The sequence below is a fragment of the Diabrotica undecimpunctata genome, chromosome 6 (assembly GCF_040954645.1).
Source record: "Diabrotica undecimpunctata isolate CICGRU chromosome 6, icDiaUnde3, whole genome shotgun sequence".
In the NCBI taxonomy this organism is placed as follows: domain Eukaryota; kingdom Metazoa; phylum Arthropoda; class Insecta; order Coleoptera; family Chrysomelidae; genus Diabrotica; species Diabrotica undecimpunctata.
The window spans coordinates 137,810,835-137,868,365 of NC_092808.1; the positions used below are offsets into that span (position 1 = coordinate 137,810,835).

At 31.7% G+C, this 57,531-nt stretch overlaps 1 protein-coding gene across 2 annotated transcripts; it reads left to right on the top strand.

The window, feature by feature from the left end:
* Window positions 1-14,661: 14,661 nt before the first annotated feature.
* On the top strand, window positions 14,662-40,094 carry Osi10a (Osiris 10a). 2 transcript variants are annotated; one of them, XM_072533818.1, is made up of 4 exons: window positions 14,662-14,943; window positions 35,274-35,458; window positions 36,926-37,256; window positions 39,851-40,094. In XM_072533818.1, exons 1-4 carry the CDS (start codon window positions 14,696-14,698, stop codon window positions 40,023-40,025), a joined length of 939 nt encoding a protein of 312 aa, XP_072389919.1. In that variant the 5' UTR covers window positions 14,662-14,695; the 3' UTR covers window positions 40,026-40,094. The 2 variants fall into 2 exon arrangements, with proteins under 2 accessions (XP_072389919.1, XP_072389920.1); XM_072533819.1 differs by having other exon boundaries at window positions 39,887-40,094.
* The last annotated feature ends 17,437 nt before the right edge of the window (window positions 40,095-57,531 follow it).

Here is a 57,531-nt window from a genome sequence, read left to right on the forward strand (position 1 = left end):
CCTTTCTTTCCTTGAGACATTTTGAGACTTTACTTGTTCAAATATAATTAAAATAAAATCTATAATTTTTTCTTTCTACTGATAATTAATTTAATTATATGAGAGCACTTATCTTCCCAAACTAATTCTTTTAAATAGAGAGCCACCGCGTTGGGTGCCAAATTGTTATGATGTGTTTTTTGTTTGAATGATGAGCAATGAGTATTTTTAATAATATAATATATAGGGTTTTTATCGCGGTTCTCAAAGAATTAGCTTGGAAGTACTTTTTTAAATTATCTTTATTATAACTATTATGAAACACACATATATATCTAACCTAGTCAATGTAAATTTAAAATAAACTATCTTTAAACTGATATTCTTATAAAACTAATTAAATTCTATAGACAATCTAAAATTTAAACAAACTATCTTCAAAATTGAAATTGTTATGACACTAACTAAATTATATTAACAAAATTTTGTACCTTTCTTTCACTGAATGCCTAAATGAACTATTTTCCACTAAGTATATAGATTCTAATCACCACTGAATGTCTTCGTACTTCAGTTATCCTTGTTTTTTGTGAAATTACTTTTTTCAATTATCAGCTTCTACCAATTTAAGATATATTTTTCTTCACCAGCATCTATACACCACCAACCAAACCAGCAAACAGCATTTATATTTATTCTTCTTTTCAATATACCAATATCCAATTATTATAAGTTGATTTATACTAATCTCCAACCATAATATAATTTAATTTCTTCCAATATACCTTTTTTTATCTTCAATAATTATTTGTGTATAATTATAAATGTGCATTAAATTATATGCATAATTTTTAATCTTCATTTAACTCACTATATTAAACTATTTGACTATTTGTACTTGATTCACTGACTCTAACTAACTTTCATAATAAACTGCTTGACTTCTGACTAAAAAACTTAAAAAAAAACTGCCCAAAAAACTCTTCTGACTGCACTATCTAAAACTTTTCTGACTAAAAACTTTCAAAAACTGCCATCTTGGATCCAAATCACGGGTATTTATATGTTTTTGAATTTCTAGAACCATCTCGTAAGATATCATGTTCCAATTTGTTCTATTTAATACTTGTCTGAATTTTCTGGAACAAACCATTTCGCAAACATGGCCATCTCCGGAGATCCAGAGAATTCCATTCTTTTCTATTAATAATTTTGTTTACATTTAGGCTTTTCAGATCAGAATATATAATTAAATTAGTAACTTAACATTCTAATTTAATAAAATACACATTTCAAACAATATATTATTATAACCCACTTTATATTCGTAAATATTCTTAAACGTCACTTCAGAGTATAAATATCTGTCAAATTTCGAGAGTATTTTTGGTTGCCTAGGCACATGGCTCACTTAAATCTATCTACCACATTATAATTACTAAAATACAACTTTTTACACTTATTATATGCTAATTTATTAAAAATACCCTCACATAAATATATTTTTATTAAATTCTCTAGTATATAACTTATTTAAAACAACCAAATATCTAATATTATGTAGTATATAACTTATAAATTATTTTCTATAAACCGTAATCGTATCAATATATATATATATATATATAAACTAAGGTACACTCGAAGAGTGGTGGGTTTTTCGGTCAAAGTGGAGAAATAAAAGACAAAGACGATGGCTACTTCATCTATTTATTGAAGACGTTTCGCTTTCTGCTCAGAAAGCATCATCAGTTCATCTAAAAAGAACAATATGAAACCAAACATCCATAGAGAAGTTATAACCAAAGTGTGTTACCTTACAAAGACATGTAGCAGTCAGTGATGTTAAAAATATGAAAAAGCTTACAAAGCTGGACATTCAGAGTTAACGTTGTATATAGCAATTAATTGAAACTAGGTAAAGTTTGCAATTTGACAAAAATTAGCACAGCAAAAGAACATGTGATAAAAATACATGTATATATAAAAAAAATTTATAAAAACTTAGTAAAAAACATTAAGGTTTATTTTAAAGTGTAAAGAACTAGAAAGATCATTAGATTGCACTTCCAACAAATTTATTTAAAAATTATATTTTAATTTTAACTTTAGGTAACATTATAAGTTATTAAAGATTAATGGTAATAAAGAAAAAAATGAAGTTACCAGTCTTTAGCTTACTGAGGCTCGTTGGTAAATGAATTTAAAGGTTTGACACCCACGCACAACAACGTGAGTAGAAGTGGCCTTGAAGTCACAATGACATAAACAGCAAGGCAAGCTACCAACCTCTATGTATTAAGGCGGTATATTCAAAGAATGTGATAAATTTGGTTGACAACTTGTCGTTAAAAAACCAAGCAGTAAAAGGAAAAGGTGGTTAAGATCACCATTTAACCCTACAGTGATTGATCTGTCAACAAAGAACAAAGCAAGAGAAGTCAATCCAATATATCATATATTATAATATTATGACGTCACTAGTTAGCCAGCTAACAGGTGAAGATTAATAAAAATTTCCACAGTCCAAAGGTTCAAACATTAAGGACCGTAATGAAAAGGATTCTATGAATCAGATTCAATTTAAAGTTTTATCAAACAAGTTCATCAAAAAGAACAATTACTTAATTATGTAAAAGTGATATTGACAAATATTAATAAAAAGTAAATTGATAAATCTTAATTAAAGAAGGAATAATTTATTTATATTTTATTTTTATTTAAATTTATTATAAGAAAATGTGATAAAGAAAACCCCAAAATGGGACAAAATTTAAGTAAACAACATATCAAGCCTAATTCTGTAAAATTAATGCATGATAAATTTGGCTCAAATTACTAATGTCCGTTCTCTTATTAAGAGTATTAGGATGTTTTAATATTGCACACATTTCTAAAAACTGTCTTTTAACGAGATTGCGTTCAGTGCCAAGAATTTTAACTTCATTAAAGTTTACTTCATGCTTAGTGTTAATGGCATGTTGGGCAAGAGCACAAGTATGCTTAGATAAATTGATATCACTGCGGTGTGTCGTAAGACGCCCTCTCAGTGATCTCCCAGTCTGACCGATGTAACATGAGTCACACTCAGCACAAGGTATATGATATATTACATTCACTTGTTCCAGAAGGGACAGAGGTGTTTTAGTTTTAGAGAACAAATTCCTGACAGTCTTAGCATTCTTAATAGCAATTTTAACAGGTACGTTATTATGTTTGTACAGTTTAACGAGTTTCCCAGTAACTTGAGGAAAATAAGGTAAAGAGGAGTAATGGGTAGTTGGATTCCCAAGTACAGTATTAGGCAGAACAGTGTTATTAATTGAATTAAATAATTCAATAATAATTTATGTAGTATATATATATATATATATATATATATATATATATATATATATATATATATATATATATATATATATATATATATATATATATAGAATAAAAGTTACAGTTAAAAAAACACGTTCAGAGTTTTTAAAATTTATACAAACATTAAAAGTCACAAAAATGTCACAATATGTTAACAAGAACGGTTACAAGTATTCTATTCTATCGCTGATATACAATTATCGAAACATGAAGCCAGGAGAAAAAGTAACTTGTTTTAATTGAGCTTAGTCAAACAATTTGAAAAAAAATGTGTCTAAAAATAAAGTTAACTTTCCATGCTTTTTTCAATAAAACTTTTTTTTTCAAATTGTTTCACTAAGCTCAATTAAAACAAGTTACTTTTTCTCGTAACGTTGTTTCCAAAAAATTTGTACACTTAGTTTCTATAACAATAATAAATTTTTTTACTATGGCAAAGCAAAGGGGCGTACTAAAACACTTAGATAAATAATTTTAACTTGAATTTCCCCAACTATTATGGATCTGAAAACATCTTTCTCTTTTTTCTGTATGGACGAATCATATCTAAAACATATATTGTAACGATTATTTTGCCTACCACATTGGGATAATTATAGGGTTTGAAAATTGGGGACAGAAATTACGGGTCTCGAGATAGGGTTAGCAAAACAAACCGAAACGTTTGCGAACGGCTACTCAAGGTTTTTTTTTTGAGAGCTGGGTCGTAGATAAGTGAATGACAAGGGGGGTGGAATGTGGTAACTACAAAAATGAATCAAAAGAGGTACTTACATGAATCTCCTGGACAAACACAAAACAAAAGAAGGTTCTTAAGCTATTTGAAATGAACGCTGCTTACAAGAATTTTCTGCTGGACGAAAGGTTCTTCTTTCCTAAAAAAATACAATAGGGGTTAGAAACTTTTTAAAGGAAATAATACTTGATTTAGGGTAAAAAATTATTAAATTATTTAACTAAAAAAGTTGTTATCTTACCACAAAGAGTTACAAATATAAATAATAATAATAAAATACAAAATAACAAAAACAAACTTACGTTTAAAAGTTACTATCGGTTTACAAACTCTTGAAGTCGGAGAAATAAATTATTACAAATGGAAAATATCTTTTTAAATGGAACTATGCATAAAGATTAACCTTTAAAAAAAAAAACAAAATCGAAATTTATGGTTGGGTCATCGAGTTAGAATCTATGGAGAGGGCATCACGTGACTAAAAACGACCTCTCTTCGGCCATATTGTTAAGATTGTTTTGACACTTTTGACAGATCGTATATGTTTGTTTACGTTTGTTGTTTTTCGAATATTTTTAGTTTTATAATACTTTTATAGAAACTGTAATAATATATTTTGATAGTGCATAATAATGGTTTCTTGTTCTCAACGTAGTTGCAGTAGCAGAAGCAATGTTAATAAAAAATCTTCAGGAATAACGTTCTACAGGTTAGTATACAAATATGTAAACAAAGTAATGGCCCGTACTTCAGAGAACAAATTAATAGTATTTGACTGTATTAATTTATCTTTATGTATAATCTATCGTGTTTTTAGTGTTTACCGCGGAATAAATAAATCATAGTTTATTAAAAATGTATTGCACTTTTTTAGATTATGATTAAATCTTCTGAATAACTAGTTATATTTTTATAGTAGTTTTAATATTATTGAGTCCGGCCATGATCCTACCGCCATATTGGTATCATCGTTAGCCACGCCTACCTACGCCGTTTTTAATACACACGTTAATATGTTCATAGCTTCTCCATAGATTCTAACTCGATGTGTTGGGTATATACCAATTATCAAGAACATAAAGTTAGCTGTCGTAAGCCAATATTAAATTTTAAAACTTTGAAAATAATTAATATGACAGCTTAGCCACTCCCTAACATTTATAATTTTAATTATTACAATTTACTTGTTATGAAAGCAATTATTGATGGAAAATGTCTACCTTTACTTTAAAATTTCAACAAAAAAAAAATACCCTTATTTCACTAAATGTTATTTTTTTCTTTAAAAGTTCTGAAGTTGGAATTGGACTTAAATTCAAAGCAACACAAACAAATGCACTGCGAAAATAATCTGGAATGATTTGAGACAAACAAAATGAGGGTGAAAGCTAGGCACTGAGACGCAACCTTTGAAACTTGTCTTCTTAAAAACTCAAGCACAATGGAACCATGTGGGTGTCTTTTAAAGTTGTTGTAAACGCCGTTCTTCAAATCTTTAGGTGAGAGTCGGCACGAAAACAAAACAGACATTACTCTTGTAAAAATTGACACATAGCATTTAAGTATAATTCACTTTTCTACCAACAAATTTGCCGGTTTCTTCAGACGACCCACGCCGCGTTTTCTCTCTTTAAAAACTCTTCCAAACCTAACTTCATTAACTGCACTTTAACTCCACACTGCTACTATACTGCTCATTTCTCATAAGGAAAGACGAACATCGAAAAAACATTACGAATTAGAAGAAAAATTCGGACTAACACCGAAAACAACTGCCTTTGACAGCAGCCACACTGAGAATGATGTCACTCTCTTTCAAAAATCGTTCACCCAACTCGGTATAAACAAAACATAAACGAAAAAATTCTGTTTATTTGACGCGCAAAATATTCTAAAGTGGCACTCGATCAAAGAAATACCGAAGAAAGATGCATATGTGATATATAAACAAACTTTAAAATGTGTTTATTATCAACTCCAGCTATGCTTCTTCTTCTTAAAGTTCCATCTCCTATCGGAGGTTGGATATCATAACGGCTATGGTCACTTTGTTGGCTGCTGCTCTAAAAAGTTGTAGTGAACTACAGTTAAACCATTCTCTAAGGTTCCTCAGCCAGGAGATGGGTCTTCTTCCTATGTTTCTTCTTCCTTGGATCCTTCCTTGCATAATAATTCTTAGCAGCTCATATTTTTCTCCTCTGGTTATGTGACCCAAATACTCTAGTTTTATTCTTTTTATGCTGTTCATAATTTCTAACTCCTTATTTAGAGGTCGTAGTACCTCAGCATTGGTAATCCTTTGAACCCACTGAATTTTTAATATTCTTCTGTAACACCACATTTCGAACGCTTCTATTTTTCTTATGTGTTGTTTCTTCAATGTCCAAGCTTCCATTCCGTATAGTAAGATAGAAAATATGTAATATCTTAGAGCCCTCAATCTGAGATGCAACTGAAGGTCTCTGTTGGTAAGCATTGTCTTCATTTTCACAAATGCTTGCCTTGCAGTTTCAATTCGGACTTTGATTTCTCTGCTTTGGTCATTTTTGTCATCAACCCAAGTTCCCAGATATTTGTATGTCTCTACTTTTTCTATTTGGGTTTGCTCTATCATTAATCTTTCATTTCCATGTTGCGTTTTTGTCCGTTATTTTTAGTCCGTATCTAATGCAATAATCGTTAACTGTATTTACTAATTCTTGTAGCGATTCCAGGGTGTCTGCCATTATAACGGTGTCATCAGCGAATCTTATGTTATTTACTATTCTTCCGTTTACAGAGATTCCATCACCCAGATCCGCTATCGCTTCTTGGAATATGGCTTCACTGTACACGTTAAACAGTAATGGTGACAGAACACAGCCCTGTCTTACTCCTCTCTTTATATCTATATTTTCGGACTTTTGTTCTTCTATCTTTATATTGGCCTTTTGATTCCAATACAGATGATAATGATTCGTAAGTCTTGTCTGTCTATATCTTTGTTTCTCAGTACTTCTATTAGTTTTTTATGTCGGACCCTGTCGAATGCCTTCTCGAAGTCAATGAAACAGGAATAAATATCTGGGTTCACATCTAACCATCTTTGAGAGATGACATTAAAAGCAAACAATGCCTCTCTCGTTTCCAGTCCCTTGCGGAACCCAAACTGAGTATCATCCATATCATCTTCTAGTTTTCTATATGATCTTCCATAAATCACATTTAGAAATATTTTAAGGGTATGGCTTACTAGTGATATTGTCCTATAGTCTGAACAATCTTTGGCATATAACAGCTATGCAAAAGGATTAAAAACACTTTTTCGGCGTTTTAACATATACGATAGGAAAGAGAAATACGTTGAAAATATTCTTCGGTGTTTTGATATATATAAGGTGATTTGAAATGCTACAATATTATATTTTCAGTTCTTATTCCTTTCTTATAAGCCACTAGTACTTTTTTGAAAGTTAAAATTGGTATTCTAATATTATCTGTTTTCTGAAACATCTTTTACCCGTATTATAATCGTACTCAACTTAACAGCTGACAGCGTTATTGGATTAAGTTCGTCAGATAATACATACTGGTACATAAACAAACTTTTAAGATTTTTGTTATTGTTATTATGCTGTGCACGTTATACTCTATACAAGTGTATACACTTACATCTGCACTTGTGTCAAGAGTTTATTTTGTTTACGACGCCTTTCTTTAGTTCGAATTTTATATCTTAAGTACTCATCCGTTGGATAACACGAAACAACAAATTACTATTTTTATTTTACAACAGTCTGACAATATATTCTAATAGTTTTTGCTCATTATGCGATGTATCTCAATTTGTAATCTTGCAAATTGTAAAGGAAAATTGCACTCGACGGGTAGGATGAAAAGATAGGGAAAGTGAAACGAAGTAATCTATTGTCTCTGGTGGATGGAGTTCACATCCTTCCTTTGATGCTCCTGCGTGGTTCACTGGGATTGCTTTACGTAAAAATTAAACTTGTTTTAAAACAATGTAATAATATATTTAAAAGAACTGTTTATATTGATAATTGCAAATAAATTAATATAAATAGAAATACTAGAATAATAAAAATATTTTTCCTTCTGAGCACTTATTTATAAGTGTATTTATAAGGGATTAACAATTTTTTTTATTCAAATTAACGTATCACGACATCTTTGGTCATTGACACGGGAGCACAGGTTTACAATAGTACCTACAGAGTTATGATAAAGGGTTCACAATAGTAAAGAGTAACAATATAATACCAAATACTGACTTATAAGTTTAATTTTGTATGCATTTAGTCTTTGTTAAAAGTATACCAATATTATTCATATTAGATTACAACTTTCTGTTTAAATATTTAATTACTATTTCAGTTATCTATTTACTTGAAATCATAAACTTGGTCAACCCTATTTGCAATATCAATAAATAAAAGAACTGTCACAGTTTAACCTACAATTGCTTATCAAATTTACCTCTTAAAAATCTAGTAGACAACAAAAAACTAACTTTTTTGCCAGTTCTTCTCCTATAAGTAATGTAGTACCACTAAGTGCCCTCTTTTAAATTAAATGTCTGTTTTGTCTTTTTGGTTGTGTTCTGTTTGTCCCTAAGTGTCTTTAAGTGTTTTAATTTTAATATATTTTAACATCACAATCTTTCTGCCAAAACAGAGACCAAATCAATTTATCATAGTTTTATAATTACAAGTTGGAGTTATTGCACACCCACAAATTATACATCTACCTTCATTTATTGTCTTATAGCTGTCTTATTTTAATTAATAATTCAATAAATTAACACACATTTCCAAAATATACCTATTGAATAAATGTAAATAACTTTTAAATAATACAACACATCACATTCTTTTTTTTTTAACAAACAATTACGCAATACCTATTTCCTATTTTATTTGTTAGTATCTCTCCTCTTAACAACTTTCCCTCTTATTGTCAAACAGTTACAATAAAACCGATGATCACCCATCACCAGCTAAACCAGGATAGTTTGAACTATGTTTTCTAAATCACTAATTAATAATTCTTGTAGCGGCATGTAATTGGTATTTATTGGTTATTTACTAGTTTAATTTCAAATTATTATATTATTTGTGCCATTTGTTTTTACTTTGTCTGTTTTATTCTATTTAATTTATAATTATAATCAAAGGCGTATATTATTGGCATATTTGCTCTATTTTTCTTTATTAGACAACACCCTAATGAGGGTTTTTGTAATTTCAGCATTTAATTTACCAGGTACCGTAAGACCTGAAGATGCATAGCAATGCATTCTTTTTACCTATTTTAATAACAATATTATGTAAAATATATTTTGTTAAACAACTGTGTAGTCTTTAAGAAATCTATAAGGCTCTTGAGTCAGCTTGAACAGTTCAGAAGTTATTTTAAAAGGTGATTCATATTGTTGGCAATGCGAGTCGCCTGGTAGTGTTGACATATTGTGAGGATGTGCTTGAGGGTGATAGGAATACCGTTACAGTGGGAGCATAACTGTTGGTCTGTAGAGAACATAAGATGACCCACACGTCACGATCACACGTTTGATGATGTCAAACGTGTGTGTCCTATCCTCAGTCTTCAAATTGTTATCTGCTCATTTCTGTTCAGGGATGCTAGGGAGAGACAGCTGCTAATATAAGGTTGTATTTCTCTAAGCTTTGTGTCTTTGGTGATCTAAAGTTCCTGTCACTTGCTTTAGATATTCTTTTTGAATTTTGATTTTATGTCTTCTTGGAGCTGTATGCTGTACATGGGTAAGTTGAATGTAGATGCTTCTTTTGCAGCGCTGTCAGCCATCTCATTTTCTTGGATACCGATATGATAAGGTACCCACATTATTGTTATTGAAGTTCCTCGGGAAGTGTGAAGATGGATTGATTCTAGTATTTTTTGCACTAGGTGATGTTGAATGAAAATATTTCCTAACGAATGAATTGCGCACAAAGAATCGGTCAAAAGGGAACTCAAGATCTTTTGAAATACTAAAGAGTTCTGCGCAAAACCCACTACATTTTTTATATATTCGGTATTGTCCTAATACTGTATCAACTGTACTGACAGAACAGCCAACCCTCTCTGCGTTTCTGAATGCATCGGTATAAAGGAACTTATGATAGTGGCAGGTGTTCACAATATCCTTGACAGCGAATCGAAAAATGATATATTATTTGTTTGTTTCTTATTAAATTTACAGAGGAAAGTGTTTATAAAAGTAGGGGCTCTAGACCATGCCAGGGATTCTGATTTTATAGACGCAAGTGTTTTTTTTGCATTATTGGTAACCAGAAACTGCTACATTCTGTTTATGGATTTGCTACACATTTCTCTTCATTATTATGAGTGATGCTTCTTTGATTTTTCTCTTTTTTCTGTCGTGTCTATGCATTTTTTCATTCTGCTCTGTGCTCGTTGTCCAGGTTGTTTTTGATGTATGATTAATGATAAAGTATTCTAACACTTAGTGGTACTGAGGTTTCTCCCAAATAAAAATTGTTGCATTCACAAGTTATTTTATAAATAGAGTTCTTTGATCTCTGTTGTGCATTTTTTGTTTCGTTTTGGACATAATATATCGTATAAGGTCGTTTTTGGTGTTATGTTGTTGCCTTTCTTTAATTTTGTAAAATCTCTTGTTTCTAAAAATGACAATGGATTTGGAATTGGTTTTTTTAACAAAATCCGGTTTTACTGGACCATGTATTTTGGGGTCTATAATGATTTGACGATTCATTTTTGATATTTATTATTTATTGAATGCAAATTTATATATTCTATTGACATGCTGTTACATTTGTTTTTTTTTTTGTTTCAGATAGCGATGAGTCAGATAATCAAAATTCTTCAGGGAAAGAAGAAAATACAGGGGCTGATTGGGGATTAGTATTTGGAGATATGAGAAATTTTAATTTTAAATAAAATATAGGATTAACAGAAGAAGTCCTAAACATGAAAAATGAAAAAAAATTCGCCAACTTCAGACTTTTTGTAGACGAAGAAATTATCAGCATTATTATCGAACAAACCAACAAATAGGCAAATCAGATGATTGTGAATAACATCGTTGAAGAAGCCATCGGTCCATCTTCAAGACTGCATGAATGGAGAGACACAGACGTAACTAAAATGTATTGCTTTTTGGGGGTACTGATTTGGATGGGTCTGGACCATAAACCTAAATTGGCTGATTATTAGAGAAATTCGGATTTATACTGGTCAAAAGCTGCAGGATATATGTTTGGAAATAGATTTAAATTTTTGTTGCGTATGTGGCACTTCGCAAATAATGATTTATGTCAAGCAGAAGACAGACTGTACAAAGTTCAGTCGCTGGTAACTGTACTAAATTTCAAATTTAAAAATGTTATATTACCAGACAAAAATATCTACATAGATGAAACAATGGTACCCTTTCGCAGGCGTTTAAAATTGCGCCAATATGTGAAAGGAAAGAAACATACATCTGGAATCGAACTCTTTAAGCTATGCCTCAATAGAGGGTATACGTATCACTGCAAAATTTATTGTGCTGCAGACAAATTGATGGCGTGTCTGTGGTAACTAAAGTAGTATTTGAACGTATGGACGGATGTCTCGATAAAGGAACGACATTGTACACTGACAACTCGTACACTAGCGTAGAGCTAGCTGAAAAATTACAAAGCAGACAAACGCGCTTAGTTGGAACACTACGAAAAAATCGGAAAGGTATTTCGAAACAAGTACTGGTATCAAACTGTAGAAGGGTGAAATTGTAGGAAGAGAGAAAAACGGCATTATCATTTTTAAATGGAAAGATAAGCGCGACGTCCTGGTGCTTACCATCAAACACAAACCGAATTTTATTGATGTTTCAGGTAAAATTGAGGTCAAAAAAAAGCCGGAAGCTATTGTGTCTTATTCTACCTCTATTAGACTAAGCATTAAATGGTACAGAAAGGTCGCAGTTAAACTACTTACTGGAAGAAGCATAGTAAATGCTCATTATTTATATAATAAGAACAAAACTGTACAAAAAAAAATCGGTTGCCTGTAAAGTCGGTTTTACGGGCGAAGATTTTACGTGACAACGTCTTTTTCTCTGTAGAATATTTATTGATATGAATATTATTAAATTGCCTAATAGGAACAAGGAATTGAATGAAAATAAGAATTGCATTACCGATTTATTAGGTATTTTATATATTATTTATATTTTATATATTATATTTTTATATATTATTTTATATATTATTTTTTTTATATTATATTATTGATCTTATTATTTTCTACAAAATTTATTTGAAAATTTTTTCGATATATCAATTAGTTGCGGAGATATCGATCATTGAAGTTATTGTTTGCTACCAGTATTTTATATACTTATTTTTTTCAGTTATAAAAAATTACTATTTCCAATTGTGTCTACCAAGTATGGTCACATGTATTTGCCTACATATTAAATAATAATAAGTACAGATAATGTTATGTGACGTTCACTTCTGATTATATATATTTTAATATTTTTAATTTTAAAGAATCAATTTGAAAATCAAAACACTTATTCAGATCGAAGGTTCAAATTTTTGCTAAATAAATTTGAAATTAATTAAAATTTGTAAATGTAAATGGTAAAGTTGAAAATTAAAACATTTACTAAAATTGGAATTTGAAATTCTTGCTAAACACAGTTAAATTCTAACTCCGCGCGTGGTGATTGGTCGGTTTAGTTCGTTTGATTGGTCGCCCTGTTTTGACAGGTTAGAAGTTATAATTTGTTATTTTAAATGTTTGACTAGCAATACGCGCTGTTTCTTCTCAATCGACTGAATTACGATTAATTGCAGAGTGATTTAAACTAATAATTTACTTAACACTATCAACATTTGTCAATAGTATGACATAACCTATAAACTCAGTTTCTCAACTTTTGTGTCAATCTAACAATTAATCAATCAATCATAGTTTACGATAATGAAATATTAGTGTACAATTATTCACCGTTATTGTTGTAGTTGTTGTAAATGACGAATCTAAGCACTCCACATTTTCACTACAGACACAGCTGACGATACTTTCAACGATTTTCAACTTTAGCGATTCAACGCGAGTAATTCTCTAATTAAGAAAAATAAGTCTAACAGATTTCAAAGAAAAATTGTGCTTGAAACTACTTTCAAAAGGTAAACAAAGTTATACTCCCCACAACACACCGTGAGAACATAAATTTATCAAGCAGGTAAAAAAAGTCGTAAAGGTGCGTAATTTGTTACCATAACTAAACATGACCATGGACGACAGTATGCAATAAATAAAACTAAGCAAGTTGTCACTAAATGCCAAGTCTGTGACCAAAAATTTCTCTGCTTAGAATGTTTTTTTGATAAACACAAAATTTTGAGAAAAAAAAAATAGTCATTTGAGTATTATTTAAATATATGTTAATATTTTATTTTATAGTGTAATAATACAGAATAAACACTTTTACATCAAAATTAATTAGCGTTTAAGTTATAAGAAATATACTATAATTTAACTGCTAATAGAAAAATGACGAAGTATTTTTTTCCCAGGCAAAATTAGAAATACACATAAAGTGTGCTCCTGTGGAATACAGATGGCCAAACGATCTTTACTGACTGTGTATATGTAAATATACAGTATGTAATATATTCTGGCATACACATGGCAGTCAAAGTGTTAAAAAGGAATCAATCGTTGAATTTTTTATATTCTATATCTACCTTTTTAGTGTAGCATTATTTAGACTAGTTTTGTCTTGTAGAGCTCTGTATTGCTGCCATTTTTTTCTTTTTATCTTTTTTCTACTATGAGTTCATTGATTTCTTTTGGATAGTTGTTCTCTTTTGTTCTAGAAGTTATTGTGGGAGTATTTTCTCAAGCTACCTGTTGGACATTTTTTATAAAAACTTCTAAATCGTCATCAAGTTGCCTCGTGTTCCTTAATGGCACAGCAAGATTAATTTTGTATTCAATGTTCATTTTGAAGCTCTCCTAGTCAGTTTTTTGATTAGTCAATATTGAATTGAACTCCTTTTTGATCACTGTATCACTCATAGTTAAAATTATCGGTCAGTGATCAATTTATGTTTTAACCGTAATTTTCTGTTTATTAAGTTTATCTATTAAAATCTAGTTTATTAAATATATATGTTGTGGTATTTCTCATATGAAACGAATGAGAAACCAATGAATTCAGACCACACTCAGCAATAATTTTTGATTATCTGATTTTAATGTTATGTCTGTTGTTATTATTGTTATAGAATATTGACCTTCCAGTATAATATAATAAATAATTAATAGTATTACTTAACTATTTCATTCATAACTTTCTCCCAGTGTCATTGTCTTAACAACGAAAAATAAAAACTACCGCAACCTATTCCCATTGCATACAGCATTGCCGCGAGACAATAGACGTAATAATTCTAAAAACCCATCATTACCAGAGCACTTTCACTGAAACTTCGGAACCACTGAAACATATCAAGTATATAAAACAAACACGGGAACAATGCCAAGTTCAAAATATTCGAAATGTTGTCGGGAGTGGGTCTCTTCCTAGTGCATGTACCCTTTTTAATGAAATTCGCTGGTGCAGCTCTAACGCCAAACGAGTCTACGATCGGAGACAGCTTCCGGCAGTGTCTAATATCCCAAACGCCGGCTAATTTGGGACATTGCTTGGGCGTGGAAGCGATCACTAAGCTTCAAAGTTTAGATAACAGTCCGGAATTTGATTTAGTTGATGGATTAACTTTGTCTAGGGATGCTCGCCAGGAATATAGGGATGGACATAATTTTGCAGAAGGCGATCCGAGCAGTTTCAGGTATTTAAAGTATTTTTAAATATTTTCATCACATGTGTAATATTTTAATTTAAAATACCAAGATATTTTACATTAGGTTTCTCATTGATGTTCATAATTTGTCTTATTCCAATTATAAAATATATATTCCTCATGTTACTTGAAGGTGATTACACATTTCCTTCTTCTTCCTTCTTCTTCTAGTTGAAGATGTAGTCAATTTTCCATACCATTGTCTTCTAGTTTTTAATCATTATGTTTTCCTTTACCCAGGACCACGTTTACATTGTATCGTTTCCTGAATAATCAAATGCTAATGTTTATATTTTCAGGGTTTCTCATAATGTGACCGAAATATTTTAGCTTCCGTCCCTTTATTATATTGACCGATTATGTCGTTTAGTTCAGCCATCTAAGAACTATCTCCTTCATAACTCTGTCGACTCAGCTTATTCCCAATAGTCGTATGTATAACAACATCTCAATTGCTTCCAAGCGTTTAAGTCCACGCGTCTACTTCATACAGTAGCAATGGAAAGATGTAGCAATATTTTATTAGAATGGGAAGGCCAATACTAAGATCGCGTCTGCAAAGTACGTTCCTTATTTTTACAAAATTAGTTCGATGGGTTGTTCTATTGCGCTTTTAATTTCTACGGTTGGATCCCAGTTCTCATTGATATTACTGCCGAGATACATGATTTTCTCTGCTCCGTCCAGTACAGCATCTTCGACTTTAATCCCGTCATCCTATATATAACTTTGTTTACTATCAAATATTTATTTTTCTTAACGTTGAGTTTGAATCCATACTGATTGCAGGTATGTTTTATTTTGTTTATAAGATTTTGAAGGTCTTCTCCGTAATTAGCCAGCACTAAGGTGTCATCGGCATATCTTAAGTAAATTTAACTTCAAGTTACGGACGATGTAAGCAAATGCACGCTGGAAACACACGTTGGTTCAGGACCGGACTAGTAAATTAAAGATACAATATAAAACAAACAAACTTTGGCAGATACAGATTGTAGTACACCAATTTTTTCAATATAAACATGATTTACAAGATAGAGAGTTACTTACCACAAAATGAAGTATATATGCAGAAAAAAGATTACCGTATTTGCGTTATTACCTTTCAGAATCTGATGTACTGCTCCCATCATCTATATTATAAAAATGAATCGCAAAATGTATTGGTAAGCGCATAACTCAACAACGCATGGACCAATCTTAACAATTATTTTTTTAAAATGTTCGTTGAAGTCTAAGGATGGTTTTTACGGCGAGAAAAATTCGAATAATTTCCGTGAAAACCCTAAAACAGCCCTTTTCTTTTTCCCATACAACTATTTTTAAACTAAATATAGAGTCAATTTGAACTTTATTGCTATTCAGTAAAGTTTATATTAAATTACAAGCGCTCATTGTTATCTAAACAATCTAGGTGTGTTCCTAACGTCGAAGAGTCAATTTGCGCTTTATTGTCGCTTCAAATTCAATCAAAGGTATGTATGTGTGCACGTTCGTGTGTGTGCGCGTTCGTGTGTGTGCTTGTTCGCGTTGGAGGATCTAATGCGTTCACACAAAAGTGATAATATCGTGAACCCGACCAAATTGAAAAGTCAAACAATATAAGAGCTATAGATTTAATTGGCCTCGCAATGTTTTTTCTTTTGTTTTAGTTTCGGAACGCGACATAAATTGCATCAGTTTCAACGTCGTTGCATCTATCAAACAAACCGCGTTAAAAAGCGTTTATTATCTTTAATAATTAATTTATTCAACAGAATGACGGTATTAGATTTTTGTTTCGATACAGTGCAGCGACAACCGCTGATACGTATTTCGACCTCCTTAGGTCTCGTCAGAACGGTATAGTCACTGCTATACCAGAGCCAACTTTCAAATGACTTCCCATCTATCTCATGGTAGTCACCACTTTTGCTCGATTCAAATGCCCACAGTGCATCAGGAACAAAACCATTCTCACTTCCGTTGTGACAGATTATTAATCTTTTACCTTTTCCCAAAAGATATTAAAGATAATAATAAAAATATTCAAAGTTTATTTTAATTTGAAATACCTGAGGGATTTTTTAAGCCTGTCGACAGCCCATCCAAAAAAGCACGTCTTGCAGAAGTCATAAAAGCATTCACCCAAACTTTTGATTTTGTATGGTTAGCATTTATCCATGTTTCGTCCAAGTAATAAATTGTTCTATTTTTAGCACTATATTGTCCTATCTTTTGCAGATAATCTCTTAGCCATAGCACAATTTCATTTTTGTCGAGTAGCAAAGTGTTTTTTCCACGTTTTTAAGATTTAAAATTTAATTTTTCTAAGAGTTTGTAAAACGTGATTCTGTTAAAATTTGTTGTCATTATCATTATTTTAGGACTTTGTCAATTGTAGGAACTTCATTACAATCATCTACAGCATCTATTGATTTTAAACGATTATGATTTGTTTTAGGTGTAGACAATGTGTGGGTACTTTTATACTCTTTAATGACATTGAAGACACTTTTCGAACAAACTCCAACTTTATCTGCAACCTTTTGTTGAATGTCCATTGACGCTAAAATAGGATTATCTTGTAATTCACATTTATATGTATTAACCATTATTTCTGTGGTTCGTATATCTATGTGATTATTTTTAGCACTTTTCCTAGAAGGACTTAATGGTAACAGTTGCCCATTTTCATCCGCAAACTCCGTATCAGACATTTTTAATAAATGTAATTATTGTACTTTTTCGAATTAAAATAACAAAATGTGCATTTTTAAAATTCACTCTTATAGTAGAGAATCGACCTACATCGATATGTTTAATGGATAAAAATTATTTGATATTTAATTTAGTATGTTAAAATTTATAAAAAAAGGAATGTCCGATATAATTTTGTCCTGACTATAATTAATTATTAATTAAAAAAGACTTAAAGTTTTATTTGTAACAAACTTTGTAAAAAAAAAATTTCGAACCCGGCAGATATCATTTTAGATCTTTTGGATCATTCTAAACATTAAAGTCTTATTTTGTAATTTTTCTATTATGTTGATTGTTTTCGAGTTATAAACAATTTAATACTAAAAAAACGAAAACTGACGATTTTTAAGGCTCGAAAAGACAAGTAAAAAATATTATTTTTGTAGTCGTTGTACATAAATTGAAGTTTAAACCTTCTTTTATCAGGTTCTGATAAGAATTTTGCCATGTTTTGTTCTAAAAAATGTTTTTTTTATTTGTTAATGAGGAAGGTTACATATCGGGAACGGCAATCGGGTTGCATTAACTACTAAAAAAACAATACTTCAAAATGAAATAAGTCCAAAATGTTTATTAAAAACTTATTGAATAAAGTTTTATCTTGAATGTAGATGTAGAGGTACTTCGTAATTATAAAAATTATATTTTTTAAATATGTTTTTGAGCCTTGAAAATCGTCATCTTTCGTTCTTTTTTCAGTTTTAAATTGTTTATCGCTCAAAAACGATACAACTATGCCTATGCCAATAAACGTTACAAAAGAAATTTTTTGTTTCGAATGATCCTCAAAATCTAAAATAATATCAGCCTGGGCCGACTGTTTATTTAATTAACACAAAAAAAGTTATTTATTAATTATTATTTATAGTCACGATAAAATTAGATCGGACACACCCTATTTATAACTTTTAAAATACTAAATTACATATCAAATAATTTTTAATATTTAAACAGATCGGTGCAGATGAATCTATTGTATTTTCGACTATTACAAATGCTTTATTATTAACACACGACCTAACGATTAACAAACCAACAAACCAAAAAACAGTTCTGCGCAATAATAACTACTACTGTAACTCTTCTAACTACTCTAACTCTTCATTCGACAGACGATGGAGAGGAAAACGAAATGCGTGCCTGTCAGCCCAACCGACATGACTAAGATCCAAGTATACAGTCTTGTGTCACTCTTCTTTTTTTTATCTATTTTATCACTAAACAAGTCTTGTTTAACTATTATTCTTGTCGCTTAATGCAAGTATATATTTGTAATTTTTCGTAAATGTTTATCGTCCAATCCCTGTTAAAAGCCTTTTTAAAATCGATTGCACATATACTTTTTAAAAAATATATATTCTAATCATCTGAGCGTTGATTTAAAAAACCTAATAACGTGAAATCAATTTGTCTATATTTTGCGTCTTTTGAAATTATATTTGAGCGGCTTTAGTATTAACAATTATCTCTTTTCAATAAACCTAAATTGAATTTTATGTTAAACGCGATTTTAAACCCGATAAATGTACACACGTACTTCAAAAATATTTTCAACTATCCAATTATTCTGCTTTAATTGGTTCCGAAACAGAAGCTTAATATGAGGAAAAATAAGAGGAAAATAATTTAAATTCTGCAGTTGAAATGCCAAAGACAAAGCGGAAAGTAAGCATTATATAGGAAGTAGCCTTAGGAAAACGAGTGTATTATTAACACTTTAGTGATTCGTAAGAGGTTTTTAGAACTAGAGGAGTGCTTTGTTAAACAAACAGTTGAGTAAAAGAACTAATTAAAAACTTAACTGTTATAAATTTTAAATCTGTCTATCATAGGTCATAGGATGATCTAAGCTGGAAAGTCTTCATTTTAAAATATTGTAAATCTTGTCATACATATCTCAAAGTACATATAGAGAAGAAACTAGTACAAGAAAACATACTTTATTAATTTACTAACTTACATCATTGATCATACTAAAGTCTGCTATTCCCAAATCTGCTAAAAAAAATCGTACAACTCTATCGTCGAGTTAACCCTTTTTTTAATTTTTAGGCATTAGGAGTGGATCCATTAAACCAAGAACATTGTTGCTAGATGTAATATATTGATTAGCCTGAATAGTACTGTTAGATATGTGTAGAGTGTTTAATTAGCAAATAAACAATGTTTGACACAATTGTCTACTCAGGATTAATGTTATCTGTACCAATTAATATGATTAATCGACTACATGGAATTATTTTGTATTACAAATTTATCATATTTTATCCTTTGTTATGTTTGTTTTATTTTTTTCTTTCTTTCTTTTTTTTTATAATTTTAGAAGTTTTTATGCTATATAGCTAGTCGTAACATTCTAATATTACTTAATCCATAGTAATTCACCTCCCTATTTTACGTGCATTACTAAAAGGCCCCCTACTCGGTTCAGAGCCCCTCCCCCCACGCAAGGTGAGACTAAATGAATAAAATATCCGTCATAATTTACTATGGAATCACTAACAGGAGAATTTTACTGTCATCATGGCATGTGTTTGTCTTTTTAAGGACAGTCTTTAAAAAGACGAATTACATGCTATGATTTTTTCTGACGGATATTCTCAAGTTGAAGTTGATTTCATGTAATCGAATGAACTATCTTACAAGTAGTCCACTAAAGTCGTCTACTTTAAAATGTATAATGTATGTCTGAATTGTCGATATAAATGAGTCAGATAAAATTAAATTATTAGAAGAATTTTTCACCAAGTAACAAAAAAAAACAAAATTTGTTTAATTTACTAATATTTGTATTTTGAGAACAATTTCCGAAGGGAAAATTGAAACGTCAATAAACGTACTTTAACCTTTAATTGTGGCTTGTTCCCATTTAAATAGTAATTACTTCACTAAAAAATGTGTTTCCTCTGTAGGAAAGGGCAAAAAAAGCCAGAAATAAAGCGTCTATCTTCTACCGGAAACAAATTAGGAGAGGTGGAAAACACGTCTTGTCTATACGGGAACCAAAATCAGATAGGCAAAAAGAAATAGAATTCAGATACGACAACATCAAAGAAATATACGAGCATGTAAAGGTGAGTATAAAACAAGCAGCATTCGAAGCCCTTGGAGAGAAAAAACATATAACAAATAAACAGCACTATTATGAAATGAATAAACCAACAAAAAGAATAATTAAAGAAAAAAAAGCAACTATACAGAAAATGGCTGACTACAAACAACGATGAAGTTTATAAAGAATATAGAGAAGTGAAAAACCAAATACCACAACAAAAGAATGAAAAACAAGAAAGAATCTGCTTAAATATTGAAATATACATAGAGGATTGAAACAACAATTCATTGGAAATTCAATAAAGACCACAATTCTTTGGAAAAAAAAAACAGAAGAAGACGAAGCAGATTCCCACAACAAGAAAAAGAAATAACTGATAGGGAAATGAAAAAGGCCATAAAAGCAATCACAAATAAGAAAGCACAGGGACCTGGAGGCATCTCACCTCAGCTTATAAACTAGGACTCAAAAAAATTGCACCGGATGATAAAATGGATATTTCAGAAAGCCATAAATGGAGAACAGTTCCCAAAGTAATGAACGGAAACGTATATGACATCTACATTAAAGAAAGGAGATAGAAAATGATGCAAAAACTACAGAAGAATAAGCGTACTATTAGCGATACTACGACAAAAGATAGAGCAAGCGATAAAAGGCAAAATCGGGGAGGATCAGGCAGGCTTCACGGCAGGAAGATCATGCACAGACCACATGGAACCACATGGACCACACTGGAACAACTGTTGGGAAGAAAAAAACAAAAAATAGAGATATACATTTAGCATTTGTAAACCTGAGAAAGGCGTATGACTCTGTGCCAATGTCAGAACTGTGGAAAGCAATGTACAAATTAGAAATACAGATGGAACTCATAGAAGCTACAAAAGCTATGTATATAAGAAAATAAAGTGACCATTAAAATGGGAACAAGAATCATAGGAGACTTCACCACAACAAAAGGGCTCCTGCAGGGTTGTTCGACATCTGCAACCTTATTCAAAATATACTTAGAGAAAGCGTTGACTACATGGAAAAGAAAATGCGAAGACATGGGAGTACCGGTACGAAACGGATACCTATATACGTTAAGCTTTGCAGACGATCAAGTAGTGATTGCACAAGACCAAGAAGACCTTAGTTACATAATAAAGAAACTACAAGAAGAATATACCAAGGCTGGTCTAGATAATAACCTCGCGAAAACCGAGACAAGTGAAGAAGACATAGAAGATTTACAGATTGACGACAACGTAACAATAAAAGGAAAGGATGAATTCAAATACTTGGGGTTTATAATCACAAGGAAGGCAACAACAGATGAAGAAACTAAGCAAAGATTGGTACAAACAAGAACAGCAATCCGACAACTTAACTCAGTATATTGGGATAGACACCTAAATATGCAGACAAAAAAACAGATTTATAAAACATTAGTACGAAGTATTATGACATATGGGGCTGAAAATTGGATTATAAACGAGAAAAACAGCAGTAAGATAGTAGCAACAGAGATGGAATACCTGCGAAGATCCTGCAGAGTGGATAGAAGAAGTAATGACGAAATAAAGCAAAGAACATCAATACAAACAGACATACTAACATATATAGAACAAAAAAGACAAGTGTATGGATATGTAAGAAGAACTAGCGACAGAAGATGGATAAAGAGAATAACCGAATGGAGCCCCATAGGAAGGAGGAAAAGAGGACGACCCCCAAGATGCCAAAGAATCGAAGTAGATGATATATACATATAAGATGACGTCTGTTCTCTACGGAAACCAATAGGTAAAAGATGCGAAAAAAAATCGGTTGCCTGTAAAGTCGGTTTTACGGGCGAAGATTTTACGTGACAACGTCTTTTTCTCGGTAGAATATTTATTGATATGAATATTATTAAATTGCACAATAGGAACAAGGAATTGCCGCTATAAACTCAGTTTCTCAACTTTTGTGTCAATCTAACAATTAATCAATCAATCATAGTTTACGATAATGAAATATTAGTGTACAATTATTTACCTTTATTGTTGTAGTTGTTGTAAATGACGAATCTACTCACGAATTGAAGACAAATCTCACGATCTCACGATTAAGGTCTTACATCTTACGATTTTTAAATTTTTTTAAAATTTCAAGTGTTTCTAATAAAATGCATGGGAGGAAATTAGCTTTTTTTAGATTGTCACCTTGAAATATCCATAAATTGACTGTATTTTTGTATCAAAGTGGGCTACTCCAATTAACTCAATTAATATACACAAAATAATATAAACAAAGCTTAAAAGGTTCTTTATGCTTTGAAAGTGGTTTATAAATAACTGAATTGTAATGTATATTTTACCGCCTTTAATAAATATGAAGTATAGACTAAATTTTGTGTAAAGAACAAACATTCAACAGACCTAATAGTAAAAACATATTGATTTAAGTGTGAATTTGAGATAATGTGCTAACAAAATGTTAAATCCTAAGAAAACAAAATTATGTTTTTATGTATATTCATTATACTTAATACTCTTGGGTAAAATACCTCATATCATATATGTCTTTAGACACAGTTAATAATTTTCATTGAAGTTTAAACTATAAAGAATGTTTACAATCATTGCTCAATATTAAATGGATAAATCCATAGCAATATTATAAAAGAATATAGGTCCCTAGGTAATTTCCTAAAATTATATCTGATACTGGTGGTTCCCCCTAAAATAGGACACTGTAAGCACTCCACATTTTCACTACAGACACAGCTGACGATACTTTCAACGATTTTCAACTTTAGTGGTTCAACGCGCCTAATTCTCTAGTGCCGCGCGCAGCGGACCGATCATGTTTGAGTGGGAGAGAGACGCAAGGCATTCGCCGGTCCGGCGGGCCTCTCTCTCGTTCGGTGACTCACTGTAACAGACGTGAGCAGGCGTTACACTTTTTCTTAAATGACTCCGAGCCACAACCTAATTTAAGACGTTGCCACGTCAAAAGCATCTGTTGTCTACGACAACCCAATTAAAAGAGGGCAAAAAAGTGTCATTATTTCAAGTTTTTCATTGCACAAAAGTCAGAAGTAGGATCTATTACTAAGGGTAACCTAAGCAACTATTTCCAAATAAAGGTTAGTAATTATAAGAATGATACTACGAAAAATATAAGATTGTTTTTCGCATGTGAAAAATATGATTATTGAAGGGTCTGACGATTGATTAAGTTTCTAATTACAGAAGATTTTGAAATTCAAAAACTAACCTTAACAACAGCAACCGCTTTTTAACGATTAACCAAATTGATTATAAGAAAAAAATATAAGAGATTTTAATTCATATCGGTACATTCAATTTTCCCCTGCGACGCAACTGCACATAAAATCTCGGAAAATTTAAAAGGAGACATGAAAAGACCTAAAAATACGAGTATATCCATACTGCAAACGCTACCACTGAGATAGATCGTCAATTATCCCAAAAAGGAGGTAATCTAATAAAGTGCCATAAATTTTCCACGAGTTTCCTAAATGTAAATATCCTGGATACGATACACTTTACATTCTCCAACATATCACGAGTTAAGCTGTAAGCTGTACCGTAAAGAGATAGGTGGAAAGCTTGTCAGTGTATGTAGATAAATTGATATAATATAATAGATTATTCAAGATTTTAATATCTATTACATAAGGAACAGTGCTTTGTCAAATTATCGGAACATTTTTTTGTAGACTATAACTTTTTAGAAAATGCTCAGAATATTGATTCATTATGAATCGAATTACAAATGCGAAGAAGATCTTGAAGGTACTTAAGTTGGTTTTCAATAAAGTACAGAATGTAAAATTAATGCAGATACTAAAAAATATAGGAATAGATGACAGAGATACTGTAATCAAACTACTCTCGTAAAAATTGGAGACAACGAGACCGTTGAAATCTCCTTACAACGAGGAGTCAGACAAGGTTGCATTCTGTCCTCAATATTGTTATTGAGATATAGTTATTTAAAAAAGCACTTAAGATACGCAAACGATATAGTAATTCTGTCAAAAAATATTGAAGGTCTTTAAATTCTGCTTGATCGCATTCACGAAGTAGGAAAGAAAGAAACATTTAAATAAACTCAAACAAAACTAAACTTTTAGTTTTTAGTCCTAACCCACATGTAGATGCAGAGCTTTAATAAAATGGAGTCCAAGTTGAGGAAGTTCATAAAATGACATATTTGGGAACTGTCATAACGGACCAACTAGAAGCAGTCATAAAAGAAAAACGCAGAATAGCAATGACTAAAACTACTTTTATGAAAATTAAGGCATTTATTTGCAATAATGGTTAGACATGTGCCATATTTGGTATGTACTTTTGAACAGAATTAAAGTATTGAAAATATGGATTCATAGACAGATACTAAAGAAACATTGGACAGCAAGGAAAACTAATTAAGAACTACTAAGGAGGACCTACCAACAGATAGAGGAAAGCTAAAGACATCAGAAAATATCTTATCTGGAACATAAAGTGAGGCAAAAAACAATATAGAATACTACAGCTGATTTTTAAATGCAAAATAGAAGTAGCCGTAGAGGTGTTGAAAGTAAACAGATTTCTTGATTAAAAAACATTCGTGAATGGACTCAGATATCAAATGCAAGACAATTATTCCATGTGGCAAAAGATCGAGAAGCCTTTGCAATGGTGAACGCCAATGTCGGATTATTCTGATATGGCACGTTAAGAAGATAACTTTTTTGAGAACGATGCTATGTAAATAAATTGAATTAACTGTTTGTATGTAATGTAAAAATGGTTGACAGTCATATCAGGTATAACCCTCTGCAGAATCTCATCCACTGCACTCTGAATGGGCCCATCTTAAACAAAGGGTACATCTAAACCATATTTTCATTGTTTTTGCCAAACTCGCTGCAAACCGGGCATCTATCTTTGTCTGCATAGTCACTGTTATCACATGGTATATCGATATCCGATTCCAAAGAACTAGAATCAAACACCTTTCTCTTGTAATGAGGTTTCTTAGTTTGTACTTGTTTTCCAGTCTTATTTGTATTTTGTCCTTTCTGAGATTTTTGGGTATTTAATTTAGTTTCTCCTTTTTCTTGAATTTTGTTTACCTTTTCCTGTTTTTTCTGTTCCTTTTCTTATAATTCTAAACTTTGTTTAAATAAACAAATTACATTCATTTCGATATTCAGCTTTAAGAAGCCCATAAAAAACAATATCCAAAGGTTAGATCTTGTGAGATGAATGAGGCGGAATTGAAAGCATAGAAATATTATTTGCTTTGCAATATTCATAAACTTTTATTAATATGTGGCTGGAATGGTTATCTGTAATTAGAAGAACTGGTGAGCTTTCACTGGGTTTTGAGTATTTGTGGAAGTGTTGCAACCATTCATAAATTAAACCTTCATCAATCCAACCATTATTTGAACATTTATATAATGCCTCCGGAAGTCCATCTTTTTCTAAAAGAGGTGTCAGTCGCTTTCGCGGAAAAATAAACATGGGTGGAATGTATCCCCCAGCGGCATTCATGGCACACATAACTGTAATGTTTATACCTCTCTCTCCACTGGTTGCAAAGGGGCCCTTTTCTGGCCTTTGGTAGCTAAAATTTTTCCAGGATCCTAAACTGTACTAATTCCCGTCTCATCGGCATTGTATATTTGTGTTGGAGCAAATTGATATTTTGTCCTTAAATTTTCTAATAGCTTACAAAACAGGTACACTTCTACTTTATTAAAAGCTTTAATCTATTTAGACTGTAAATTCATGGATACTGTTGAATTTCTGCGAAGAAAACTTTGTAACCACTCGACACCAGCTAATCCTAAGCAGACGTAAAATTATGTTTAATACTGTTTCTTTCAGCAAACTCAAATGCTAATTTTCTCAGTTCTTTTGCTGTTACGCCATAAAAAATAGAAGCTAAATATTTTATTTGTGCGGCTATTTCAGCTTCTTGTTCGGCAGAAAATACTGATTTTCTACCTGATGACGCATCTTAAAGATTCTTATTTTTTATTTTTTCTTGCAATCTCGAAAAAGGGATAGCATAATATGCTTTTGGTACTTTTCGCATAGTCATTTCACCATTTCGATAAGCTAAAATAGCTTTTTCTAAAACCTTTTGACTATATTTTGCTTTACAAGTCGTTCTTTTTCGATTCCTTGTCATCTGAAATATAAAAATTTCTTAAGGATTCAAAGTACAAACTGTAAATTAATATAAGTCAGCATGGGGGTAATACCGGTCAACTGACCGGCATTGCCTCCTGTTGACATTCTTTTTCTTAGAATTTTTTACTCGTAAACATGTATTAAATTATTAATATTTAAAAAAGGAATAGGCAGCTAACATCATTATTATCAATTGTAACCAATTTTAGGATCTACAAGTGAATAAAAATGAATTAAGACCTTATATTACTCACCATAAAAATAAGATTGAAAACACTGAAAAGAGGTTAATAATATTTCTATGACAATGGTATGCGCCAACTCAACGCTCGTCGGCAATCTGAATACAGAGTAGTGTAGCGACATGTTGACAGTTGTGGGAGGTTGCCAGATTGAATAGATTTCGCACAATCAGGATGACCGCCATTACCTACTGACCGGTATTTGCACAGTTTACCCTACTGTAGAAGCTTTGGCGTAAAATTACAAATAAATGTTTTCGTTAATGAAAACATTGTACACATATCTTACATTTTACACATTTGTTGCTCCAATATTCTTCCGTCTCCTATACACCAGGTTTCCACCTGAGTCTTGGCCTACCACTGCTCCTTTTTTACAAGCATTAAATAAAGCGTTCGAGTAAGACGGAGTGTTCATTCGGTCTTGATATTTATTCCGCCCATCTTAGTCTACCTCTCGTTATGAATATTAAATCCGTGCTATCTGCTATTTCTTTGTATTTTTACTTAAGCTCAAAGTTATATCTCCTTCCCCAGAAATCTATTTTCTAGACTGCACCCTATTCAAATATTCTTCTTTAGATATAAAGTTAGAAGATGAGTGAATTTGCATCTGATTTCTTACAATATTTGCATTTGATTTGGAAAGTTTCTCGATCCATATGTCAGTCAGCAATAATAAGATAACAGTCTAAGTTATTGTTAGACTGTTTTTTTTTGCTCCAGAGATGGGTCAGAGATATCATAACAATACTTTCTAAACATGAAAACTGGTGTTGATAGGTAAACAAAATGACAAACTCGCAAATATGATTGCCAAACTTAAAAAAATTCAGAACATACCAAACAGAAATGAAATAATGGCATCTACGACACTGTCTAACATCATTAACATAAAGCATTAACTATCTAAATATTGTAAAGCCCAACATGCACGTTACACTTGTTTACATGTATACTATAAACTCTCCAGGGTAATTCTTTTAATGCATCAGTCCTTGTCAACACACAAAAAGTGGTATTAAAATGATTTTAATTAATATGACATTCAGCGGGGTCTATGAAGTTATGCAAAATAATTCCAATATGATCCGCTAGGGTGCAGCTTTTTAACGATGTTAATAATGTTAAACTATAAAAAGATAATTTAAAATAAATTAGAACTAATATAAATATTTATATAATACTAGCTGACCCGGCAACGTGGCCTGATATTATGTTCACTTTATTTAACAGAGTTAAGCATTGCATTGATACGCTTTAATAAAATTTAAAAAATAATTGAATAAAATCAAGACAAGTATAAAAAATAAGGAAGTGTCCTGGGTCCCCTCCTGTACCTCATATACACTGCTGATATCCCAACAACAAATACGACCATAGTAGCCATGTTTGCAGATGACACCGCCATAATATCTATCGATGATGACCCCCAAGTAGCATCAGGAAACCTTCAAATACACCTGAACCTACTACACGACTGGATAAATAGATGGAAAATTAAAGTTAACCATACTAAGTCTAATCAAATTACATTCACCAACAGGAACGTCATATGTCCGAGAATCAGACTGAACAACATATTACTACCAGTAAAAACAGAAGTCAAATACCTGGGAACGACACTTGATCAAAAGCTCACTTGGAAAGAACACATCTTGGCAAAAAAAATCCAAATCAACATGAAAATACGTCAAATGAATTGGCTAATAGGCCGAAAATAACAGTTATCTACAGAGAATAAACTTCTCTTGTATAAGTGCATAATAAAGCCTATATGGACATATGGAGTGCAACTATGGGGCTGTGCAAAGCCTTCTAATATCAAAATCATTCAGAGGATCCAATCCAAAATACTCTACTAATGAGTTTCAACACGCCGTGGTACGTTACTAACAAAACACTGCATGATGACTGTGGTATACCGTTCGTTGAAGACAAAATCAGCAGACTAACAAGAAATTATTTAGAACATCTGCAAGTCCACCCCAACGAGGATGCAAGACAACTACACCTCCAACCAGAAGTCAGACGAAGATTGAAGAGACAGTGGCCAACAGACTTTATTCACTAATTTCAATTTTAATTTTCATTTCAATTTTAGTTTCAAATTATAATCCTACATTAATTTTATTTGTTAGTGTTAGTATTGGGAGTGTTATCAGTGAATAATTTCTCCTCCCATGTATTTGCAATACTCACATTTACTAATAGCTTGTAATAGCAGATTGTAAATTTGCAAATTTAATAAAAAAAAAAGTATAAAAAATGAACCAAGTAAAACCCACCTGTTTTTTATTTTATTCTAATATTTTATAGAATTTTATGACAATAACCTAAAAATTACCACTGAAAATAAACTAAAGTAACACTGTAACTAATACCATCTAATACCCAAAACTTAATTTCAATTTGGGTACTGTTATTAACTAGAAGCGCTGACATTTCTTCCAGTCCTACAAGCGCGAACGGGTCATTTTTGACCCGTATGATCTAAGTCAAAAATGTAAGAGGAAACTTGAAACAAAATAATATTTATTTGATAATTAATAATAGTAATAAACAAAGTGAAAATCTAATATAAAACATTACTAGATAGTGCTCTTACCTACATAATGAACATACAAAATATTGTGTAGAAGTGCATTTTTTACAGACTGTTATTTTACACTCGTGGCATTTTACAAATGATTTGCTTGCCGAGCACTCTGATTTGATTTCACAACGTGTTCGCTTTTTTTGAGGTTCATCGATTTCATCTGGGAAGGCAGTTCGTTTGACAGCAGCTCTAGTCCCTGCGTATTTTTCTGAGAGTTCTTCTCCTAGCTTTAGAATATAATTTCTGCGACTTACTTGTGATTTATTCAACGATTTATATAAGATCCAGGCATTTATTCCAGCTAAGTCCAGTAAATTGTATAATGTGTGAAGTGGCCAACGCCTAGACGATGCTTTTACTGTTTACTGAATACTTGCGTGCCATTTGCGTCTCATTATAAAATTTAATAGTATCAGGTTTCCTTTTTGTCAGTGGATGTAATTTGTACATCCGAATACATTGTACTAAGCATGACCACATTTTTGTTGCTTTTGGCCTGATAAACGGTTAATGAGATATCACCTGTCTTTAGAAGTATTGTACTGTATAAATTTTCTTTCGCGTACTTTACACAAGCCGGGATCTCACGTAGAGCTTTATTCATAGTACCAAGGAGACTAGAACTATTCGCTTTCAAAAATTCAGCCAGTGATAGTGACGTGAAGAAATTGTCACACGTAACATTTCTTCCTTTTTTTTAAATATGGTTGCATCAACTTTTTTACCACATTATCACCGAGGCGCTCGATATTTGGTCTCGCTTCGTCTTTCCCTAAATACGGAAAGGCGTTGACAATGTAGTTTGTGTCTTAGTCTACGGCAACCCAGAATTTTTGACTATATTTATCGGGTTTTGAGGCAATAAACTGAGTAAACCTACATCTACATTTTGATGGAAAGAGTAGCTCGTCGACAGTGGTGTATGGTCGTGAACGTAGCTGCTCTGTGAATTTGCAATGACATTGTACCAAAGTTCCGACAATAATGCAAACTTGTCGTCTTTCAGTCTTTGCGATCGTGTAGACCTGACATCGAATCTTATATACTTATTATATTATTTCTCGAAATTTGTCAAGTGATATTCCCGCTTTTACAAAAGCATTGCTCTACTTCTCGGACCACAGCGAATCCAAATCTATACATTTAGCCCCATGGCTCCTCGTACATATATTATAGCTATAAATGCTTCTAACTCTTCTATTCATCATCACGTAGCGCTACAATCCTGGGTGGGTCTTGGCTGACTGTACAACTTTTTTCCAATTTGTTCGGTCTTCCATCAACCTAGGGTCAAATGGAATGTTCATTTTCCGGAGATCTGCTTGTATGTTATCTCTCCATTGCATTCTGGGACGTCCAAGTGGTCTTTTGCCTGTGGGAATCTCTTCCTATACCAGTTTTACCAGTCTATCGTTATGCAGTCTGTGCACGTGGCCTGCCCATCTTAGTTGCTGTGATTTAATTTCTTGTACAATATCGGCGCAATTGTATAGTGCTTTTAATTCGATATTGGTTCTGATCTTATAATGGTTTGTGGTGATGTCATGGCGAGGTCCAAAAATTTTTCTAAGTATTTTTCGTTCAAAGCGTCTTAGCTTTTCTTCGTTTGCTTTGATAATGGTCCACGTTTCGCATCCGTATGTTATTACAGGTCTGACGATGGATTTATAGATTTTGATCTTTGAACTTCTTGTAAGATTTTTTGATTTTATGAGCTTATCCAGTGCGAATAGACAGCGGTTTGCAGATTGGATTGTTAGAGACAAAGTGTTTGAATGAACTCGGCGTGCTTCCGAATAGTACAGTCGTTGATATGTTTAAAAATTTTATCGTCAATAAAAAGTCGCCAAGCACTGTTACACGTTTCATCGACACGACATTTGGCATATGGTGTAGGCCCGGCATATCTTTGAACACGTCTTGATGTGCTCTTCCACCAGCTGATGCATTATACAATGCTTTGATCTTCCACAGTGTATTATCAGGAGCTATAATTTCTGAGCCAACAGGAATTTGAGAAAGAACATTTTAATTGCCGTAGAGGAAAGGATGCAAATATGGGCTAACCATTTTGTATGTCTTTATACAATAAAAATTCTATTTCAATTACAAAGGTACGTAAGAATACCTATATTTAGTTACTTATAATCTGCCAAAAGTCCAAATTGATTAAAAAATATATTTTAAATGTTCAAATAATGAAAAATTATATTTTTGCGTCGTTTGAATAATGATCCTAAATATAGGCTACCCCGAAAAATGTATCTTAAATTTGTGTGAAATGAGATGAATGCGCGACAAATATATTTAAATATCTAAAATACAAACAATATATTAAATAACTCATAGGCAATGACGTATGTATTTCATTTTCTCAATTTTTTCTTCTTCTTTTTCGGCCCCAGCGCACTCGTTATGTGTCCACAAATGGCACATGAAACATTTTACCTATATTTCACCAAGATTATCCTCTGAAAAAAGTGCTTCGCAAACTATATACGTTACGTCAGCTGCGTCTTGTGGAGGCTGTGTAGAAGGAAAATCATTGTAATCGCTCTCATCATCTGCAAACACATATTCCTCCTCATCCTCGCTACTAAAACCCGATTTCTTTTTTTGGTTCTTTGTGACTTTGGTAACCTGCTTACGTTTTCCTTTTTTTTATTTCTTTCCCTTTTCTTTTTTCTTAACCTTTACCTACTTCGTTTGGCTCCTCTTTGTCTTTGTTGAGAGATTGGATCAATTCATTTTTGTAAGGTAAAGCGGTTATCACTAACACTTACTTAGCTTACGCCCACGATTGGAGGTTTTTTTCTTCAATAATGGTACAGAAGAAAGATCATATGGTGTTAGCAGAGATGCTCTTGAAGACTCAGATGTGGAAGGAATTATTGATGGAGTGGGCTTATTCTCAAATAATTTCCTTTTTACACCAAGCTCTGCACAAGGTCTTCTGGAAGGATTTTCAGACTTTCTGTAAAAGCTTGTTGTGGGAATAGCGACAAGCTGTGAACTAGTTGAAGAAATAGCATCAAGCTGGTGTATTAGTTTTAGGAACAGTTCCAAGCTGTTAATTAGGCTTAGATCTAAAAGTGGGAAAATTAGATGATAAATTATTGTAGCTGGAACGACAATCTGGTGTGCTCTCAGAATTAATAGAGTTATCGTCAGAATTTGTAGGTTCATTTGAATTGGCAGCAGCGGTTGAAACGATGATCACCTTATTATCTTAATCACTCGCATCATCAGGTGCGGCTGTCGAAGTATTTTCTGCTTTAATTTCAGCTACCATGAAATCGACATATGTAAATATGTTTTTATTTAAGGGATAAATTACTGTAGCTCTAAATCCATTAACGGCAATTTCTCTAGTTTGATGTTTCAAATAAGCTCTCTCAAAGATTTCTGACACATCAGATGCACACAGTAAGCCTTAAGATCACCCATGTAAGTTTTGTCCAATGGCTATTTGTGGGTGCAATGGAGAGGCAAGACAATTATATTGACAAGATTATCTCTATCTAAATCGACTTCTATATTACGTGTATGACTGTAATAATCATCCATAGTAAGCAGAACTGGTGATTTTTCTGTGGGTTTCACTGTGTCAATAAAATGTTGAAACCATCTTGTGAAAATATTGCTTTGTATCCATCCACTGGGATGTATTACCATAATGAAAACCCAGCGCTCATCAACATCGCTAACAACGGTTATCAGAGAGCCCCTTTCAGCAGAAGTTAATGATGCAATTTGTAGTTTGCTTTTTCGGCCTACTACCATGTGCAATCTTGTTTTTTACAACCGTTAAGACCTGTCTCGTTTACATTGAATATACATTCAGGTGGATAAAACCGTTTGTCACATTCTTTTCTTTCTTGTCAAAACATTGAAGAAGGATGTGACATTTTCTTTGTTAAAGCCTCTTGCTCGTAAATATGATGTTCCCGTTAGTCGTACTGATAGCTCATTATGGTGTTGCAGGAAAAGCCTCAGCCAGGCTCTGCCTACCGTATTACCTCCAAACGGATGTTTGATATTGTTCATGGAAGCTAAGACGTACGCCATCCTCCTAAGATCTTTTTTGGTTAATCTATGAAATTTAGCTGTCACCATTTCCAAAATATAACGAACTAACTCATCCTCAAGATCATTCCCTAAGACATTTTTACGCCCTAACTTTATTTCAGCAGCTTCAATTGGCTTTAGTTTAAGTTATCTTGCAGAACGTTGCAACGTAGAACGTGGGACATTTAACATTTTTGTAGCTTTTAGTGTACCCATTTCGTGCTGCCTAATAGCTATTATTGCAAGTTCCATATCTCTGTCATCCCATTTTTTTCTGTTTTTATCTTCTTTCAGCTGTTGTTTTGACATCCTAAAACAATTGAAGTATGTTTTATATTGTTCTAAATATGGGTCACTAGCCCATAACGAAAACAAAGACATAGCCCATATTCTAAACACGCTTGCTTTGCAACAACAAAAGAGGTTGTGTCTAAAAGTAGCTAATTTCAAAAAAACTGATTAACATATATCAAAGACTGATTATAGAGCTTCAACGTGATACAGACGTTTTTTTGAAATTAGTGTTTATTTTCAAATACTGGAATTTATCATCTTACCCGAAAAATTTTTGACACTTATACCAACCGACAAACAATTATTATAAACTGGGAAATATCTAACACTGTGGCGCCATCGCTACGGTGATAGTTTAACTTCGCCAAATACCGTTTGGAATAGTCAAAATGTAGAGATCTGCAACGAATATCTGTGAAACCTACCTAGCCCATATTTGCAGCCTTTCATCTAACTATGACGACGTCATCCATTAGTTTTTTAAAGAGGACTTATATTTTTTACCAAAATTAAATTCTTAAGATCGTTAAAATCCTTAAAAAAACCCATCATCTCACAAAACCCTGGCTGAAACACGATTGGGTATTACAAATTTACGTCTAAATATGAAGCAAAATATTAAAGATATCTTCGAAATTTCGGAAGAAGTTGAATGTCAGTTACCTGAAGAAAAGAAATCCAATGTATGTTTTTATTTTCCGAGTAAAAAGAGGCGCATAACTACTACATAATATTGCAGCCAATACCATCACATTATACGTTTCGAACACCGAGGTAGCATATACAATAGTCAATATGTGCAAACAAATATTGTATATCGACTCTATATTTGTACCACTTACTAAGACATACATTTTTCTCTAATTTTTTGTAAAGTGTTTATAATTAAATTTGTATTTCTCTTCCAATTTTTTGCTAGATGTAAAAATGATGAAAGTCTAGCTTAACCGCTGGTAAATAATAGTCCACCTTTCTAAGGATTATAAATACATAGGTATAATACTATTTTTCTATTTAAAAACATTATTCCACAATAAAAATTAAGAAAACATAAAATAATATATATGAACAAAAATATTACTATACAAATATTTTCATATGATTTATTAATGCATAATCAATTTTAGGAGTATCATGGATTCATTTAGTTACGTTTTCTCAAAAAGAAACATGAAATGGAATATGGGATTTATTTACCCCGGTCTCATAATGCATGTAGCGCCATCTCTCCATCCAGGTGGTACGCTAGAGTTCGCTTTGGACCCTCATAGAGAAGCAATCAACGTGCATTCTTTAAAAGAAGCGGGGACAGGTATGTAAAGTTCAAGGTCAAGCTTGTAGATGGCGTCGCAGGTCAAGTTCAAGGATTCTTTAACAAAAATATTTATAATTTTGTACAGGGAAATTTGTAAGAACATAATATACAAAAAAAAATTAAAAATATTACAATAATCATGTATTTATTTTACAGTTTGATTAGTGACAACCGATGTAGTTACTAGTTTTCTAGGAATCTTTAGTTTTAAAAAATTTTTTATTAAAAATCCTTTGTAAAAGGTATATAATTTAAAAAAACCCAATCGTGCTATATCACAAAACGTTTTCTGAATCCATATTCCATCATCAGTGCACCTAAAAAGTATATAACCACTAAGTGATAAACAATTAGGACTTTTGTACGGAAGTGATACTTCTTCTTTTTAAAAATACTTTTTGTTTTGATATGTATGGCTTTGTTAAATGTAGTATTTTGTTTTTTAACTGAAGGTGAAATTAAATTTAAAACATATTTAAACTGAATCCTATTCATTCTAAAATAATTGTTAAACCTATTAATTATTATTAAATTCCTAATTGTTTATCACTTCCGTGATTAATTGTCACAAAGCAATAAAAACACATGCATAAATGACAAAATAGCCTCAAAAATTATTTTTTTAAATACTCTGTATCAAAATCAAACAAAGACCTAAATAAACAACAAGGGGAAAACGACGGACATCTAATTAACATTATCCTTACAAACCGGTTACGACTCGTTACGCAGCCGTCAGCATCAGTAAAATATTGTTTTCGAATATACTGAACGGAAACGTTAAGTGTCTGAAACTCTATGTTCCGGACAGTGTGCGTTGTTCATATTTAAAACCATTTAAATTATATTTTTCGGAAACGGTATGTGCTGGAAACGCAACGTGCACGATAATATGCCACGACCTTTAGAGTTTGCTATTTTTGTCTTTTCCTTCTTTGTTAATCTTATTTGGTCTCTATCAAGTACATTTTATAGATTTTTATGTTTTTATTTTAGCTTTTGCTACAAATAATTTTGTTATATTTTAGACAAGCTTCTAATTTTAAATAAACATTTTGGAATGTTTGTTAGGCAAGATGGTTATATTTGGGATAACAGAATATTCTCGATATTCAGTCAAATTTTACTTCCTTTCATTTGGTGATTTGTTTTCTTTTTGTTTTTGTTTTTATATACTCTTATAAATATTTATAAGTACTAATACATTGATATTGGAGTATCTTGAAGCATTGCGCCGTTATGTAATTGCGCCATATATTGTCCATATTTTGGTTTTTTTAAGATAAGAAATCAAAAGTTGCAAAATCCCGTTGTTATTAATGAATATTGATTTTTTTAAGGCGGCACAATTGAATATATTATGTATATGCCTTGTTAACAATTTATTTTAACAAAGGATAAAACTACAATATTAAAAAAAAATTAGAATTAAGCAATTATATACTAATGTGTTAATACTTTTAGGAAGGCTTCTTGCTCGACAATTTCTCTTACCACTACTACTCGGATTCAAGTTCAATATAATAAGTATTCTACCAGTAATGTTCGGTATAATAGCCTTAATAGCTAAGAAGGCGCTAATCATCAGTAAATTTGCATTAATAATGTCTAGTGCTTTTGCTTTGGGAACACTAGTTTTTGGGTATGGGCAAAGCAACTACCCCAACCAACAATACACATCTGGTCACTATACCTCCGGCCAGTACGGACATCACGGTCATCATGGTCATTACGGTCATTTTGGTCACGGTGGCCATGGTCATGGACATGGGCATGGAATCCAGACTTTTCCCAAGTAAGTGATTACTAAGTATAAATTTTTAATTTATAATTATTTAAATTTAGTTCCAAGGACAATTTTACCACACTGTAAAGTAAAACATTGTTAAAAGGTTAAAAGTGAAACTGGAACAAAACCATGAAGTGGAGATATCCAGGAGTGGCTAGTATATCTGTTGAATACAAAGCACGTGGTGTTCGTGTGTATTAAGGTATAAAAAAATTCTTATTGAAAGCTTAAAACTTTCATTTTAAAGATGTTTTCGGAATTAAATTATTCCATCATCAGTTTAATAAAAAGTTGTTAAAGACATTGTATGGCCACAGAAAAACATTGGAAGGACATCAGTATTAAAAAACAATCCTCATGGAATTTACAAAGGTAAATGTGATATGTTACCAGCACGGAGAGTCTGTTCGTGTCGTGAACTTAGCCCTTTTAGTCACACTACAAGAAATAAAAATTTGAAACATTTTTTTCTCATATTTTTTAATAGCCACGTTTTCAGCATTTTCTAATACTTTTTTAAAGATTTTTAAAACATTTAATTTGGCTATGTATCTTTTGATTTTTGATTTTAAGTTAAACCATAAGAAAAATACAAAAACTGAAATATATTAAGTTATTACAAAAAGAAATACAAAATTTTATTTGTTATGATACATATAAAAATAGTTCCTTTTCTTAAATATTCCAAGATATTCCTTACAATTTTGAGACAAAGTTATAGATTTTTTTGGAGCTTTTATTCATCTTATAGTACTCTCAAGTACATCAATATAGTTTTTCTTTTTTTTTAATTTTTTTGTTACATCTTTGGCAATTGCACAATTGTCGTATACTAACAAAGTTAGATGAAATAATTACTGGTTTATTATCATACCCTTTCGTGATGACTACTCCTTCTCCGTCCACTAACAACTGTATCACAAATACCTCTTTTTTTTTTCCATATCTACGTCGGTTTTCAGTGGAAGTCTGGATGAGATTATATGTACTAAAATCCATATCAAAATACTGTCCATGGCTATTTTTCTGTGATTCTCTCAGCTCACTCCTGCATCAAACTTACTATATTCCTCACTTATTACTTATCTCGACAGTTGCTCCTTGGTAAAGTATAAAGTCATAAACTAAACCGCTATGTTCAACAAGAACACATATTTTTATTTCCCACTTTTTTAGCTTATTTTTCATGTATTGCAGAATATTAATGCTTCCCTTTTTCTGGAGGTAGTTGAAATGGCAAATGATTTCGAATGTCTTACTTTCCACAGTCGGTCAACGTTATTAAAAGGTCAAGCAGTAACATCTACCAAGTGTAATGTGTGGCTCAATCTAAAAAATCTTTTTTGGTATGTTTTTACTACCAGACTCATCAATGTTACATTAATCCACTACATTCTTAATCGTGAAAAGAATACATTTTTCATTGTAAAATAAATTTAAATATGCAAATTTTAGATTCTCCATGTCACTATTAACATCTTTATCAACGTCTGGCAATGCCTTGCAATTTATAGAAGGCTCAGATTAAGGCAGTTATCTGAATTGTGTTTCGAACCTTTTTTACGGATTTAATATCAGATGTCGCTATTGCGTCCGTTTCGAAGCCATTTTATTGTTGCTTCTTAAGACAGGAAAGATCTATTTTTCACGTTGAGAACGCCTATGAATAACTGTTCTGATGAGCTTTATTAAAGCGAAATACGTATAAACAGATACATAGACGATTTGTACGTGAAATGGAATCTTTACTGTCTTTTTCATTAAATTTAAATAGTTGGAACATGCCTTTCATAACACTATGAACACCAAAAAGACTTGTTCATGAAAAGTGTTAGGAATATATTTGAAAAAAAAAACTGTGCACATGTGGCAACTTAAACATTTTAAGAGACACAGGTTTTTTCAATTAATACTTCTGGTCTAGTAATTAATACCTGTCATTCATGTGATATCTGCTGAAATATTGATTCTCGACGTGACAAACAAAGACAAAATAAGAAGAAGGACGTGTTTGTAACACGTGTTAACACATGATGTGTTATGTTTGTAAAAATATACAAAGTTTATAAGAATGCTAAGTGTATTCAAATAAAAAAAGCAATAATTATTAAACCACTGCTTAAAACCAAACCACTTGTATTTATATTCCAGTTTTTTTTATTTTACGTGGCAAACAAACACAAATTTTCACCTGTTTGGAGGTTAGACAGTTCACGCGAAACTGACCTAATTATTTTTATGTCATTGGAACTGCGTTCGATTATGGGTAGTACCATCATTCATAAATAAGTAAATGCATTCTCCTTTTATGGGTAACATGCTCTTTAGGAAGATTAAATGCCACTATTCGGTAATATCATCGTGTCCCTAGAGGAGGATGCTGTAGCTGAAAGGGTTAAAACCTCAGAATGCTCAAAAAGACCACATATCTCTCCTAATCTAACATTTCAGTATACTCAGAGTTCCTTTGAAAATAAGGAGCACCTCTTATGAAAGTTTGTTGTGGATTTATCGTTAAAAGTTTTTCTGATATCAATTCAGTTATTACAAATTATTGGCTAATAATATTAAAAATTATCTCATAATTTTACTTATTTTAGCTTACCAGACGACGACTATAGTGATTCATATTTCAGGGAAACTAATGAAGCAAATGCCGACCAGCTAACAGTTTTTCCAAACGTTGTTAAATCTGACAATGAAAAATTTTTAAGGACTGAGCAAGGAACTGGCCGCAACTTTGCATGGGAAGACGAAAAGAAACTAAAGGAATAATCGAAACCAGTTTGAAGATATATCCATTGTTTTATCTATCCAAACTGTTGTTAATTTATTAAAAACTAACTCAAAAATAATTATATGATATTATTTAAATTTTTTTAATATATTTTTTTACTAAAATTTCTTCTAATTCATTTATTTCAGATCCAAAATGTTTATATATGCAATAGAATTTAAGCAGATAAAAATTGTAGTAAAGAATGAACTGCCGTAATAAAGAACAGGTAATTATTCTAATAATTATAAAATAGGAAATACGGCTCTACGTTAAAATGGAAAACATTATTTTGTGTTCAAGCAAAAATTACCAAGTTTTAAATAAACGAATAAATGAAAGAAACGCCAAATAATAAAAGACCCTGACAACATGGCGTGATTGCATAAATAAAAAAAAATATAGGAAATCTACTCTAATGGAGACAAGTGCGACATTGCCGAAACTTCGACAAAATAACGGTTTTTATCAAAACTAAAATAATTATTCAACGTGGAGTCAAACCCGGAAAACCACAGAAAGTATGTGGCAAAAGCGTATATATATATATATATATATATATATATATATATATATATATATATATATATATATATATATATATATATATATATATTATAGAAAATAATAGAAACTTTTTTATTTCCTGGCTTTGTCGGTCTGTTGTAAATAAAAATAATTTACTATTGCTTAAACTTTTAGGCAATTTGCCATTTTCAATAAGCACTTTATTTTATAAGACATTACAATATACAATTATATTTCATGTTTACACTTTTTGAAAGTTTACAATGAATTAAAAAATTGGTATCTGAATTGACAGATGACACCTGCCAGGTATCTTAAAACAGGAATCGTTCAGGGTCGTATCTTAAATATCTGCCATGGGGCATTTAGAAACAACACAATTTATTAAAATATGATACATACTTTAATGTGAGAAACGGTTTTCCAATAGGAAGATGATTAGTAGGAAGACCACGAAAACGATGAAATGACAACTTACTGGAGCCACATTGAAAAACAGACAGAGTGATGTCTACACAAAAAGAAAAAGAAGTATTTATAATGTCAGAAATAAGAACCTTTATTTTTATAGCTCATAAAACTGAAAATAATTCAACCCTATTCATTTTACAAATTCCCAATTGTCAATAGAAGCACGTGAAAGCCAAACATGGTGGTACTGATGTGTATCATATGATTTTTTAAAATATTTACTTTTGAAACTGTTAGTGTAGGAATTTTTTGAAATATACATATCATTATATCACAATTAAACTAACTCTAAAAAATAACACGACCAGTAAATAACTATAACATAAATATAACACAAATATTAACTTAAATATCAACATGATACAATTTAAATTTAAAATGCTGGCAAGTTTGGATCTGTAACACGAGAATCTATCTGGCTTAAGGTAATAAATTATATTAAATAGCCTCTTGACGAATAAGACGGCAAATATCAACACGTGCTCATATTTATAGATGGGAATTTGGTAAACGAATTTAGGTACAATAATAAAAGATTTAAAACAAATATGCACCACATTACGAAAAAGATCCTTTAAAATATGGCGAGCTAGCTGGTAGCCAACGTCAAAAATACTATTACAGACTTAATATGAGACATGGTAATATGTAACTGGCTCAGGGCTTTAACCAAAAAGTAAGATAATAAGAATTAAAGAACAAAAACTTTCTTAAAAAGATTCTGCATTTAAAGATTATTAAAATTGGCATTACCCTCTTTTCCTAGAGCACTGAGTATGAGTATAACTTATATAAAAAGTACTTAAACCTATATTTTTAATAAGTCTACTTTAAATAGCCGGAAGAAACGTAATTATTTTTAATTTTTAGATAGAAAGTAAAATATAAGAATAAATTGCCTATAATTTACACCTTTACTCCCATTAAAACGAAGATCGTCACTTAGCCATACTAATGAAACAAAACAATTTTCTTTTTAACCTACTCGCAACCAAGTTAATAGTCTAGTGAAACGGCCATTATTTCTGACTGTTTTATTTTTGCCTATTTTGGATTTGATCTTTTAGAACGGCACGATATTGTATACAACAAATTTGTAAGACGAGCCAATTTCGGTGTACATACTCGAATCTTGTATCAGTGATAAGAGATTGGACTGGTAATCCACACTTCTTTGGGTTAAAGACTTACACTAACAACCTAGTCTTAAACTTAATAAATTATTAAATGTCATAATAAATACTAAACTAAATATATCAAACTTGATTCTCAGCTCCAATGACAGTATCTTGTAACATTATTTATAGCTGTAGGTACTAAAGTCATGGAAAAATACTCATCTTTTAGACTATTTAGTAAGCAAATGAAATGATCATGCCACAATCTTTACACCGATAAATATTAAATAATACTTGACATTATTTATTATTAATTAATCTTTCGAACTGTAGAGTTTAAAACAGTACTGGAAGCCCTAAATCAAAGCCGAATAGATTACAGGTACACGACACCAATCAAAAACATCTATGAGAATGCTACATCAAGTATACGACTACACGAAGACACAAAAAAATTCAGCTTAGGTCGAGGAGTTAGACAAGGAGACAATATTTTACTAACATTTTTGACGGCAACTCTTGACGTGCCGAGCTTAGAGTCAATATTTAAGAACACTTAATGGGAGGATATGGGCATCAATATAGATGGAGAATGATTAAATCCTCTAAGGTTTGCAGATGATGTTGTATTAATCGCAGATAACTTACAGGATACAGTTTGTATGATACATTCGCTTAAAAGTATGTCTGAAAGAGCAGGATTAACAATAAACTTGGAGAAAATGAGTGAAAATATACCTATAGATAATAATACCATACAACAAACAGACACTTACAAGTATCTGGGACACGAGATCAAAATAAGCAATCAAACACATGAAATACAGAGGCGAATAGGCCTGACATGAGCAGCATTTGGCAAATTAAGCTATATTCTTAAAAGTTCAATTAACATGTTTCTCAAGCGAAAAGTTTATAACCAATGTGTTTTGCCTGTACAAACTTATGGAGCAAAGACTTTAACACTCACGAAAAAATCTGCGAATAAACTTAGAGTTACACAACAAGCCATGGAACGTGCAATGCTGAACGTGAGCCTTTAAGACCACATAATAAACCAACAAATCAGGCAAAGATCAGGAGTTCAAGACGTCATCGAAAGGAACACGATGCTAAAGTGGAACTGGGTAGAGTACTTAGCCAGAACACAAGATGAACGGTGGGCAAGACGTATTATGGAATGGAAGCCCAGAAACTATAAAAGAAGCCAAGGATGACCACCGACTAGATGGACCGATGATATAAAACGTGTAGCAGGAAACTGGCTACAAGCGGCCACAGTGTAGAGAACACTGGAAAGAACTGAGTGAGGCCTCAGTGTCTCATGTCCAGCAGTGGACGCGATTGGCTGATTGATGATGATGAATCTTTCGAATGTGTGATGTCATATATGTTAAAATTATAAAACTGAAACAATGAAGGACACATGGGGAAAAACAGAACACAATTAAAAGGACAAAATAGACATTAATTTTAAAATAAGCCAATAAGCCCCCTTTTTAAAATTTAATGTCTGTTTTGTCCTTTTAATTGTGTTGTGTTTGTCCCTAATTGTCCTTAATTGTTTTAATTTTATAATTTTAAGATAAATCACATCACAATTTTCCGCCAAAACATAAATCAAAAGCACTTTATCAAAAACATTTGATAATTACAAGTCAAAGAAATTTCACACCCACAAAATAGTACATCTAAATAATATGTATATAATTTAAATAATATAAAACATCACTTTCATTTAACAAACAATCACATATACCTGATCAATATATCATTTGTTAACATCTCTCCCCTCAAAAAGCTTCCTTGCTAATTGTCAGATAGTTACAATATTAACCGAAGATCACCCATCATCAGCAATACAGGATAGTTTGAACTATGTATCACGAATCATTAACTAATAATTCTTATACCGGCACTAAGTAGTATTTTGTTTGTTACTATTTTATTACAATTTAATAGATTATCTCTTACCAATTTGTAGGATTTTACTTTGTCTGCTTAATTAATTTTATGCATATTAATAAATACAGACATGTAATATTTTCATAATTACTATAAGTTTTTTGATCTTTATCTTTATCAGACAGCACCCTAATATGGGCTTTTATAATTTCAGCGTTTAATTTACTTTGTATCGTTTGACCTGAAGATGCTTTACAAAATGTAGAAAGCAAAGCTGGTCGTTTTGGTAGTAAAATTAAACTTATTGTGAGTAAGTCTTATTTTATTTCTTTTACCTACTACAATCTTAGATTACTATACTTACAAACCAATTTGCAGTCTTTCGGATGTTATAGAAACTGTAAAGTTATTTAACATACAGAGCAAATATCTTAACAAAAAACACAACTAAAGTCCATTAATATAATTGTTCGGTGAATTTAAATTTTTCCGACGGCTTCATTTGGTGTTCTTGTGGTGACAACCAACAATAGAAAATAGGAGCATTAGCACATGGGTTTAAGCTTGTAATATTATCGCTACATAATATAATAAGAACTGTAACTACATTCTAATTATACAATAGTTAGGGTAGGACGATACACATAGCAGTTATAAATATTGCGAACATTTCGATTTTATAATCTAATATTTAGGTCATTGTCATATAAACTATTTCTGCGTAGTCATTAGATTTGATGGTCTAACAGACAGTCGAGCGTATGTAAATAACTAAATAAACATTTATTCTTAATGAAAAGAACTTGGGTAAAAACTATCCCCGTTCCCGATACATATACGGACAATATTTTTTTACATTGTTCGTAGTATTATGGTAACATTTTAAATCCAATTTTGTTTATGAAAGAATCCTTTTTATTTTTCAGCGTATTATATTTAGGTTCTAATATTTATAATAAATATATCAACTAATAAATAAAATAATCTTTATTTTGTATAACCAAAGTATAAAACATATACATATTAAAGCAAGAAATACAGCTATCATCAATTACAGCTAAATATATTATCAAATATTTTCAAAACTTAGATTGAAAAAAGAATTTATTTTTCCATTGCATATTATTTGTTTATTTAAGCTTAAATACGGTTACAATAAACACACTTGTTACATCCTAGGGTATAATAAGCGTGCGTTATGGCCTATAACGCCCTGTTGTATAATAAAAATAGCAAATGTTTTTTAATCTTAACCATCTTTATAAATATTGAAAGTATAACTTTTTTAATAATTAAATATAAATCTAACTGACAACTACATAATATAATCAACAAACGTCACAATATCAACAATTGTCATAGATTACTTCAAACGAGTAAAAACGTTTCAATTTTAATTTTTATATTACCTATGTAAAGTGAAAAATAATAATCTTGTTTGTACCACTGGTGTTACCGGATGATTACGCCCATCGATACAAGAACCATCCCCTGGGACCGAGATCCTCTGGCTGGATTAAATTGCCCTTCAGGTACAATTATCTTGGTTTTTATTTACCACATTTTAATATCCCAAAATTAGCAATTTCTATACTTTACAAAGTATGATTTATTATTATGTTATTTATTAATATATCTATTATACTTCGGAACGGCGATCGATGCCCAACATTCGATTGGACTTATCTGATGTGTTGAACTTCATCTGATCTTGATTTGCTCTCTCTTGTCCTGGGAACTGGTCTTGGATGCGCCTGGTTACGAACTGGATGTCTCACTCTCCTGTCCTATCTTTCATATGACTTGCATAATAACATTCCTCTACCAAAGGCAGGATCCATCTTGTGTATATGCATTATTCAGTCAATAGTTAATTTCATAAATGAAAATTGGTATATCTATTCCTAATCTACTTTTTAATAATGAAGATCCAATCGATATTAAAACAGAAAAACGATGAATTTTATTGTATATCCTTGCAACTTAATATTCGTTGACCTGACTATAAGGTCACGCACGACAAATACTAGGTAAACTTGAAATTTCTCTTATAGGCAAGTACGCACCCATATTGCTCCTTTAGTGTTCGTGTAACCTGAATACTTCTGCAACACAGATCTAAGGAAATATAAATATTCATTATTTTAATCTTAAAATACATATTTAGAGACGTGATTGTTAACAGCAGCTAAAAAATTTGTTTAAGGAAACTCGACAAAATAGAACAAATTGTTTCTTATGGATGTGTGCAAATAGTTTTTTTTTTAAATTTATTCACGCTTTAGTAAAAACTAAAGTAGAGGTGTATACATATTAAATTTATAAAATCACATTTATACTAGGAAAGGTAAAAAAAGATCGAAGAATTTACTAGAGAAACTGCACCCCTGCTAGTAACTGGGTGGATTGAGTAATGAGTAGCTCAGCAACTATGAGTGCCAGTCATATAACAGCTTTGCTAAAACCATGGAAAAAACAAATATGACAGGTAAAAGAAGAAAACTTGCCAGTTTTATATAGGGGAGCAGGATTGGTTTAATTTGTGTGCAAGCAACTCGTTGGAAAGGTAATAAATCACACATAGGTAGATGGAAAGAACAGAGAAAAGAAAAATTTTGGAATGCCCTTGATTGCGAGATGCTGGAGACTTCTGTAAATGGAAAATGTTTTATTTGAGGTAATTTGAATAGACACATTGGTAAATAATGAGCAAAAATAGAAAGAGTTATTAAAAGTTGGAAGATGAGAAGGGGAAAACATAAAGGAAATAGTGTGACTGACTTTGTAGTGGCATGAGATTTAGCTCTGATTAATACGTTGTTTATAAAGATTGAAGAATATGTATTAACGAGTCTTATGTCCAGCACGTGAGAAGGTGAAGGATGATGAGTGTACCATTGCTTCCTATAAAATTTTATAAATACTTTTATATTAAAGAAAAATATTTGTGACATGTGTAAAAATTTTTATTTTCAAGCAGGGTGCTCTGATAGAAGGTTTTAAGGTATATTTTAGACACCAAATGCGTACGAAACATTTTTATTTAAAACGAACTATACAAACTTATAAACTAATACAAAAACCAATAAAATAAATCAAATTGTATTACCTCCACGAGCCTATGTAACGGCATTCATTCTTCTGGACACACTGTTAATTAAGTTTAAATTTTCATTCTGTAGAATTGCTTCTCATTCCTAAAAAAAAAACCCATATTGAGTTGATTTAAGATAAAAGGAGTAGATACCCCCCATCAAACACTTTTACCTAGTCTGTTCTAAACGTGCTCGATGGGATTTAAATCGGGACTGTAACATAATTTTGCAGTATCTCCCTTATGTACTTATCAGCTGTCAGAGATACTTTAGGGAAAACGTACAATTCTGTATGTACCTTCAAAGATATACCACTCCACACTATAACCCAGGAAAAATTCAATGTAGAATTACTGTGGAACGACTCTAAAAAAGAAATGTACCAAAGGAAGCGAGCACAGAAGATACAGTTGAAACACATAGATGACATCAAAGATATAAACGCAAGCTGTTAGAAAATTAAAAACAACATTAAAGAAGCAGTAATAGACATTCTAGGAAAACACAAAGGCATACTGAACAAAAGAAACAACAACAATACACCATAGTTCAGAAAAGAAATAAAAGAGAAATGTAAAGAGAAACGAGAGGCCTACACTAAGTACAAAACATCAAATACTCCAGAATTTTGAGACACTTATAGAAGAATACGAAATAAAACAAATTAGTTGGTAAGAATAATAGAAAACGAACACTGGGAAAAGTTTACAAAAAGGATGGAAAGCGACTTCTACAATACACAAAAACAAATATGGAAATTCATAAGAAACGAACGGAAAGAAATGGCAGAAATGAAGGACAGACGGAATAATCAACGAGCTTCTAAAACACGGACGAGAAAGTATAACCCTAAAGATGACAAAACATATTCAAAATCTAATATTGTACTGCAAGATATCTAACCAACAACATCAATAAACTAACAATTTTATCAGATGAACAACAGGGATTTAACACCCTGCGTAGACGCCATATTTGTACTGACAAATCACAGACAAGGCCATCGAGTACAATAAACCAGCATATCCATATTTAATAGACCTGACAAAGGCTTTCGATCGCATCCAAGTCGAAGACGGCTTACACCTACTGAATAAAAGAAACATACAAATCAATAATATACAAACCATCGAAAACATCTACTTCCACAATCGAATACAGGTAAAGATAAATGAAATACTAACACAGTGTATACCAGCACAAAGCGGAGTCAGACAGCGTGATTCATTAAGCCCACTTTTCGTTAATATAATAATAGACGAAATAATACAAGCAGTATGGTATGTAAAGGTCGTGGTTACAAAATGGGGAACAAAGAAATCCAAACATTATGTTATGCAGACGACGCCGCAATAATCGCCGAGGCAGAAGACGAGCTATAAAGTTTGATACACATCTTCAATACAACAGCCAAGAAATACAATATGATACTATCAGCAGAAAAAAACAAATGCATGACAACATCTATCCACTCTGATGTAAAAGAGTTTTTTTCTCTTTTTTCTCAGCTTCTAAGCCTAATTCATATGACCAAAAGTTACACATAAGGCATTGAATCCACAGCTCTCTTTCTGCCTGCTTGAAATTCATCATCATCATCATTTGGCTCTACAACTCTATGTGAGTCTTGGCCGCGTTTACTATTTTCCTCCATTGTTATCGGTCCTGAGCAGCTATTTCCCATTGCTGTATTCCCATTTTGCGTAGATCACTGGCTACTGCGTCCTTCCATCTCTTTTTTGGGCGACCAACTGACCTGCCATCGGGCCTTTCCTAGAATGTGACGTTCAGGAGTCTTTCGTTACTCGATCTTAGCACGTGGCCCGCCCATCTTAGTCGGTTTGCTTTAATGTATATATTGGATAGGGAAATAAGCGAAAACATAAGAAGAACATGCAATATAAAAGACGTAAATGGATGGGTGACAAAACGGAAACAGGAGTGGAACGAACACATTAGTAGAATGACAGAGGATAGAATAGTTCGAGTAGCATGAGATAAATCACCAAATGGACGAAGAAGTATTGGAAGAAGAAACAGGCTTTAAAGCCTACATACAAAAAGGAAGAAGAAGAAAAAATTATCTTTAATTAATTATTTTATAAATAAAAACCTTTCATTATTTTCATAATGCATATCGATAGATTTTAATTTATAAAAATTATAAAAATCTATTACGAAACGAATTTATTAAATAATAATCCAATACGAATTTATTAAAAGAAATTCCTACTTATCTTATCTTAAACGTTAAGTTTACAGTTACAATTTGTGGTTCGAATATGTTCTTAATAACAGTGGACAATATCGTAATAATCATTTACCGCGTATCTGATGTTTTTATGCTCTAAATTGTTTTACACACCGTTAGTTCTAGATTATTTTGTGATGACGAAAGTGAGCGCATTTATGAAGTCTATTGTGTATTAAATGATATTTACAGCATGATTTTTAACGATCATGTAGTATATACCATGTAAGACTATTATACAGTTCTATTAGACATAACAAGTTCTAATTTATTATTCTCTTATTGCCTATTTTTGCGTAATATCTATAGTTTATTTTTATGAACGAGAGAGTAATTAGCATAATTTTAACTGGTAGCTCCGACCACTCCATGGGCGTGCTCAAGATTAATTGAAAAATTACTTTGAATAATTGTAAAAAATAAATGAATTATTTCAGTGTTATAAAGTGTTATGTGTATGTAAACAAAAGTGACCTCTTTTATCACACACTATATTAGAACTGACTGGCCTACATTAAAAAGGGTTTTAAAAAATTCACATTTTTTTTAATTTTTAAAAATTACAAAAGAGAAAAAGAGTTTTTAAAACCGTCTAAGGTATGTTAAATAGATGAATAAAAATATTAATATAAAACTTACAGCTACTTGTTACAAATCCAAATCAGATTCAGAAGATGAACTTTCAGAACCAAGATTTATAATAACTGGCTCGATCATTTTATCAGTAATATTGTCCAGCTTCCACATTTTTTCCTCTTCTTTAATAGTGTGATTTACTGCCTTTTCCCAGTTTTCAGGTTTTACATTATTTACGGCCTCCAAAAACAACTGTTAAACATCATGAATTTTAAAAGTGGTATTTTTTCTTGAAACTTCACTCTTTATCTGTGCCCATACCAGTTCAATCGGGTTTAATTCACAATGATATGGTGGGGATCTAAGTACTGTCATTCCACGATTTTTGGCAATTTCATCAATTTCGTATTTTTTAAATTTTTCTTTATGAAGGGCACACAACGAATAAAGTTCCTTTCTTATAGATCCGGGATGGTACGTAATATTTTTTGAACTCAGCCAATTCTGCAAGTCTTTTTTTAACCACTTGGTTGTGGGCAGTCCTTCTATAAGTCTGGAGTGATAACTTGCATTATCCATTACTATTACACAGTTTTTAGGAAGAAGATCTATCATTTGTTCGAACCATTCTTGAAAGACATCAGCGTTCATGTTTTCATGGTAGTCACCGGTACGAGTTGATTCAAAAGTTAATAAACCACCTTCAACAAAACCGTCTGAACTGCCAATGTGTACTATTATCAGCCTGCGTCCCTTTCCTGATGGTGGGTTTAAACCAGTAGATAAGTTATTTACAAAAGCGTGTATTTGACTTGTAACAGTTTCATCCTGCCAAAATTTATTTGGTGTATGACCCTCGTTGATCCATGTTTCATCAAGATAAAATATTTTTCTTTTTTGGTTTCTCATTTCCTTTATGGTTCTTAGAAAATGTCTTCTCCATATGACAATATCGCTTCTTTCTAATAAAATAGACTTTCTGGGATTCTTTTTCCAGCGGAAGCCTATTTCTTTTAAAAGTTTCCATAACGTACTTCGACTCATTTCTGGGTAATCCTTATCATCTTGAACTGAGACAAGAACTTTATCCAATGTTGGAAATTCTTGTCTAAAGAAGAATTCATGCACTTTCCGTCGAAGTCCTTCTTTAAAATGATATTCTATTTGAAATTTTGGTTTCCCTGGGGCATTACGTGGCATTTGAAAACTACCACATTTCTCTTCTTTAATAACTCTGTAAATCGTAGATTTTCTAACACCAAGTGTACTGCTAACTAACTCAACGGTCTCATCAACACTTTCACATAAACGTTTGTCTGTAAATGATTTAAAACAATTAAATATTAATGTTTTTTCATTAACTGTTAGAGGACCAATTTTTCGGCGTTTACACGGCACTTCCAAATTTTCCATAACACTAGTATACACAATAAACTGCACCTTGCAACTGAAGTACCTACTTTTAGTGAACTGTTAAGAATTTTGAATACGCCACTTGGACCTTCCTATATACAAAATGGAAAAACCCACTATCACATTTTCTGTGGAATAAGTTTAGAAGGTAATTATCTAGTCAATTACTGTCGTAGATTCCTGGAATTAAAGAATTAAATGTTTGATTGTTGAAACCCTTACTTCGTGGAATGCACTCATTTCAGATAAAATAAAACGTTTTATTTTATCTAAAGAATTAAACTTTATTTTGCAAATAGGCAAAGAATTAAACTTTATTTTGCAAATAGATAAAATAACACGTTTTATTTTATCTAAAGAATTAAACTTTATTTTGCAAATAGGTAGGTACTTATTAAACTTTTATTGGTTATATATAACCAATAAAATAAACATCTTACATTTCTTGCACATTCATTAGTACCTGTTAACCTCCATCACTCCGACACTGGCAACCTTATTTAGGGATTAGTAACCCTCACAACTATTGTATTCTATTCTGCCCCAACCTTTATACCTGGTGGTCATCCTCAATTTAAAATTGTTTTCCTATATACTTCTGTAAACTTGTTGACAAATATCTGTTTTTCATTGAGTCACCCGTATCAACAGTTTAGGGATTTGCATACATAATTTATTGTTTTATTACTCTCTCAGACATAAAAATACAATATAACTATGTTTAGAAGAGCCTCCAAAATATCATTTTCATAGTTAAAATTGAGAACTGACAAAATGTAAAGTAAAAACTTTTATTTAAAAAAATTCCTTTTTAAAAGGTATACTAATAAATAACCCTATTGGGCTACATCACAGAATGCTTTTGGAATAACTATTCCATCATCAGTGCTATATGGATGTACATGTACAGCAAACGATATTACTTTACATAACACTACCTCAATAAACATGAATCAAACACAAAGCTCATCTCCAAACTCATATTCCAATGTAGTAAATTCTTTTAAACACCTAACAAAAGAACAGGCTATTGTCCTTACTAGTATGGAAGATACCAAAATTCACGACTACATCATAGCAGTAATGTAGTCAGTATTATATCAGGAATTTCTAACAACCGAATTTGTATGTATCTTTCCTCAAAAAGCACGGTCGACTCACTTCTTAACTCCTACAAGTTTGTGAACATAAAAGAGTCACAAATAGAAATAAGAAGATTAATCAGTTCAGCCGATAGACTCATAGTATCTAATGCATGCCCTACAATTTCTAAAAACATTATAGAAGCAGAACTACAAAAGTTGGGTATCATTGCTGTATCTAAGATGACTATATTCAGAATAGGTATGCCTAAAACAGAATACTGTCATGTCCTCAGTTTTAGATGGCAAATATTTATCAATTTTTCCAGAAAATATGTCTATCCCCGAATATTTTAATATATACCTTGTATAGTCTGTACCTTTACATATATGGATATAACTGTTCAAATTGTAAAACAATTGGTTACAAAGTATCAGAATGTCCTTACAGAACTGATATCACCCCATTAAACCCTTCCTTAGCACCTATCCAACCTAGAACAACAGTTCAAGAATCTAATGTGCAAACAAATTTAACAATGGAAACCGACTCTATTCTAGTAACACCTATAACCAACACTACCCAAAACCCTTCTCCCAAAAATCATCAGTATCAGAAAATTTTACCAAAAGTCTAGCAGAAGAAATATCTACACCTTCTATAAACATTGCCAGTAAACCAATCAAGTTAAAAGACAAATATAAGACAAACTAATACACCTTTTTATGTCTCCTACTCTAAACAAACATAAGAAAAAATCCAAAAAATCAAATAAAATTTCCCGCGAAGAACTCACTCTTTCTCTGGAATTAATAAAGGATAAAATAGAGAACAGATCGCCGGCATTTATTCTAAATTATAATGAGATTTACGATTTCCTAGAAAACACATTACACGCATTTTTACAAAAATAATTACGAAACGACTAGAAAATAAATTGGAATTTTATCAGCCCATAGAACAGGCGGGTTTTAGAAAAGGCTATGGAACAAACGATCACCTACTGGTAATAAAAAATCTTATAGACAAATGCACTGAATATAATAAACCACTAGCTTTAATATTTGTCGACTATGAAAAGGCATTCGACACCGTAAATCAACAAAAAATGTTGGGAGCCTTGACAGAATGCCGAATTGACTATCGGTATATAAATATAATTAAACACATATACCAAAACGCAACAGCCAGTGTTAGAGTGGGTGATCGTCAAACCCAGAAATTTCCGATACAACGTGGAGTACGCCAGGGGGACACCATATCGCTGAAACTGTTAGTGTAGGAATTTTTTGAAATATACATATCATTATATCACAATTAAACTAACTCTAAAAAATAACACGACCAGTAAATAACTATAACATAAATATAACACAAATATTAACTTAAATATCAACATGATACAATTTAAATTTAAAATGCTGGCAAGTTTGGATCTGTAACACGAGAATCTATCTGGCTTAAGGTAATAAATTATATTAAATAGCCTCTTGACGAATAAGACGGCAAATATCAACACGTGCTCATATTTATAGATGGGAATTTGGTAAACGAATTTAGGTACAATAATAAAAGATTTAAAACAAATATGCACCACATTACGAAAAAGATCCTTTAAAATATGGCGAGCTAGCTGGTAGCCAACGTCAAAAATACTATTACAGACTTAATATGAGACATGGTAATATGTAACTGGCTCAGGGCTTTAACCAAAAAGTAAGATAATAAGAATTAAAGAACAAAAACTTTCTTAAAAAGATTCTGCATTTAAAGATTATTAAAATTGGCATTACCCTCTTTTCCTAGAGCACTGAGTATGAGTATAACTTATATAAAAAGTACTTAAACCTATATTTTTAATAAGTCTACTTTAAATAGCCGGAAGAAACGTAATTATTTTTAATTTTTAGATAGAAAGTAAAATATAAGAATAAATTGCCTATAATTTACACCTTTACTCCCATTAAAACGAAGATCGTCACTTAGCCATACTAATGAAACAAAACAATTTTCTTTTTAACCTACTCGCAACCAAGTTAATAGTCTAGTGAAACGGCCATTATTTCTGACTGTTTTATTTTTGCCTATTTTGGATTTGATCTTTTAGAACGGCACGATATTGTATACAACAAATTTGTAAGACGAGCCAATTTCGGTGTACATACTCGAATCTTGTATCAGTGATAAGAGATTGGACTGGTAATCCACACTTCTTTGGGTTAAAGACTTACACTAACAACCTAGTCTTAAACTTAATAAATTATTAAATGTCATAATAAATACTAAACTAAATATATCAAACTTGATTCTCAGCTCCAATGACAGTATCTTGTAACATTATTTATAGCTGTAGGTACTAAAGTCATGGAAAAATACTCATCTTTTAGACTATTTAGTAAGCAAATGAAATGATCATGCCACAATCTTTACACCGATAAATATTAAATAATACTTGACATTATTTATTATTAATTAATCTTTCGAACTGTAGAGTTTAAAACAGTACTGGAAGCCCTAAATCAAAGCCGAATAGATTACAGGTACACGACACCAATCAAAAACATCTATGAGAATGCTACATCAAGTATACGACTACACGAAGACACAAAAAAATTCAGCTTAGGTCGAGGAGTTAGACAAGGAGACAATATTTTACTAACATTTTTGACGGCAACTCTTGACGTGCCGAGCTTAGAGTCAATATTTAAGAACACTTAATGGGAGGATATGGGCATCAATATAGATGGAGAATGATTAAATCCTCTAAGGTTTGCAGATGATGTTGTATTAATCGCAGATAACTTACAGGATACAGTTTGTATGATACATTCGCTTAAAAGTATGTCTGAAAGAGCAGGATTAACAATAAACTTGGAGAAAATGAGTGAAAATATACCTATAGATAATAATACCATACAACAAACAGACACTTACAAGTATCTGGGACACGAGATCAAAATAAGCAATCAAACACATGAAATACAGAGGCGAATAGGCCTGACATGAGCAGCATTTGGCAAATTAAGCTATATTCTTAAAAGTTCAATTAACATGTTTCTCAAGCGAAAAGTTTATAACCAATGTGTTTTGCCTGTACAAACTTATGGAGCAAAGACTTTAACACTCACGAAAAAATCTGCGAATAAACTTAGAGTTACACAACAAGCCATGGAACGTGCAATGCTGAACGTGAGCCTTTAAGACCACATAATAAACCAACAAATCAGGCAAAGATCAGGAGTTCAAGACGTCATCGAAAGGAACACGATGCTAAAGTGGAACTGGGTAGAGTACTTAGCCAGAACACAAGATGAACGGTGGGCAAGACGTATTATGGAATGGAAGCCCAGAAACTATAAAAGAAGCCAAGGATGACCACCGACTAGATGGACCGATGATATAAAACGTGTAGCAGGAAACTGGCTACAAGCGGCCACAGTGTAGAGAACACTGGAAAGAACTGAGTGAGGCCTCAGTGTCTCATGTCCAGCAGTGGACGCGATTGGCTGATTGATGATGATGAATCTTTCGAATGTGTGATGTCATATATGTTAAAATTATAAAACTGAAACAATGAAGGACACATGGGGAAAAACAGAACACAATTAAAAGGACAAAATAGACATTAATTTTAAAATAAGCCAATAAGCCCCCTTTTTAAAATTTAATGTCTGTTTTGTCCTTTTAATTGTGTTGTGTTTGTCCCTAATTGTCCTTAATTGTTTTAATTTTATAATTTTAAGATAAATCACATCACAATTTTCCGCCAAAACATAAATCAAAAGCACTTTATCAAAAACATTTGATAATTACAAGTCAAAGAAATTTCACACCCACAAAATAGTACATCTAAATAATATGTATATAATTTAAATAATATAAAACATCACTTTCATTTAACAAACAATCACATATACCTGATCAATATATCATTTGTTAACATCTCTCCCCTCAAAAAGCTTCCTTGCTAATTGTCAGATAGTTACAATATTAACCGAAGATCACCCATCATCAGCAATACAGGATAGTTTGAACTATGTATCACGAATCATTAACTAATAATTCTTATACCGGCACTAAGTAGTATTTTGTTTGTTACTATTTTATTACAATTTAATAGATTATCTCTTACCAATTTGTAGGATTTTACTTTGTCTGCTTAATTAATTTTATGCATATTAATAAATACAGACATGTAATATTTTCATAATTACTATAAGTTTTTTGATCTTTATCTTTATCAGACAGCACCCTAATATGGGCTTTTATAATTTCAGCGTTTAATTTACTTTGTATCGTTTGACCTGAAGATGCTTTACAAAATGTAGAAAGCAAAGCTGGTCGTTTTGGTAGTAAAATTAAACTTATTGTGAGTAAGTCTTATTTTATTTCTTTTACCTACTACAATCTTAGATTACTATACTTACAAACCAATTTGCAGTCTTTCGGATGTTATAGAAACTGTAAAGTTATTTAACATACAGAGCAAATATCTTAACAAAAAACACAACTAAAGTCCATTAATATAATTGTTCGGTGAATTTAAATTTTTCCGACGGCTTCATTTGGTGTTCTTGTGGTGACAACCAACAATAGAAAATAGGAGCATTAGCAAAATTTATTTGGTGTATGACCCTCGTTGATCCATGTTTCATCAAGATAAAATATTTTTCTTTTTTGGTTTCTCATTTCCTTTATGGTTCTTAGAAAATGTCTTCTCCATATGACAATATCGCTTCTTTCTAATAAAATAGACTTTCTGGGATTCTTTTTCCAGCGGAAGCCTATTTCTTTTAAAAGTTTCCATAACGTACTTCGACTCATTTCTGGGTAATCCTTATCATCTTGAACTGAGACAAGAACTTTATCCAATGTTGGAAATTCTTGTCTAAAGAAGAATTCATGCACTTTCCGTCGAAGTCCTTCTTTAAAATGATATTCTATTTGAAATTTTGGTTTCCCTGGGGCATTACGTGGCATTTGAAAACTACCACATTTCTCTTCTTTAATAACTCTGTAAATCGTAGATTTTCTAACACCAAGTGTACTGCTAACTAACTCAACG

What these genes read in the sequence shown, in the direction of transcription:
- Osi10a (XM_072533818.1), top strand. Translation starts at nt 14,696, where the DNA reads ATGAAATTCGCTGGTGCAGCTCTAACGCCAAACGAGTCTACGATCGGA. An exon ending in GGCGATCCGAGCAGTTTCAG is followed by an intron (nt 14,944 to 35,273) that starts GTATTTAAAGTA and finishes AATCAATTTTAG; the next exon opens with GAGTATCATGGATTCATTTA. An exon ending in GGAATCCAGACTTTTCCCAA is followed by an intron (nt 37,257 to 39,850) that starts GTAAGTGATTAC and finishes TACTTATTTTAG; the next exon opens with CTTACCAGACGACGACTATA.